Below are 64,409 nucleotides of genomic sequence, written 5' to 3' on the forward strand. Positions count from 1 at the left end.
GGAAAGGAAAGTGTTATAAATTTAGTTATCAACATTTTACATTAAAATAGTTTTGAGACAGCAGCAGTAATCTGACTTTGAAAATTTTCCAAAAATCGTAGAAATTTAATTAGAGAATGAAAAAATATGGAATTAAAGCTTATTGAGTCTAGTTTCTCATAGAATAAACAGTGTAAGTAATGGAATTGTAAATCATGAGATATAATAAATTTTGTGAGACAAGGTCAGAATGATTTTTGGTTCCCTGTTCTGACTTTGGAAAATCATAAAAATTGAATAAAAATAATTATGGGCTTAAATTTATATATTTAAAATCCTTAATTAGTCTATTTTCAATAGAAACAAACGGAAACATCATCCGAATTCTATACAAAGAGATAATTAAGTTTTAGTGAAGAAGGGTCGGAACTGTCAAACAGCAGAACAGAGGTGAATTTAAAGAATAAACTGTACTTATTGGACAAACCAAAAATTCTGAAAATTTTATGGTAAGAATATATGTTAGTCTAGTTTCAGGGAAAATTAGCGGATCCTAATTTGGAGTCCTTTATCTCAAGATAAAAATAATTTAGTGACTATGACTCAAATGGACAGCTTTGAATAAATTTACAAGTAAATAGTGAAATCATAGATAATGTTACTTATAAGCATGTTATATATATATTAATGAATATTCAGCTAGTATGGATAATTTGCACGTTTTAGGCTCAGGGACTAAATTGAATAAAAGTAAAACTTTATGGGTAATTTTGTAAAAATGTCAAAAATGACCAAATTGCATGAAATGGATTGCTTATCTATTTAAATTACAAAATTGAATGAAATTAGAACAAGATCGGGTGAAAACATGTTTTAGGGATTAAATTAAAAAGTGTTGAAATTATGAAAAATTCTGATTTTTTTAGAATTCATGGGCTATTATCAATATGCATGGGAATAATTAGGCTTAAAACAAGGATTAAAATTACAAGAATTTATTTTTCTGAGCCTAAGGATTAAAATCGTCATTAATTAAAAGCTTAGGGGCAAAATGGTAATCTTGCCTAGAGCATTAATTGAATGTATTAGAATATGAAATGAATGAAAATAATGATCAAATTTATTTATAAAGATCCGAATGACCCAAATACGAGACTTGAACGTGGAAAAGAAAAGACATCGGATTAGTGAAATTGTAAACACGAACAAGTAACGAGGTAAGTTCGTATAACTTGAATTATATTCTTCAATGCTTGAAATGTATGTTACTGATGTGAATATGATTTTAACGGTCATTGTATGAAAATTGATGAAACTTTGATATATTTGATAAAAAGGGGAAGAAATCACGGTTGAATGGAAGGAAAATTCGATGAATCTCTGAAAAGGAATTGACGGGTGATCCTATCCTGATATAGCCCTCCCAAAGAATATGTGTGAAAAAGATCTAGCTCGGACGGGTGATCTTGATATAGCCCTCCCGAATAATATATGGAAAATGGATTTAGCCCGGACGAGTAATCCGAATTAGGGTTTGAATTTAGCTTGGACTGGTAATCTCGACAATACTCTATGAGTTTATATTACAGGGGATTTAGCCTAGACTGATAATCCCATTGTAAGAAATGAAGTTCGCGGGAGTGTGCTCTCTCTTGGGATTTAGCTGGATGGTAATCCATTGTAAGAAATGAGGTTCGCGGGAGTGTGCTCTCTGAATTGGAAAATGTGCGCACATGAATATGAATTGACGGGCCCGAATTTGTACACTAAAGTGTACCTCTGGAAATCCATCGAAATTCCGAGAAATTCAACGGGATAAAAATAGAAAATGATAAGTACTTAAAATCATGAAATTAAACTTGAAATACATAGAAATGATAATTATTTGATATCTTGAAATATGACATGGAAAATACATGTATGTGAAACTTGCCTAATAATTATGCATATTCAAGATTATGAACTGCCTTTGGAATAAATATACATTGAACTTATAAAAATTATGGTACATGAAATATTGTCATAATGAATTGAATGATTTTTATTTAAGAAGAAACAACAAGAAAATGATATGTATCATGACATGTAAATATGAGACTATCTTTGATACGTTGATACAAGAAAAATTATGTGTATTAAGACGAGTAATAAATTTAAGTGAGACATGGCGAGAAAATAAGTTTGTCAATATTAAAGTACGCTGACCAATGTTGTTGCTTGAAGTTTTGGCAAGAGCCAAATTACTGTTAAATGGGAATATGTTTAATTATAAGGTGCATTGGAATGGTAAGTGCTTAGATGAAAATATAATTGGGCTTATGAAAGAGTGAAAAGGTTTCAGTTATGCAATTTCTTATGAAAAGATTTGTTATGTGATACGCCCGTATGAATCCTGCACCTAATTCGGAAATAAAATTTTTTTTCTAGAATCTATATATATATATAGGATTTTGCGAAAAATTCCCTATGATTCCGATTTAATCCCAGTAGGTTCCTAATGAATGTTTTGGGCTTCGAGGGCCCAATAGAGGAACATTATGATTATTTTCAGAATATGAATAATAAATGACTCAGAATTATTGAAAATGTTCAGTAAACTCCGGTAATGTCTCGTGCCCTATTCCGACAACGGATACGGGTAAGGGGTGTTACAGTACAATTCAATTCGATACAGTTTTCCACTTTCCAACAATAAACTATCAAATATTCATACATAATCATACTTCATCTCAATTTCATTCATTTCAATATTGATACCTACCTTAAAATTTTACTTACTATACACATAAATTTAAATATAACATTTAATAAATAGTAGTTTGAATTATAGTAATACAAACCGTGAATTTCTCGTTTTAGTCCTCGATAGCCTTCTCCTTTCCTTTGAGTGCCGATGCCTCGGGTTCTTTGTTAGCTACGAAAATAATAATTTTTTTTATTATTAATACAACACTAATTTACAATAATTAATTGAATTTCTTTTCAATTTATACCATAATTCCAATTTAATCCTAATTAACTCATTTACTTTTCTAACTCAATTCACACTTCATTTCTACTTAATATCTTGTCATATTCAACTTAACTATTCAATGTTCATATTAAAACCCTAATTTTAAACTTCTTTTAATTTAATCCCTACCATGTAAAACTTATAACTTACTTTACAATTCAATCCCTTTTTCAATTCTATCTTGAAATTCGTTCAATTAAACCCCTAATTCATTATTTTGTTCAACATGAACTATGTTCAAAAACCTAAAACTTCCAAAACCTCAACTTAATTTCAACAAAACTTTATTCTCAATCTTCTAAAACATCAAAATTAAGTAAAAAGAACTTAATTGACTTACCAATTTAAACTCCAAGCTTTAAAACCTAAATTTCCCCTTTTTTTTTTTTTTTCCTTTTCTTTCTCCCTATTCGAATGCTTCTCTGTTTCTTTTCTCCTTCATTTCTATCATTAAAATAATAATTTTATAATAAATATCTATTTAATAACAAATATTTATATTACATTTGTACACACATATATTTTACACTTGTCTATTATCATCACCATCCAATTGTCCTTATTTTATTTATTTTTATTAATGTAATATTTTAATATAATAAAAATCTATTTATTTAAATAAAAAGTAATTAAATAAATATATTACAATTGTACAAATATAATTATTACACATGTATATTTTATTACCATACATTTGTCTTTATTTTAATTTACTTCATAATATAATAATATAATATCAATTAAATAATAATAACTTAATTAATGTATGAAATCTAAGAAAAATCTTAGATTTTCCAATTCATTTGCCGCCAATAATATCAATTAGGACAAATGGCATAATTGTCATTTTGGTCCTTTATATTTTCTTTTAATTTATAATTCAACTTTTCCCTTTATTCAATCCATCTTTTTCCTAATTACCCTTAATTAAGCTAAATTCACCTAATTAAAACTTAATTAAGCTTACTACTAGACTCATAAATATTTCTAATAATTATTTACTAACTCATTTCATTAAGACGGAGGCCAGACAATGTACTTTTCCGATATCCGTGAATTTTAGGTCATTACAAAATCACTCCCACTTTAGATTTCTTTAGATAATGAAGATTTGATTCTAGGTTATGTTTTATGAGAGTTTTATCAACGTGGGATAGAGTCAACAAAAGTGAAGTAACTACTTATGGTTCAATCAGGGGACGTATAATTTATAGATTTCGCAACAAGGATTCGAATAATTAGGTAGTTTTTTCAACTTCAAGGTTCCTTTCAAGGGAATCCAATTCAAATTTCAAGAAACTTATTTTCTTCTAGTAAGCGGAATAGAAAAAATTTAAGGAATAACAAATATGAAAATAAGGACTTCCATTTGTAAAATTTGTAAAAAAATGTTGCCTCACCAGTAAGAAGAGACAAATGATTGTAATTTGTTTTAACCCAAAGCATAGATAAAGACAAGGATAATCTTTCTATTCTACTTTGGTTTTTGAAGAGCTAGTAAAGTACCATTAAAATTGACTTAAGAAAGGAGATTGATTCAATAAGGAACCTGTTATGGAAGTTGTGTTTCTTTGATTCCTTTTACAAGCTCCTAGGATTAAAACTGAATAATGTTGAGTAATATTTTACTTGTGTCTTATTGATATGAGTAACCAGGTATTTATACAGGTTGTTACTGGTACTATTACAACTCATGATAGGGCCCTACTATTTTTTCTTGACTCTACTGCCTCTAGTACTAACATTCTCTGTCCCTAGTACTAACATTCTCTGCGAACTCCAAGTTTGCTGGGAATGTGTCTACGAAGCACTCGGTCCTTTTTGCTCCTAGGATTGGTGTTTTAGGTGAGCTTCGTACCTACTGGACACGTGTCTGGGTGCCCTGTGGAGCACATGGCACTTTCTGCGAGTTCTTTGGGTACATGCGAAATGAAACTACGACCTTCCCTATGTCCCCACGAGTTGGGTTTGTAACCTTATCTCGCAAGCTAATTTTGCGACTTGTCCCTACGAACTTGCCCTATGAGCTCGCGCAAGGTTCCTGCTAGCTGGGTCTATAGCCTTGCCTTGTTGTCCTCTTATGGTTGGGTAATGGGTCAGAGGCTCGAATCTTTTCTAGGATTCGAGTCTTAGGTTATTGACGTATAACAATCTACTCCCCTTAGAATGGGCTTAAGAGGTGTCATAAAGTGGCGCTCCTTAGGTCCACCATATCAGCATTAAATGCAACTTATTGGGTACGCTTGCGAGCGGTTCTCACGTGTGCGTATCTAGTCGTTGAAAATTTAATCGTTTTTGTCCGTTCGCATTTAGACAGTTGATTTTCTTAGGTCACACGAATCATCTTAGAGGCGGGAAGGGAACTTATTCTTTAAAAGGATGTCCTTCTGAGCCATAAATCATTTATCCTTAGCATTTTCTGCAATCAAAAAAAAGGTAATTTTTAGAAATCTTAAAATTTATGTTTTCTTCTTTTACTTGAGTTATGGTGAATATGGGGGGCATCAGTAATCAAATAGTTCAATCTCATTTTTTTGCGAGAACGATCGTCTCCGGTTCTACTGACGAATAAACTCTACTCCTGCACTACCAAGTCAAAGGAATTGTGACGAGTGTTGGTCGTCTGGAGAATAAAAGTTCCTAATTTTGCATACGAGTTCTCTATTCCAGAGGGGTCACATCGGTTGTGTAAGACCACTAAATATAGCTTCATGCTCCCTCTCTCTCTTGAGGCTGAGTTTTACTTGCCATTGTATTCCTTCTTTTGTAGCCTGCTCAAGGACTACAACGTCTCCCTTCATCAACTCTCAAACTTCGCCTAGTGGATAGCCACAGTATATTTTATTAAATGCTCTCGGTGTGGCGAGGTTCCCTTGCTCGCAGTTTTTTTAACATCTATATCAATTGAAAGGCCATAATTGTGAGAACTTGTTGGGGTTCTATTATTTCTCTCATCTCAAGAAGGTGAAGATTATTATCGTGAATCAATGCTTGAACCTTCATCTAAATCGGGTGAAGTATATTTGAGTTTGCAACAAACTCGACGAGAATTTTGGGTTCTCGATAAGGTGGTCTTCGTCAAGTCAAGATATGTGCTCGTTCCAGTAGAGCTTCCCCTCAAACGATGTCGTGGCTTAGTTTCAAAGACTTTACATTAGGTGCCTGTTGGTTTTGGATGATCTGACCATAGCGAGGAGACCTAGTAATAGCGAGGACGTTGTCTGTTCTATAGGTGCACTACCTGAGCGGTGTACATGGCCTCATGACTCCTTTGATGAATAAGGCCTAATATTGATGGTTTGCATAAAAGAGCCAATAAATTTTTATTATTTTTGTGAGATGAAGTTGCGCCCATTTGCTCTTGTGGGGAATGAGGTAGTCAACAAGTTAATTTGTTAGCTACTCCTACTGATCACACGGTTATTGCTAGTAAAGGAATTAAACAGGGCTCCAATGATACTTCAAATGGGACTGATAGCATTTCTCACAAGCTCAACGAAGCTATGGACATTGATTCACTGGTTACTAGGGCGCGCAAGAAACGTAAAACCAATGTAGGAGCTGTGCGCATTAGTTTTACAAATGAGGAGGATAGGAACAGCATACAGTTGGAGTGCAAAATAAAAGAAATTCAGATCATGTTGGTGTTATTGCCACTGTTGTTGGAACTCCAAGTCCTCGCAATTCTTAGCGGGCGAACTCACCATTTATTCCCCTTGTGAGCTCGTCGATCGTCATCGATAAGGACACCCCTCTAGCTATCTCTCGAGGCTCTCATTTTGTACTTATCATTGAGGAAGTACTCGTCGAGATTAGTGGGGTTTCATATCTGTGGCATAGGAATTTAAACTCATAAACCCCCTCAGTGATGAGTCTTTTCTCGTCTTTGTGATTCTTACTGTCTGATGCCAACATGGTTGGATTAAAGTATGAAGAAGCTCGTCAGAAGGAGCTCGTGGAGATTAAGACAGAGTTGGCAAGAGCTCTTGAGCAACACAATAAGATGATGGAAGAGAACTTGATTATCAATAAGCAAAACTAAGATATCTAAGAGTGCCTGTCCATTATGGAAGTTAAAGCTGAGGGGTTAAAGTACGAGTTGATCGCTAAAAAGGAGAACAAAGAAGCATTGCAGCTGAGCTAAACAGGGCTACAAAAGAGCATGCAGCCGAAAAAGATAGGATTATCCGAGAGTACCACGATAAAGTGGATAGCACGATTAGGGAACAATGTCGGGTCTTGGAGGATTTTAAGAAGAAGACAGCTGAGAATATTTTAAGTTCTATTTTGAAGCTGCAGATGAATACACTGCTCTATGCCTAAGTTGCTGTTGGTCTTTTTGATGTTTACAAAGTGGATCTTAATGCTCTCGTGGGGGTGGATATAAGTGAGCTAAGTTTCGATGTGTTATGCCCCTCGAGGGCTGCATAGGATTCCTTTGTGTCGACTTGGAAGATTTCTCTAGATTTCTACTTGGAAGAGGACCCAGCTAACGCGAACATGGTCCCTTCTAATGCGAATGAGGATGTTACTCATGCGAACAATGCTGTTGCCCTTGCTGATAACACGAACCAATGTGCTGATGGGGAAAATGAAAGCAATGTATTTTAAGTATATTATGCGTGTTGTAATTTATGTTCTTAATGAAATGAGGGTTTTTGTTTAAGGAAATCTATTTTTTGCGAGTGTGTTATACTCGTCGTATAATTATATCATTATAAAGGCTTTAAGTAAAATCTTCAAAAATCATCAGCTGCGAATATGGATATACAAGTTATTTTGTACTTGGGAAAATTTTCTAAAATAATAAGCTGGGAATGTGGATTTGTGAACTTTTTATCCTTGGAAATTTTCTAAAATAATAAGTTGGGAATGTGAATTCGTGAACTATTTTATCCTTAAAATTTTTCTAAAATAATAAGCTGGAAATGTGAATCTGAGAGCTATTTTATATTTAGAAAATTTTCGAGGATGGTAAGGCTTTGAGATTTTAACTCTGGCTGATTGTGTTTAGGTCTACGGTTATTCACCTAGTAGCTTTAATATGGCAGCTGGGAGCTTTCCTCTCACTAACTGCGTTGGAGGCTAAGACTTTTCGCCTGCAAGCTTTAACATGATAGTTGGGAGCTTTGATCTCGCTAACTATGTTGGAGGCTGTAGCACTTCATTTGTGAGCCTTAATATGATAGCTGGGAGCTTTGATCTTGCTAATTGAGTTAGAGGCTGCGGCTGTTTGCTTGAGAGCCTTAATATAATAGTTGGGAGCTCTGCTCTCGCTAATTATGTTGAAGGCTGCGGCTATTCACCTGTAAGCCTTAATATGACAATTGGGAACTTTTCTCTCGCTAACTTTATTGGAGGCTATGGCTCTTCGCTTGTAAGCCTTAATATAACAGCTGAGGCTTTGCTCTCACTAACTACGTTGGAGGGTGCGGCTCTTCGCCTACGAGCCTTAATATAACAACTAGGAGTTTTGCTCTCACTATCTGTGTTGGAGGTTGCAGTTCTTCGTCTGTGAGCCTTAATATGACAAAAAATGCTATTGGAAAAATGTTTTTATTCATAAGATAAGGACTCATACATAGTATATTTTTATATGTCGGGCATTCCAGGTTCGCAGTACAATTGTGCCATCCATTCTTACTAGTTTATACTCTCCATAACCTATCTTTTCTATCACTTTGTATGACCCTTCCCAATTCGAATCCATTTTTCCTCGTTGGAAGGTAAGTAGGCTGGCCTCTGTGTTTCTTAAAGTGAGGTCGCTCACTTGAAATTGTTTGTTCCTGAACTTAAAGTTATAGTAGCGTGCTGCATTTCTAATTTCAGTTGTTTCTCTTAGTTCATCGATCAGATCGATGTTAAGCCTGAGGGCTTCTTAATTAGCTTTCTCATCAAAGTTTTGTATTCTGTGCGATCTCAAACCAATCTCCGCAGCGATTACAACTTCTACGCTGTAGACGAGAGAAAAAGTTGTTTCTCCCGTCGTAGTGTAAGGTGTAGTTCGCAAAGCCCATAAAATTCCTGGTAATTCTTTCATCCAAGCTCTCTTAGCTTCATCCACTTTTTTCTTTAGGGTTGTAAATATTTTTTTTGTTCATAGCTTCCACCTACCTGTTGGTCTGTAGCATTTTTACCAAATTTTGAGCTAGTAGTATCCTCGCCTAAAGATCTTCTGTGCAAGCAGTTTCCCTCCTAAGCGGTCGCCACAAATTCCTTCGTGGATCTCTCTCATAATGTATTCAGCTTTAGTTATTATCAAACACCATAATAGTGGGTCTGAAAACCCTTTTTATACAATACACACTCTAGAAGGGTATACTCGTAACCTTGTGTTGTAGATTTGTGAACTCTTTCCTGTCTTGACTTTCTTGTTCACCTTGCAATGTGCAGATTATCGGTGTCATCCATATCTTCTCTTGGGCCATACAAAGTATCTGAGATGCATCATAGCTTAGGGCATCCCTATGCTTGGGTAGGATTTTTCCTTTTTGTTCAATAATGATGGAGGATGCTAATTTTGACAAAGCATCGGCCCGTGTGTTGTCATTTTTTGGGAGCTGTTTAACCTCAGCTTTGTCGAATTCTGCGAGTAGTTGAGTTGCAATCGCATGGTATTTTTTTCAACACTACTTCTTTTACATCATATTTGTCCTTTATTTGCCTCGCCACTAATTAGAAATCTGTGTGGACGATCAAATCCCTTGCTCCAAAATGACGTGCCAATTGTAATCCTGATATCAACACTTCATATTCGACGGTGTTATTTAATGTTTGGAACTCGAATGATAATCCACATTTCCATTCATTATCACTAGCCAAATTTTTGGATTATCTGTTGTATGTATACTTTCTGGGGGTGGATTTACTATCAATGGTATTCAACAAACAAAAAATAATTTTTATTACAAAATATGAGACACATGATACTTCACTATAAAATTCAAGAGTTGCTAGCATGTTATGCCTTATCATAAAATATATCCGATTAAATTGGTAACTTTCATCAATGTTCATACATCAAATAACCTTTACAAGGTATTTTACTATTCGATATAGCAGGTTATAACCCGTATTACCTGTTGTGTTCTTGGTCTTATCAAATGAGCACTTCACTATGAAGTCTGCTAGTACCTATCCTTTTATTGCTGTCCATAGGGCGAAGTCTATCTCGAATTCAGTGAGCTTGATATTCTAATTTGTTACTCTTCCCGAGGTATCTTCTTTGGATAGTACCTCTTTCATAGGTTGATTAGTAACTATGACGAATAGATGGGCTTGGAAGTACGATCGTAATTTACGGGTTGCAATGATCAAGGCATAGATACATTTTTCCATTTTGTGTACATTAGCTCACCGTTTTAGAGTACCTTGCTGACATAGTATATGGGGAATTGATGGGCGCCCTCTGAATTAACTAGTACTATTACGACCATCTCTTCCGAGGTGGCCAAGTAAAGGTAGAGTGTTTCTCTTGTCTGAGGTGACTTTAACAGTGGAGGGGAAATGAGATACTATTTCAGTTTCTCGAAGGCTGTGTGGCATTCTTCAGTCCATGAGACCGAGGTTCTTAAAGCTTTGAAGAAATGGATGCATTTTTCTACTATTCTAGAGATGAATCTGTTAAGTGCCACAACCCTGCCTGTGAGGCGTTCGACTTCTTTTGTGGTTCGCGAGGGAGGCATTTCCATGATGGCCTGAATCTTTTTTGGATTCACCTCTATCTTCATTTCTGAGATTATAAAGCCCAATAACCTACCAGCTCGCACGCCAAATGCGCACTTATCTGGATTTAGCTTCATGTTGTGAGTTCTTAGCACTGCGAACGTCTTTGATAGGATTCGCACGTGCTCTCCCATAGACTTACTTTTCACAAGCATGTCGTCCACATAAACGTTTAGACTGGGACCTATCTAATTTTTGAATATCCTGTTCACCAATATCTGGTAGGTCGTCTCCGCGCTCTTAAGGCCAAATTGTACGATTCGATAGCAAAAGATACATTCTTCGGTGATGAAGGTTGTTTTTTCTTGGTCATCCCAGTCTAGAAGAATCTGATTGTAACTCAAAAAGCATCTATGAAACTCATGAATCGGTGGCCCGTGAAGGCGTAAGCTAACCGATCGATCGAGGGTATGGGAAAATTGTCCTTCGGGCATGCCTTATTGAAGTTTGTGAAGTCAATACACATTCTTCACTTACCACTCGCCTTCTTTATCGTTACCACATTTGTGACCCAGTCTGGGTATTCCATCTTCCTAATAAACCCTGCTGACAGCAACTAGGCAACCTCTTGTCTTACTGCTTCAACCACTTGCGGTGCGAACTTCTTTCTTTTCTGCTTTATTAGCTTTGCCTCAGGGAACACATTCAACTTGTGCATGATTATCTATGGGTCCACACCTGGCATGTCCACCGTGGACTAGACGAAGACATTCGAGTTTTTTCCTAATGCACTTGATCAATGTGCTTTTTTGTCCCCCTTTATGCTAACAGACTCTTGACCATTCTCTCTTCGTTGTTGTAGAAGAGCTGCAGAGTGTCAATGTACTCCACAATTGTGGGCTTGTTATTCCTATGCTCGTCTATCACATCTAAACTGTCCAGGTCTAAAGCTTGGCTTTCTAATTCAACCTCCTGCGAACTCTGTCCCACAGTTATGGGTTCATTTGTTTGCTTGACAGACAACATGTGGCATTATGAGCTATGCGCTGTTTAGATCACAAGAAACCAACCCTAGTCTTTATTGGAAACATAATTTTCATGCTGATAGTCACCACTACCATCTTCGTCATTCTCATTATTGGTATCCCAAAAATGGCGTTATATGCCATCGAGTGGTCCATTAAGTAAAACTGGAAATACTCTGTGGTTGTATGCTCGTCATCCCTTAAGGTGACTGGCAAGGTGATTGGGTCTTTCACCTCAACTGGATGGTTTGTAAAATCATATAGCGAGCTGGCTTTTAAAAATGATCATTTTTCTGTATGCTTCACAAGATAGAACCTCCACTGCGTTTCCACTGTCGACCAGTACTGTTTCTAAGACTACTATCGGGGTGTTACCCTCTTTGTCACAGACTAAATCTTTGCCATTGATATCAAATTCAACACTCCACTTTTCTTATCACCGCGGCCTTTTTGGGGTGCTGACTAATATCACACTTCTTATGTGTGCTCGTCTCTTTGTGTTCGAGCCTGAACAGTCATCATCGATACCCACGATCACGTGGATGGTACCTTGCACCTTCCGTTTGCCCTTGGGGTCACCTCTAGAGCTCTGACCCTGCTGCGAACTACTCTAATTGACGAATTCAATGAGTTCACCATTTCGGACCACTTCATCAATAGCATCCTTCAATGTGAAGCAATATTCGGTTTTGTGCCCTATACCATCGTGGAAAGCACATCAGTTCTTAAAGTTTGCCCTCTTACCAATATTCCTCATCAGGGACGGTTTAGGTAAGATGCCAAGGCTCTTTACCTGGCTAAGAATGTATGTACATGTGGCGTTCAGAAGGGTGTAGGCCTCAGACCTTCCCTGGAGGCATATCTCCTGGTATGTTATTGCTTAAGGGTTCTTGAATGCATCTCTGGGTTTGATTTCGTTGAGGTCGGTTGTTTCTAACACGCAAGGGCTAGTTGGGGTGCCCTACTTGTTGTGAGGTCCTTCTCTATTTCTAGGTTGTCTATCTTCTTTTTCAAATGTAGCTCATGATGCTCTTTTAAGCTCCTCGGGCTCTACGAACTTATGAACCCGCTCATATAGGTCTGCCAGACTCTGTGGTCTGTTATCTGTAAATGAGTACTACACGTGGTCATTTTGTACTCCCATGATAAAAGCATCTATTGCCCACTGGTCCTGCAAGTGCTTCGTGTTAGGGTCGCTGCATGGAATCTTTTCACATAGTTTTGAAGGGATTCACCTTTTCGCTGTTTCACTGATATTAATCCCATGGGTGTGTTCATGATCACTCAGTGGGCTCTGAACCTGCCCAAGAACATTTGGCCCAATTTGAGAAGTTGCGGACCGAATCTTGTGAGAGAGATAGGTACCAATCTTTGGCGTTTCCTTTTAAAGTTGTCAAGAATACTTTTTACTTCGCTGCGTCTGACGCTTCCAATACATTCATATAATTGTTGTATTGCATCAGGTGAGCCCGTGGGTCCTTTTTCCCCTCGAATATGTCTTTTGGGACCTTGAAATCACGTGGTAAGCCTATTGTGGCGATTTCGGGGGCCAACAAGTTGTTGGAGCAGCACAACCAATCCATGTCTTATGACTTAGGATGTAATCCTCGTACGTCTCAGCACAGCTTGTCCATTTCGTTTTTTCATTCTTTCACTTGTGTGCTGGAGACTTCATCTTATGTATTGACGTTGTCCAGGGAACTAGAGTTGTCTGTGTGCATCTTTCTTCGCAGCTCCTCGTTCTATCTTAGTAACTCTTGATAGAAAGCTTATGTTCTACAAACCGTGCTTCTTGAGCGGCCATTTGATCTCTCATGAACTTCATTTGCTCTTGGAAGGCTAGGAACTGTTGTGGGGGTGTCTCTTGATTGAGTGGAAGCGGTAGTCTTTGACCTGTGGAGACATTTGGGTCTAAGGAAGGGGAAGGCGCTCGACAAATTGCATTGTCAAGGTTTTTCGGCCTACCGATGAACCATGCAGAAAAAAAGTCTGCCCCATTGTATTGAGCACCGAAACCCGACGCTCTGGCTTGTCCTAACGAAAGGTTGGAGGGGAAAGTTTCGTTTGGGTGAGCTATTTGCTTCGAATGTTGAAAAAAACTTAATCAAACTAGGAGAAATCTGATGATTGAAAGTACGCTCCACGCTCACCGCACCAATTGTTGAGTAATATTTTACTTGTGCCTTATTGATATTAGTAGTTAGGTATTTATACATGTTGTTATTGGTACTATTACTGCTTAATATAGGGCCCCACTATTTTTTCTTGACTTTGTTGCTTTCAGTATTAACATTCCCTGTCCCTAGTACTGACATTCTCTACAAACTCTAGGTTTGTTGGGCACGTGTTTACGGAGCACGCAGTCCTTTCTGCTCTAGGGACTGGCATTTTGGGCGAGCTTCGTACCTACTTAACACGTGTTTGGGTGGCCTGTAGAGCATGTGGCACTTTCTACGAGTTCCTTAGGTATATGTGAAATGAGACTGCGACCTTTCTTAGGTCCCCACAAGCTGGGTCTGTAACCTTATCTCGCGAGTTGGTTCTACGAGCTGTACCTACGATCCTTCCTTATGAGCTCGTGCAAGGTTCCTGTAAACTGGGTCTATAGCCTTGCCTTGTGATATGGTTTGCCTTGTTGTCCTCTCGTGGTCGGGTCATGGGTCAGAGGCTCGAATATTTTCTAGGATCTATGTCTCAAGTTATTAACGTATAACAAATAAAAAAATTAAATTAAATTATTTGCAACAAATATAAATCCAACTATTATACAGGGCACTTGTTGATAAATTCGCGTGTGAAATGGTATGTGAATTGTGCAAGTATACAAGTCGAATCAAGTAATAAAGTGATAAGTGAGATCGTCTCAATAGGTATCAGATTAGGTATAAAAGTGGTCAAGTTATTATAACGAATTATGATTAATTTTATGGCAAAAGCAAGTTAAGTACGCAGTGGTAAATTAAAGTAGTAAGGATGTGTACAAAATGTATATTGACTAATACAAAAAAATGCTGAGCAAAAGTAAAAATGCAAAGGTAATTACGAGAATAATTATGTAAATAATCTGCAAGCGAATAAATAAATAACTAAGAATGCTATGGCAAAGATACTACCACAAAGGATTAAGGGTCTACGATGTTGATTTGGAAGGTTGGAACTACTAAGAATCTGTCCTTACTTTCAGTAACGCCTCAGCAAATTCGTACTCAATCTAGTGCTCGGAAGAAACCTAAAGTGACTTGCTTCTTTCGAGAGCTAGATCTCAAGTTACCTGGCTTGTCTATAGGCTTTGGTATAGTACCCTACACTGTTTTATTTTCATTCTCTACAAACACTGCTCTATGTTTAGAGTCTATTGCAAGTATTTGGTCGAATACCCGCTTGTATCATTTAATTCCAGTCTAACTAATCTAACCTTTTTTATAATTAGATTCAATTTATGGGCATACTGCACACTCATCTATGTCTAAAGAATGTACGCATACAATTTGGAAATAAAAACAATTGAATGAAACAGTAGATTAAATCATATATATGTTTCAACCATTAACGAAAATAAAAGTTTTATCATGTAATCCCAACCCTATAAAATTTAGCTCATGGGTTGGCAATTAAAATTCAAGTTCAAAATAACACCCAACATCGTTTCGATCTAACCAATTCACAGGAGAACAGATTAAGAAATAATGGAAGAACTTAGAAAGATGGCTATCACCAAGTCAATTTGCAATCCAACAGCATAGTGTCCTGTGGTGGCTGAGAGGGACTGCCTTGGGTTTCCTCCTTGTGTCTCTACTTAGCCGCTACTTTTTATTGTTGCCTCCGAATCTCCACACCTTTGAGGGTTTCCTCCTTTGGCTTTTTCTAAGCTTTTCTTCCTAGAGTAACTCCAACAACCCACAATTTTTTCTCTTCTTTTTTAAGTAGATTTTTCTGGTACAAGTAGAGTTAGGCTAAAAATAGTATGCATTGAGTGTTGACTCAGTCATCTTCCTGAAATTGCTACAGCATTCGTATTGGCAAATTGTGCAACCTTTTGCCCTGACAAACCTTCACTCATTTAAGTCTTTCTCCACATCCTGCACCTGCCAAACCAGCAAACACAACCCTTCCACATGCAATTAAAAGTACCTAACATTTAAACACAGTTCAAGCTCCTAATGCAATGATAAAAATATCAATGAAATGTACTAGAATGCAACTAAATGTAGCAAGTACAAGCAATTAGCTAGGTTTAAAGGCATGAAATATAACTCTTTTTAAGAGTTATCAATAAAGTAGTTTAGTTTTAAGCATGGGATGTGCCTTTGGTATAGCAAAGATTGTTTATTAAACATTGTGATATTTTGTTGTATAAGATTTCTAGACCACATCACCCTGCTCTTTTAGATGTTGAGAAAATTTTCAATTATCCAAAAATATATGTAATTTATTGTTGTCATACTAAATTTATATTTAATATAAAAATTAAAACTTTTTTTCTTTTCTTTTAGCAAATTTAGTGTTTTTTTTTTTTTGACATCTAACATGACAGCTCGAAGAACCTTAAATGCTATTTGGAGTTGAGATTGCAACGATGAATTTTTAAATATGTTCTACCTAGTGTGAATAAGTTGATTTTTTTTCATGCAGATTTGATATGATTTGTAGTTGGGTTTCGTATTTGGTCGGAATGAAAGTGATATGCTACAATTTTGTCTTTTGATTGAAAGTTTGTTCTCATGGTAATATTTAGGGCTATAGTATAGTAATGAATCATAATATTTGACAAATTGAGCTGGGTGGATTGTATTTTGTGATGTGTTTCTGTTTTTTCCTTTGTCATTTTGATTTTGCTTTGTTTTCCATTGGAAGATTTGGTTTTGTTGGCCTTTTGATTTTGTGGCCTTTATAGAATGAGGGCATGTACTTTTGTTGGCTTTAGGGGTTTAGTAAAATTTTATTTTGATTGTGCAAATAAAAAATAGCATCGTATGTACTGTTTATCCCACTAATATCATTAAAAACTTAATATTTTAGTTACTATTTATATGTTTTTAAAAAATAATTTTACTCTTTTTTAAATACAATGGTCAAATTTAAAAAATGAAGTTCATTTTCTTTACAAATTTTTCCCTCTTTCTACCTCGTCCTTCTTAACTACACCCATGCCCTCTTCTTCGATCTCAACCCTCTTCACTATTTACCCAGCTCTAACTAGCATACACCAAACCATCATCGTAACCAGTCTAAATCAGGACCACCTTGCCCAATCCGATATCTCTCTTGCTCCACTGGTCACCATCTCCAACTGACACGCCACTAACATCTTCATCCCCAAATAACTACATCCAAAGCCAGCGAGCAAAAATAAACATCAATAGTCAATAACCAATCAAACCATTTTTTGAAGACCTTTTTCGGTCAAAGTTTAATTCGTGGAGATCTCATCACTTTCTTAACGTTCCGGACAATGAAGTTCAAGTCCATGACACGGGGGCAACATACTGGAAACTTGTAACCATGTTAATAAAATCTTGTTGTTAATAAAATCAAATTATTTTCCTTATTTCTAGGTAAATAGTTGATGCGCATCAAAGATTTAGTGGTTGAAAATTATGAATTTTTTTTTAGATTTTTCTCTAGTTGTTAGTGCCTATTTTTAGTTTTTCTGTTATGTAAAAGCCTATATAAATAGGCTCTTGGATTATGAATTAGTGTACTCATCATCTTAGTTTTCTCTTTCCTTATTATCTTCATTTTGTTGTTATCTCTTTCAGTAAGTAAATAGTGGTATTAGAGCTATGTTAAAATAAGAGTATTTTCGATGAGAGGAAAAAGTTCCTATGGCTTTTGAAAATTTTGTGCAACCAACTATTCCACGTTTTGATGGTCGCTATGATCATTTGAGCATGTTGATGAAGAAATTATTGCGGTCTAAAGAATATTGGCAAGTCATTAAGCACGGTGTAGCAACACCAATAGATGGAGAAAAGCTTGCAGAAGCATAGCAAAAGGAACTGAAAAAGCTGAAGCTGAAAGATTTTAAAGCAAAGAATTACTTATTTCAAGCTATTGATCATTTGATCCTGGAAACCATTTTTTGCAAAGAAAATTTCAAGGATATTTAGGACTTTATGAAGACAAAATATCAAGGTTCTTCCAGAGTGAAGCGTGCACAACTTCAGTCCCTACGGAGGGACTTTGAGATTCTTCAGATAAAGGATGGTGAGTCTATTACATACTATTATTTACGAACCATGGGAATCGCAAATAATATGTGATTTCATGGTGAGAAGATGAACGACACAACCATTGCTGAGAAGATACTACGGTCTTTATCACTAAAGTATGATTATGTTGTCTGCTCAATTGAAGAATCCAAGGATATCGATGCACTCACTCTTGATGAAGTTCAAAGCTCCTTGTTGGTCCATAAGTAGAAGATGAACTGAACTCTACCTCAATAGAGCAGGCTTTGAAAGCTTCAATTCATTCTTTCAAAGGAAGAGGTAGAAGTCGAGGAAGGGGAAGAAGTAAAGGAGACAGTTGGAATAAAGAAGGTGTCAGGCATGCCAAACCAAATAATAAAGGCAAACAATGGGATCAACAATTTGACAAATCAAAGGTAGAATGTTTTAGATGTCATAGGTTTGTTCATTATCGTTCTGAATGTCGTACTAATTTGTCTAATGACAAGTAAAAGGAAGAAAAGTCAAATTTTACAGAAAAAGAAGAAATTGAAACGTTGTTGATGGCAATTCATAACAAGCAAGAGGCGTCGCAGAACTCATGTTTATGGTATATGGATACGGGCTGTAGCAACCACGTGTACGATAATAAGTCTTGTTTCTCTTATCTAAATGAATACTTTCACACTATTGTGTCTTTTGGAGATAAATCTATTGTTGATGTAGTTGGAAAGGGTGATATTACTATAACCAAGAATGGTTTTGTAGAGAAAATTTCTAATGTTTTCTTTGTGCCTGTTTTAAAAAGTAACTTGTTAAGTGCTAGTCAATTGCAAGAACAATTTATTATCCTTCTAGAGGCGCTATTGCAGTGGTTCCTATAAGTTCCAATAGGTGGTTTCCATTGGTGATTGATTGTATTCAACCTTGTTTGATGGTTAAACTGAAGGGCGACGCATGGCTTTGAAATTTTCGTTATGGTCATCTTAATTTTGAGGGTTTGAAGACTCTTAAACAGAAAGAGATAGTCAGCGGTCTTCTTTAAATTGTCATTCTATCCCAGGTGTATGAAAACTGTGTTGTTAGCAAACAACATCGTGAATAATTTCCCAGTAGAAAGTATTGGAGAGCAAAACGTGTGTTGGAATTGGTTCATTCAAATATTTGTGGGCCAATAAAACCATCATCTAATAGAGGTAAAAAATTATTTCCTTACTTTCATTGATGATTATTCCCAAAAAAACATGGATTTACTTCTTGCAAGAGAAATCAAAAGCATTTAATGCATTTACTAGCTTCAAAGCACTTGTTAAGAATGAAACTGAGAAAACCATTCAAGTTCTTCATACTGACCGTGGTGGAGAATATTACTCTAAGGAATTTGAAACATTTTGTAAAAGTCATGGCATTAGAAAAGAGCTTACCACTACATATACCCCTAACAAAATAGCATATAGGAGAGGAAAAATAGAACTATACTGAATATGGTGAAGAGCATGCTTGCTAGTGAAAGGGTCCCAAGACAGTTTTTACCAGAGGCAGTAAATTGGAGCATTCACGTCTTGAATAGAAGCCCAACTTTTTCTGTTCAAAACATGACACCTGAAGAAGCTTGGAGTGCAAGGAGAGCAGTTGTAGATCACTTCAAAATTTTTGGTTGCATAGCTTATGCACATGTTCCAGATGCAAAGAGAAAGAAGCTTGATGACAAAGGAGAGAAATGTGTCTTTCTAGGTATAAGTAAAACATCTAAAGCATATAAATTGTTTAATCCTTTAACAGAGAAAATTGTGATTAGCAGAGATGTAATTTTTTATGAGGGGAACACTTGGAATTGGAATGACCAGCAACCTTCTCAAACCTTTGTTGACACTGAAATTGAATTTGAAAGGCAGCAACCTTTAGATCAGCAGACTCAAGCAACATTTGAGCTTGAGAGTTCACCAAACGATACTCCAACAACCATCGAAGTAGAAGTAACTGAACCTCGTCCTAGTCATATTCGATGGAGACCAGCTTGGATGAGAGATTTTGAGGTAATTGGCATTGGTCAAACTGAAGATCCAATCATCCACTTTGCCTTATTTACAAATTGTGATCCAATAACATTTGAAAATGATGTAAAGGAGTAGAAATGGCGAAAGGCAATGGATGAAGAGATTGCAGCTATAGAAAGGAATGATACATGGGAGTTGACTGAGCTTCTAGAAGGGCACAAGATAATTGGTGTCAAATGGGTATACAAGACAAAGTTAAAAGAGAATGGAGAAGTTGACAAGTATAAGGCGCGCTTAGTGGTTAAAGGTTATAAGCAAGAGTTTGGGGTAGATTACAAAGAAGTTTTTGCTCCTGCTGCAAGGCATGATACAATCAGATTGGTAATTTCGCTTGCAGCCCAGTACTCTTGGCCTATCTTCCAGTTAGATGTGAAGTCAGCATTTTTACATAGTGAGCTCCAAAAGTAAGTATTTATTGAACAACCTACTGGTTATGTTAAACATAGAAGTGAAAATAAGGTTTACAAACTAAAAAAGGCTTTATATGGATTGAAACACGCCCCACGTGCCTGGTATAGTCGAATTGAGGATTATTTCTTGAAAGTTGGTTTTACCAAGTTTCCTTATATGTCTACTCTTTTTATTAAAACTGGCGATGAAGAGAAAATACTTATTGTGAGTTTATATGTTGATCTTACTTTCACTGGAAACTATAGTTCCATGTTTAATGAATTCAAGAAATATATGATGATTGAGTTTGAAATGTCAGATCTTGGTATGATGCATTATTTTTTAGGCATAAAAGTAGTGCAATCAGCTGATGGAATATTTATTTCTCAAAGGAAATATGTTTAAGATATTCTGAACAGGTTTTATATGAAGGATTGCAATCTAGCAAGCACCCTCATTGAGTTTGGTTTGAAGTTGAGAAAAGAGGGAAAGAAAGTGAACAACACTCTTTATAAGTAGATTGTTGGTAGCTTAACGTACTTGACTGGTACAAGACCTGAAACAATGTATTCTGTGAGTTTGATTAGTAGGTTTATGGAGAATCCTACAGATATGCATTTATTGGCTGTCAAGAGAATCCTTCGTTACTTGCAAGGAACCAAGGGTTTTAGGTTGTTTTATAAAAAAGGTGAAATTTCAGATTTATTTGGGTTCACTGACAGTGACTTTGCAGGAGATCTGGATGATAGAAAAAGTACTTCAGGTTATGTTTTCATGATAGAAACCAGAACTGTTTCATGGTCATCCAAGAAACAATCCATTGTTACTTAATCAATGACTGAAGCTGAATTTATTGCTGCAACAGCCTTTGCTTGTCAAGCTATTTGGCTGAGGAAAATCTTGGAGGAGTTGAAGTTCAAGAGAATGGGAGCTACAACAATTTTATGTGACAATAATTCTGTAACACCCCTAACCCGTATACGTTGCCGTATTAGGATTACAAGGCATTACCGAACAAACACAGCCAATCAAGAAATATAATCAAGCTATCAATCATACTAATTATCATTTATACAAATAGACCTATGCCATAGTCGAATCATTTAAATCAATCACATTGAACATTCAACCTAGAATATATATAAAACTAAGTTTAAACATAATGATCAAGCCATTTTTAACTAAACCGAAATTAAGCATAAGAAATAGACCATTAAAACATATTCTTTAATACCAAATTCAAAACGAAAAGAGACAAGCCATTTTCGCATGGCTCATATTTACATATAAAAAAAATAATTTAAACATATTAACTAGACTATACATGCCATAGGTTCGAGTTCAAAATATACAAAATACCAAGAACGGTCGATAGTGTGATAGACTAAGCTGACGATCCCCGAACTCGTAACACGTCTCCAAAATCTATAAACAAATAAACAAAAACAATCAAAGTAAGCTTCTAAAACTCAGTAAGTTTATAGCATATCCAAAATGCATATTAACGATCACTTGTATTATCATTATATACATAAAAATTAAGTTATATACATCATCATTAATTGCATATATATATATATATTCCAAATATACTTATCGGCCACACTTGCCGAATGCACACATATATGTATATATACTTTAGTTCACATATGCCGAACGCATAGATATATATATACTTACCAGACACAAAGATTCGAGCTTTTAAATGCTCTTCAAAAACATAGCAACAGATGTTCATATATTAATCCAATATAAATAACCAAATCATTTACATATATATATTCAATGTATACAATCACTTAATTAAAACAGATTCAATGACACATAGATCGCTAGACTTATAGCTTGATTCGGATCACCAAGACGTAGCCTGCTAGGTTTATAACTGATTCAAATCACCGCACGTAGCACTGCTAGGTTTATAACCCGATTCAAATCACCGCACGTAGCACCTGCTAGGTTTATAACCCGATTCAAATCACGGCACATAGCCGCTAGGTTTATAACTGATTCAAATCACAAGACGTAGCAATTGCTAGGCGCTTAGCCTGAAAATCTCAATTTCACAGATACAAGGATGATTTCTCGTATATTTCTTAATAGCAACATACATTCATAACATTTATATATAATTCACAATCTCAACTCTATCTCAAGAAAATGGGTAGTCCATGTTTGAATCATGCAAGCATTTAAAATTTATACTTTTAATTGAATGCAAATCTTAAACCTATATATATATATATATATATATATATACAATCAACCATGTATATCAATATATAATTCCATACCTAATTTCAATACATATACTTTTAAATTTTAGCTCATCAAATATATAATAGATGTACATTTATATTTATATATATATATAACACTCATACTTAAAATTCATTATAATAACATATACATATATGTAAGCATGCTTATTCAAATATAGCATATATATATAAATTATAATTCACATGTACATATCTATTTAAAACTTCTATTACAATTATGGGTTACATAACTTCAAATAAATCCAAGAGTTTATACATATATATGCCTACATATATATATATATATATATATATATATATATATATATATATATATATTCGCATATATATATATATATATATATATATTATACAATTCTTTAATTAAAATCAAGAATTTATACCTATGCAATATTCATACTTTAACTAATTTCAATAACTTTTATATATATATATATATATATATATATATATATATATTCTAGCATTATATATATACATATATATATACATGCTTATTAGAATATCAACTATACTCTTATACATTTCTTACCTTTATTTCAACCCATAAATCTATACAAGATTATACTTTTATATTCGAACATTCTATATATATAAATATCATCCATACTTCAAAATTTACTCAATCAATATACTTTTAATTATAGCTCAACTCCAAATACAATTAGTATACATGAATAAATATTAACATAATAAATTTTAATTGCTAATAGACTTACCTCGGATATCATGGACACGATCGACTATTCGATTACTTTCGTTTTTCCCCGATCCAAATTCGTTTTCTTCGTTTCTTGATCTAAACATAATCAAATTTAACCTTTTTATTCATCAAAACATTCAATTAAGTTCAAAAATACATAAATGGAAAATTACCATTTTGCCCCTAACATTTTGCACTTTTTGCAATTTAGTCCTTTTTGCACAAAACACAAAATACACAAAATTTTCCCATACCACACAAGAGCCGAATATTCATGGTTCTCATACAAGTCCACACATTGCATTTATTTCATATTTTAGTCCTTCAAAAATTTATTTTCACAATTTAACTCTAATTACTCAAATTCACTAAAAATTTAAAGACAAAACATGTTAATCTAACACATATATTTCATATTTCATCAACTAACATGACAAAACTCAAACATTCATCAATGGCACATTTCAAAATCATCAACAATTCACAAAATTAATACATGGGTTTTGAAGTATTCAAAGCAACGATCTCAAAAACGTAAAAATTATCAAAAACCGAAACAATTTCATACCTTAATCAAGCTAGTAAAGTGCCGAAACCCTAAATGCCATGGATGTTTTCTTTCTTTGCAACATTCGGCCAACAAAAGAGATGATAATGGCTTGTTTTATGTTTTGTTTTATTATACTATACATTATTTATTAATTTACTTATTTAACCTTTAATAATTAATAAACAAAACATATATAATAAGGTTATATTAGTCCTTTGCCACCCACTATCTATGTTTTAGTCTAATTGCATCATTAATCCCCCATTTTAAAAAGACAACAACAATTAGGTACTTTTAGATTTAACCCCTAAATTTTTATTTTAAGCGATTTAATCCTTTTATTTAATCGGACACTCAAATGACAAAATTAAAACACGAAAATTTCACACAATTAAATTCACACATATTAAACACACAAAATAATATTAAAATATTTTTTTTGACTCGGACTTGTGGTCCCGAAACCACTATGTCCGATTAGAGTCAAAACCGGGTTGCTACAAATTCAGCTATCAAACTCTCAAAAAATCCAATTTTACGTGGTAGAAGCAAGCATATTGATGTAAAGTACTATTTTTTGAGAAATCTTAACAACGATTGGGTAATTGATCTCAAGTACTGCAAGAGCAAAGATCAACTAGCTGACATATTTACCAAACCTCTCAAATTATTTTCCTTCCAAAATTTGAGGAGGTTAATGGGAGTTTGCACTCTGGAAGATCATGTTTGAAGAATGGCACCAGTAAACTGAAGCTTAAAGAGTTTTTCAGTTTAAAGGAGGGATTGTTAATAAAATCTGGTTGCTAATAAAATCGGATTGTTTTCCTTATTTCTAGGCAAATAGTTTATGCACATCAAAGATTTAGTGGTTGAAAATTATGGATTTATTTTGTTTAGATTTTTTTCTCTAGTTGTTAGTGCCTATTTTAGTTTTCCTGTTATGTAAAAGCCTATATAAATAGGCTCTTGGTTTATGAATCAATGTACTCATCATCTTAGTTTTCTCTTTCTTTATTATCTTCATCTTGCTATTATCTCTTTCTGTAAGTTAACAAACCATCCGATGACGGAGCTCCGAGAACGAAAAGAGAATAGTTAGAGATTAAAGTATCAATTTTGAACAGATCGTGTTGAATTCTCATATATCTGAACCATGGAAATTAGCTATAGGAAGAAGAGATCTCGGTTAGTGGTGCCCGATCAGATTTTTGACGCCAAAGATAGCAGCTCTCAACGATGTTTACGGTAGTGCTAGGATATTCTCGTGAAGGAAGACGTGACACAGACAAACGACGCGGGCGATGTGAGCGGAGCAGGGACTGCGATGGCGTGGCTTGAATGAAGGTGGCTAGGGTTTTTGTTTTTGTCGAAAAGAAAAAGAAGAAAATGTAAAGAAACAGGAAAAAAATAAAAGGAACAAGAAAGGAAGAGAAAAGAAAAAGGAAAGAAAGTATAAGCGAAAGGAAAGAGGAAAAATAAATAATAAATCAATAAAGTAGTTTTATATATTTAATATATTTAATATTTTTTTAGTAATTTCACATTTTTAAAAGAATATTTTAAAAATGCCACATAAAAGAAAATATGTCATACCCGGCCCGACGGCCCGCCTGAAATATGGGAGGGTTTGGGTAAAAATATAGGCCCGAAATATGGGCTTGGGCAAAAAAACGAGGCCCATTTAGAAAACAGGCTGGGCCTCGAGCACCACTTTTTTGGCCCGGGCCTGGCCCGGCCTGGTCCGATATAATAAATATATTTATTTTTTAATTTTTTTAATTTTAAAATATTTTTAAAATACTTTTTTATTATTTTTTTAATTTTAAAATATTTTTAAAATACTTTTTTAAATTTTTAAAATAAATTTTTGGTATTTATTAAAAAATGGGCCGGGCCGGGCCCGGGCCCGGGCTTATGATTTTTTCCCGGGCCGGGTAAAATTTTAGGCCTATATTTCGGGCCGGGCCAAAATTTTTTATGAACCCGGCCCGAACCAGCCCATGAGCACCTCTATACTAGAGAGTCGTAAATTTCGTCAAAATTAATCACTAATTTTTGAAAAAATAAAGTAGCACTCAAAATGAGTTTTAACTTCCCACCTGCTTTCCAAACATCCATCAAAAATAAAGTAGCGCATATATGATATGTTGTTAATGGCCAATAAGTCAGACTGAAAATTATCGAGCAAAGGCCTTATCGGAGAATGTCTGCCATTGCCCTTGCTCTTCTTCCATTTCTTTCATGCTTTTCTCTAATTCTTGTGTCATATTTTTACTTACTTTTTATCACCCTTTTAATGGCCATATTTACATTTACTTGAAGACCATTGGTCATCATGTCTAACCCTGAACAGAAGTTGGCGACCGTCAACTTCGATTTTGCAACTATATTTTCAAGGTTTAATAAAAGTGGCCATTACGAATGTGATGGTCAAAAGGGTGTTGGTGATCTCAATGCAAAGGATAAGAAAGTGGAGCTAGATCCAAGTGAAGCTCCATCTCTTTACGAATCCAAAGAAGAAGAAGAAAATCCTAAAAAATTGAAACAATACAGAAAAGAAGATGAACAGATGAAATTAGAAATGGAAGGCAACATTAAAATGGAATGTTGTTCAACACAAAGATTGAACATTCAAATCGGGGATATGTAAGAGCGAAAGTTTAAAGGTCGAACATTGCCACACAAATTGAATCCGTATAAGACTGTACTTCTTCTATTAGACGTTGATTAGAAAAATACCATCTTGTATTCTTGTTTTTCAATATTAGTGAATTTTTCTTCCTTTGCCCATAATTTTTTTCCAATAAAAATTTTCCATGTTCTTATTTTTCTTTTCTTATTACTTTGCGGTCATTCCTACTACCATTATTAACGTATAGTATAACATATACTTGTATCTAATATTTTTGATTCGGCTTTTCTAATTATTACAGTCCGATGAAATGCTGGACTTCTAAAAAAGGAAAGATGAAGAAAGCTGAAATACTAGGCAAATTGCAAATATTAGTAAGAATAATCAACTTGATGGGAATTATTCTAAATAATTAAAATCTCAATTATTGTTTATCCTTTATACTAGGATTTTCGATATTTCCCTAACATTTGTGAATATCCACTTTGTTTCGGTTTCTAGTCTTATGATATATTTATATGTAATTTGAATATGTTAATCTCAGCGCTAAATATATAATTATGTTTATTATTCAGTAAGTTTGTGAGCTTTAGTGGTGTAGGGAGAGGATTGACAAGTTCTAGTCTGTCCTTTTGAACTTGTTCACCACTACAAATGTATCTCCCTTATGTTCATGTATTTGAGAGCTAATGTGAAAGCCTCGGACTTAACAAGAGTTTGTTTGTTTGAATCCAAATAGTTTTCGGAAAATGATTTTTAAAAATAATTTATTTTTTTGAAAATTTTAATATTTTTTTGTTGTTTGACAAATTTCTTAAAAACATTTCATAAAAATTATTTTCGATGAGATTTTCTTATCTTTTATTATTTAATTGATTTTATTTTATATCTATAAATTTATATTTTACATTGCTTTTCATATATTAAAAATATTTTGTTAAATTCAAGTTCATTACAATGCCATTTTTAATTACATGACTACCAAGTGAGTATTTTTATTTAAAAATGTGACATCAATAAAATTGACAAAAAAAATTTAACAATGTTAATGGACTTGATTTTCAAATCTGAAAAGTAGAGGGACTAAATTCTTAAAAATGATAGTACAAAGACTAAATTGCAAATTCATAAAGAGTACTCGCCGAAAGAAAGGAAAAGATCTCGTTGTCCCCAGTGAAGGTATTAACATGATTCCATCATCATTTACTTTACCTGTTGTTCCCGTTTCAGAAGCAGTGCCCGTAGGAAGAAGTTTTGCTAAGCTGGTGTCTTCTGATGGGGAGCAAAACATTGTTTTTCCTTAGCGTGCCAAGCTCGATAGAAAAGAATATCATTACTCTCCAGATGATATAACCAGACATTTGGACGAAAGTATGCCGAGAAAAGTTAAAGAGTGTGTGGTGTCTTCTGAATCATCGGCATGCCCTAACGGTCCTTTTATGAAGGATTTGATACTATCCCTTCAATAGCTAGTGCTCACTACTTGTCCTATTTGGTGAGGTTGGCTAACTCCCCAATAGCTTGCCCATGGTCTGGCGAGCCCTTTGCTAGGACACGTGCAACTCTTAGGGGGTAATGTGTCACTACGCATGTAGCTTAACTACCTCTAGCACGTCATATCAATGAACCGTGCCAAATATATATATATATATATATATATATGTTGATGAATCACTATGAAAATGAAGGAGGAAAAACAAACACTCTACAAGCATCAAATTTAAAATAATCGTCTCTTCTTCCTTAGTTCTCTCACATCATATCATATGATTAGTTATCCTTTAAAAATTAAAATACATTAATATCCTTAATTCATTACATTATATATTGTAATTTGAATTTGACTCTTAAGTAATTTCATTGATTGAAGTTGTCTTATTAATTCAATTAGTTTCTTAATAAAATATTAATAAATTTTATTAAATTACGATAGTATAAACTATAATAATTTTATAAAATTTCATAATTTTTGTTTGTTAGTATTTTAACGGTTCTATCATCATATTTTCTGTTTTATTTATATAAATCGTACAAGTCAATTTTAAATAAATTAAGATTATCTAATTATTTGTTTGAAATAAAAAAACTTTTGATATTTAAATATATATATTAAAAACAATTTAAATCTATATCAAGTATCAAATTGATTCAAAATTTTACTACGTGCATTACAAGTATAGTTATATTGATGAACTTGACAATTATATTGTTAAAATATTAATACCAACAAGTATTGAGTCTGATGGTAATATACATTATATTCCCAAAGAGAGAACAATGTTTGAATCTCAAAGACAATATTGTTGAAAACAATAGCCATAAACCTTGACCATAGACAATAAAACTTACATGAAAAATACTAAAAAATTATTAAAATAACCATATAAAAATATATAATTAGGTTAGCGAAAGTAAATATCGCAGGAATCAAATTATCCTCTTGACTAAAGTCAAACCTTGAATCCGAATTTTGAATTTGATGTCTACCTTGATATATAATTTATGAAATAAATTATTAAATAAATTATATTTTTAATTAAAAAAAGGAGATAGAAGAGTGAGAGAGAAAAAAACGTGAGGCGCAGACGAGCAGAAGCGCCCACAGGAAATTATATTTAATATTCCCTGTCTGACGATATTATCTTTACTTCCCATTTTTTAATTAAAAAATATTTATTTTCCATTTGTCTGTCTGCTTTGGACGAATCTGTCTGACCCTGACGCGGCTCCATATCATTGGATAGACATTGTCGGATTTTCGATTCTGAACCGTGCAAAGCACCTGGTCAGCCGGCAAACTGGACATTAATCTAAAATAATTTTACATGGTTTTCAACACAAACATTTGGATACCCAAAGAATAGATTTTGATCTTTCCTCATAAATCTAACCTTAATTAACTTATTTAAGCTTGTTTTGCATAAAACTAATGAACTAATAATATATATAATTAGCTTACTTAAGTTAGTTAACCTTAATTAACTTACTTAAGCGTACTTAAGCTTGATTTGGATACCCATCGCGGAAATCCCTCACATATTTCATAATGATAATTACCTTGCTATGTCACCACTATTAGACAAGAGGGTTCTCCCTGTAAATAGCCTCCGGAATAAAGGACAAATGATTTTCTTCATTGGTAACTTTGAGCACTTACTCCTTACAAATCAACCTTCCCAGCCCTCGCAGCAATTTACCTCCTCCTTTTACCTTTTTTTGGCTCTTCGCTTGTTTAGGTGAACCGGCCTCCTTTGCACCATCGCCCTCTCTTCCTTGTCTCCTCCCTTATTGAAATTTGTATCAACAAATCTATATGAGAATAAAATGAAAATGAGTGAAAAGTTTTATGAGATTATGTTGATTTGCTCCCATCAAAATAACAACGCGTTACATAGAAAAAAATTATGGATCTTCATCAATCACATCGAGTTCATGTAAGAATATTGCAATGCATTCTTCAATTACATCCAGAGGCGAAACTAGGGGTCTCGCCCCCCTAAAATGGAAAATTTTCCATTTAGGTCTTTTAAAATTTTAAATTAGTAAAGGTAAAATTACACTTTGGCCCTCCTAAAAATATAAAATGTTGATTTAATCCTTTAAAATTTATAAAGATATAGGATATTAAAATGGTGAAATTACATTTTACTATCGTAAAGATTAGAATTAAATTTCAACTTCCTAAAAAAATTTCTAATTTCGTCCTTGATTATATCTAAACATACATGTTGAGATTCGATTAGCAACTCTCCTTTAAAACTTTTTCATATAATTAGTTTATTGAAATACCTCCAAATGCCTATATTTTCATTTATAATCTCTCTTCAACTATTAAATAAGAAAAAGAAACTCAAATCTCGTCACTATAATAATAATAGCAATTAAGTTAAAATTGGTTGCTTATGAGAAGTTCTGAATTTTCATTTAAATTACATTTCTATCAAGAGTAATGAATGCATGTGTGCGGATACACACAATTTCATCATTGAAAAAGAAATTTTGATTTTAATATGAAAAGAAGGCACCCTCCAGTGCCTTATAAATATCTTTATAAGATGGAAATTTGACGTAACAATAAATGTTTATATTTTAAAATAATTATTACTCAATTTGGTCCCAAACTTTACTCGTTTTCTCACTTTGATATCTAGACTTTTTTGTCTCAATCTAGTAGTCATGTAGTGTTATTAGAACGCATCACATTAGCCTTCTTTTAATTTTTAATATTATATATTATATTGATTAAAATATAAAAGATCATATATAACATATAAATAATTAATTTTAAAAAGTTTAAAAATATTTTTTATAAATTTAAAAAGTCAAAATAGTGTATAAAAATTGAAAAAATTATAATTTTTAAAAAGTGTTTAAAATTTAGAAAATTGCAAAAAAAAACTTAAATTTTCAAGTATATATTCTGGAAAATTTATCATAATTTTTTTCAAAACTCCAAATTTATCAAAATGGACAAAGTTCAACTAAAAAAATATGAAGTTTAGAAATTGATTTTTTAAAGAAAAGAGAAATTGAAAACGTGAAAAGTTTAACATTGAAAGTTGAAAAATAAAAATAAATAGTTTTTAATAAATTGTAAAAAATATGTTTTAAAAAGTTATATTTATGAAAAATTTAAAATTTAAAGTCAACACTAGTCAACGGTGAATGGTGGGTTAAAGTCAAAAGTTCTTTTAAATATATAAATATATAATTTTTATTTTTTGAATTTAAATTCAATGATTTTATTTTAAATAAATTTAATTATCATGTGAGATGTGTGAAATACAAAAACTGAGCTGACCTTAATAATAAAATGATAGTTTACATATGAAATTAAAACAAAAAAGGTTTAGGAACCAAAGTTAGAAAACAGACATAATTTGGGGTAAACCTTTTAAAAAGTATGGATATCTGTGGCCATTTATTTTTACACAAAAGAATTAGATCGCCGATCAAATCGGCAAAGAAAAATAAACCGTAAAAAGATGGGGGTCCATCCACGTCATATATAAATCCCCCAAGAGAAACAGACAAAGAAATGCCATACAACGGTCCAATTCCGCAATTCCCCTTCCAGTTCCTTTCCACATCCAACGGTCCAAATTTTCTTGTTCTAGAGCCTTCCCACAGAAGCCCCGATTTTCTAGTTCGCGTAATACTTGAATAAAAATAAATTCTAATTAAATGAAAATATTTTGTTGTACATTTTAAAGGTTGGATTCGATGTTTAAGAACACCATAATGTCTCACATTAATAATAACTTTGTCCCAAAGCAACTGAATCGTTATCACTGGGATAGAAACCCTAAATATGAATAAGTTTGGGATATAAAATAAATGAATGGAATGGGAGTATTAAAATGCTGACTGGATAAAAGGATAAAGGCCGGTGTTAACTAGGGTTAGTTAATTAACCCTGGAAGGGTAACACAATAGAGTTAAAAAGACCGTTTCTTCCGGAAAGGATAGAGCCATACAGAGTTGGAAGGAAAAGGAAAATAGGCAGTGAGTGAGATAAAGAAGGAGACTTTCCTTTGTTTAGACAACTGAGTCTACTCGGACGAGTCTTTCCCTTGTTTTTTTGCACTTACCTTTAAATTCTTCCTCTTTCTTCACCGATTCTAAAATCAACTCCTCCAATTTATTTTCTTGAAACTTTAAATTTGCGGATAATCGGAGATTTCTATGTGCCCTTTATTCGGATCTTAACAGCCGGTAAGCTAATTTTCATAAAATTTGTGTTTTAAGTTTTTTTTGGAGCTTCAATGTTGGTGTTTTTATGTAAATGGAAAGTTGAAGATTCAATGTCCAGAGAGTTCTCGTTATTATGTATTGGTTGAATTAATTGAAAAAAAATTACGTTTCAATTCGTGCGTTTCTTTTTAGAAATGAGAGTGACAAAAAAGCTTACTATTGAAATTTCCTTTGCAGTTGCTAATATGAATGTTTTCTAAGCTAATATTCATGTTAACAACTTACTTTGATTCGTTGAATATTGAAGAAATGCATTGATTTCACTCTCTCTCTCTCTCTCTCTCTCTTTCTCTCTCTCTCTTTAGATGTGGGATTTTCTTTGTTTTGGATACCATGAATGCATTCATTTTGTTAACTGATACTTTACTTAGGTCTTAGCTAGCTTTATACACTAGTTTGTCTATGTTCTAATAGATTTCGGGATATTTGGTGTATATATTGATGGTAATACTGTTTTGTGCTAAATCAAAATCAGGGTTGTTTATTCCGAGTCTTTGTTCTTTCTTTTATTTTTTTCAGGTTTTTTAGGGGATTTCTACTGTTTGTGGACACCTTATTGGATGTAGTACAAGGATAGATCTTCATTTTGGTCTGCCGGTTCTGTCAATTGGGTTATGTTCTTCTATTTCTCTGATTTAGTTTTTGTGTTGGGGTTTTAGTTTTGGTTTCATTGATTGATGATTGTTGGTGAATTAGAGTTTTCCGTTGTTCATTTGCGATTGGGTTCCCAGTTTGGGGTCTTCTTGGAGGGGAAGAAGCTCTCTTCTAGTGTTGCTTCTGCCTCCAACTGCCACGAAACCGGTGATCGGTTTTTGTAGACATTTTATGTCTCGCAAGTTGGACAGTCTTGTTCAAACTCAGATGGCAGTGGCAGTGTTCAAAAGTCCTCTTAGAGGGGAATATCCTAGGAACAATAGAATGGAAGGGAAACAACCTGTTGGGAGGAGACGGGTTTTTGTGCAAACAGAGACCGGTTGTGTATTGGGCATGGAGTTGGATCGCAGTGACAGTGCTCATACAGTTAAAAGAAGGTTGCAGGTTGCCCTCAATTTCCCTGCCGAGCAAAGCTCGCTGACTTTTGGGGATGTGGAGTTGAAGAATGATCTTAGTGCCATTCGGAACGACTCTCCGCTTCTCTTAACAAGGAACTATCTACACAGAAGCTCCTCTACTCCCTGTCTTTCGCCTACCGGAAAAGATCTTCAGCAGAGAGATAAAAGTGGTCCTATTGAGATACTGGGACATTCTGATAGCTTTAACGTATTAAAAGTTGTGGTGAAGGACATTGTTAAGGCAATTAAGATGGGTGTTGATCCAGTTCCTGTTCATAGTGGTCTGGGGGGTGCCTACTACTTTAGGAATCCTAGAGGTGAGAATGTTGCTATTGTGAAGCCGACAGATGAAGAACCTTTTGCACCAAACAATCCAAAAGGCTTTGTTGGTAAAGCCCTTGGTCAACCAGGTTTGAAACGTTCGGTTCGTGTGGGGGAGACTGGTTTCAGAGAAGTTGTTGCCTACCTTCTGGACCATGATCATTTTGCCAATGTGCCACCAACCGCGCTGGTGAAGATTACTCACTCAGTCTTCAACGTTAATGATGGTGTGAATAGAAATAGGCCTCACAAGAATCTGGTTAGCAAGATTGCATCGTGCCAACAGTTTATTCGGCATGATTTTGATGCTAGTGATCATGGAACTTCAAGCTTCCCTGTTTCTTCTGTGCACCGCATAGGAATACTTGATATACGTATATTCAACACGGACAGGCATGCAGGAAATCTTTTAGTGAGAAAGCTTGATGGTATTGGAAGGTTTGGTCAGATGGAACTCATTCCTATTGATCACGGCCTTTGCTTGCCAGAAACTTTGGAGGATCCATACTTTGAGTGGATTCATTGGCCTCAGGCTTCAATTCCTTTCTCCGAGGATGAACTTGAGTATATACAGAAGCTTGATCCTATGAAGGATTGTGAGATGCTGCGAAGGGAACTCCCCATGATTCGGGAGGCTTGCCTACGCGTTTTGGTACTCTGCACTATTTTCCTCAAGGAAGCTGCTGCTTTTGGTCTCTGTCTTGCTGAAATTGGTGAGATGATGAGTAGAGAATTCCGGGCTGGAGAGGAGGAACCTAGTGAGCTAGAAGTTATTTGTCTTGAGGCAAGGAGGTTGATAGCAGAGAGGGAGCTGTCATCCCCTAAGTCTGATGTGCGAGATGCAGAGTTCCAATTTGATATCGACTTTGAGGAACCAGAGTTAGACTTAAACCCGAAAATGGCTACAGATGATTTTATGAGCAGAGCACCATTCCAATTGGGAAATGGATTTGTAAGTAATCATTTTCCACTTTCAAAGCTGGAGGAATGCTTCGAGGAAGACGAAGAAGAAAGTGAAGAAGAAACCGAGCAGCCATGTTTTTCCACTTTCAAAGCTCTTGAAAGGATCCCATCCACTTCAAAGCTGTCAATGTCATTCAAAAATACCAGCTTAGGTGACAAGAGCCAGAAGTATTCAAAATTTTCTGGAACAAAGCAAGAAAATGGTTACCTTAATAACTCATCTGGGCATAGGAGTGCAAATGAGCAGCTCCCAGGAAATGTGAGCTTTGTGAAGCTGGCTGACATGAATGAGGAGGAATGGACTCTTTTCCTAGAGAAGTTCCAGGAGTTGCTCTACCCGGGATTTGAAAAACGAAAATCGGTTACTTTAGGTCAGAAGCAGATACAGAGGCTCGGTACTTCGTGCCAGTTTTGATATCGAGATATCTGTATATCGATACCAGATAGTCGAAATGAGTTTTAGGATTGTTTGCACTTGGTTCTGAAGGACTGTTAGGAGAGAGTTGAGTAATATGGGTTTGGCCCCGGGAATTGTTGTAGTTTGGGAGCAGCATTACGAGGAATTGATGTAAATATTCTTTGGCTTCATTTCAGCTAAGTAGAATTGGTTTTATTTCTTCTTTTAAGGTCTTTGATTTTGTTTTTTGTTTTTTGTTTCCTTTTTCTTTCACTTGAATCACCTTCTTATGGACCTTGTTTGATAAATAATATATAAAAAGGGGGAGCATTTATGTAAATAAAGAATAGTTCAATATTTGTGTTTCAGAAAGCTTGCTTTCAAGTTCATAGCGGATTCATTTTGAGATTGGGAATTTTTCTTCTTGCTATTCCATGGGTTCTTCTGGATGTGAAAGTGATGGAACATCCATACAGTTCCTTGTCTAATTCATGAAAGAGATGCATATATCTTTTTCAATAAATAAAAAAAAGATCAAGTTTCGATTAAATTTGAGATGGGTTAATAGGGTCAAATTTTTTTGTTGATATTTAAGATAGATTGTATTATTAAAAAATTCATGTGTTTTGTTGCTTTCAAATTTCACTTTCTTAACTTAGGCAGTCTTGTTTTATAGTTAAAAGTGTAAACTAATCAATGCAATTTTAGAGAGTGTTCTATATTTGATATTGATATAAAGAAAGACAAATTATATTGATCAAATTATTAATGAAAATATCTTAAAAGAAATGACGTGGATTTTGATAATAATCAGAGTATTATTGCCGGCTTTTAAGGGTTTTTTTTTAAGTATTTGAGTTGGAACTTTTTAGATAGAGAAATTAAATACATTTAATCATAGCAGAAACTATATCGACATTAATATTATTTTGTAAAATCTCCATTTTAATTATCTTGATGGAGAAGGTCGTAAATTCTGAAAAAAAGAGTGAAAAGGCGATGATAAATTAGATGAGGTGTTTTGAGTGAGTGATTGAAAAACAAATGGATGGCATCCATAAATAGTTATTGAATTTCATTTTTCTTTTTCGGCCTGGAGGATTTTTATGATTTTCCTTTTCAAAAAGACAGATGCTTGTCTAATTCAATACACAATTTCATGAAAATGAAACATTATTTTGGCACCAACATGGTGCAGTACGCTTATGTGTCTGATTCAATAGGTGGGTTTGAATCCACCTCAGTATGTAGAATTGGAATTTTTCTTATTAACGGGACGTCTTACTTGAATTGAATGTATGTTGAGATAAAATCCCTACCAGGATTTGATTGAAAGTGAGGACTTAAAATGGACAAAACCAGAGTGGTTTGAAAGAAAGCATGGAGGTGGATGCTAACACTGAAAGCAAGGGACATATAATTAGAAAGCAACAAAAGAACTTCACATAATGTTGGTTGGGGTCCCAATTAAGACACTGCCATTTTATCAGTTAACCAAAGGTTGGACCCCCATCTATCCCATGCTCTTACACTTGCCTTCCTTTCTTTTGCCTTGTTCACAATATCCCATGCGTCTTTCGAAAATTATGTAGAAAGAAAAGCTGGAATAATGGAGCTGCCCTCTGCCTGCAAGTTGGATTGTTTGTTTTGGGAAGTCTTTCAATGGCTGGAACATGGTTTTTCTTTCCCTTTAATTTGTCAGCTGTTTTCATTTAATGAAATGTATTTTTGGACTTTTCAAAATTATATTTGATTTACTGTTACATGTTATTATTTATTATCATCAAAAAATTAGTTCAAATTAAAAGTGATCTAAGTTAAGGTTTATTGAGATTTAGTTATTAAATATAGTGTCGGCTAAATATGTGTAGATACTCTAGTAACTAATTTCTAATTGATGATAGTGATTAGAAATTAGGGTTAGGTTATGACCCTTAAATTACATACGTAATTTTTCTTTGAATTACTTGTGTGCTAATTTGGAAGATCAAAACTATAAGATCAAAGATTCTAAAAAATCAATAGATTTAGAATGCGTTTATGCATTTAGTTTTATTCTTAATGATTTGTCACAATAAATCTTAATTAATAAAATCTTGTATCAGATCTTATTTTTATAATTCTTACCCTATATATATATTTCTTAATAAAAGGAAAGGGAAGGACTTCTATATGTGAACATAAATCACTTTATTTGTTATTTAATCTATTGAATATGGTTTTTTTTAAGTTAGTTTATTATTTTTAGTAAGTCAAAAGAATTTATTAAAATTCTGAAAGTTACAAACTAGCTTAAAATGTGGTCATTTTTTAATGATATATAATTGTAATTTTGAAATTAGAAGGAAGTAAATAGCAAAATATCAATATATAACATTATTAGAAGAAGAAGAAGATATTTGTAGTTCCACTAAGTCTCCATTGATGTGATTCTGCTATATAGTTTGTCGAATAGTGAAGTGAACAAACTGATCAGAGGTGGAACTGGAAGTACACAAAATTTAACTTATATATAAGTTTATAATCATCTAGATATAAAATTTTAGTGTAAAAAAAATGTAATATTTTAAATACACAAAAAAACTCAAATATTATTTTTTTAAAAACAACACAGGAAAAGCAAATTATAATTTTGAATAAAATATTTAAAGGTTAGTATTTATATATATGGGAGTCAAAAAGAAGCTCTTCTGCCTTAAACTTAGCCTGCAGATGAACCTCAAACGGTATACAGATTTATTTTCATATAATAAGGAAAAGTTTAAAAAAAGAAGATGATTAAAGTATAGAAAGCAGAGTTGAACTAAATCAGGATAAACGTTGAAAGCTGGTTTGGTGAAGCAGAATAGGGCTTTGTAACAGCCTGCTTAAAAACTGTTTTGGATAGAGTTGGAGGTGGAGCCCTATTCCTAATCTCGTATTCATAAACCTGGGTCTTGTTTCTTGCTTATCTTGCTGCCACTTGTGGGTCGTCGTCTATCTCATACTTAATATATATATAGGGAATAGGGATTGATTGTAATTGAAGATACAATGATAAATCCCTAGAGAAAAGCAAACAATGATTAGCAGGAGACCGCTAATAGTATCCTGCCCTCTTAGGAACTATGTTATGTATACTTGCAGGTGAAGTACTCATTCAAGTACGTAAAAATATATGAGAAGATGACAGAAATGGAGGTTCCGAACAAATTATTAGTATTATTTGTGAAAAGGGCGAAATTAATTAAGCAACAGTCAGACCTTGTGTCTGAGGAATAATATTATATGCTGTGTAAGTTACATACATGCATGCATTGGGATGGTGGCATGCGTGGTTTGAGATCAGCATGTTAGATACTCAAGCAGGCGTCGTCCCCAGCCCACTCAAATCTCAAAAACAGGCCATTTTTTCAGTTTGTTTGGGCAACCACCCAATAGGCCTAGCCTAAGCCCCAACCCTCTTACATTTCTTAATTTTATTATTGAAATCTATAGGCTTAATATATTATTTAGTACTTGAATTTGACACTTTTTCTTAATGTGATATTTGTGTTTTTTTGTCTAATCTGGTGACCATATTTGACAAAAATTATATATTTTGGTGCCCAAAAGTAACGGTGTTAACATTTTAGTGTTTAATTAGGGTTTTGGAGTTGATTTGACAAAGTTTAATTACTAATATTATTAATATAAAAAGTATCAAATTTAAGTATAAAATTATGCATTACGCCAAATTTATAACTACGGAATATATGTTTGAAAATTATTTGATAATTTAATAAAAATTAAGTACTAAATGTAATTATATTGTTTTAAATCTTTACTTTTAAAAATTATTTATCTTTTAATTTGATTAATATTAACTTGACTAAACATGCATGATATATAGTTTTAACATTAGTAAGGAAACACAAATTCCCTCGTGCTTTAAATATGATAAATAGGCTTCTAAGATAGCTTAAGAGCTAAAATCTCTATGTACTTTTCTTGAAAAGAATACATTAAATTAATCTTTCACATGTTTCAGTTAATAGTTTATGTTATCGACGTTGCTATGCTAGTATGGTGATTAATGAGCATTGAATCAGCTATCTTAATGTTGGTACGTGATGTGATAACTATCGTATGAGTTTGAATTAACAAGGCATTGTGATAACTTTCACTCGTGCCAAGATGATTTTTAAATATGACTTGATATTTTATTCAATTTTAAATCATATTTAATTTTAGTTTTACCTCCACTTAACAGCCTTTCTTCTTTCTCAAGAATCACTTTGCTCTCTTTCTTGTTTTTTTAAGGTTTTTCCAGAGGTGTGCCTCTTCAAATAATAGCTCTTACCCATTAATCTTCTACTATGTATATGTTTGAAATTGAGATGTAAGCCAAATGCTGATCCAATCACCATCTAAAGGTACTCTCTAATTCTGTGGTCAAACGAAAGTAAATAAAGGTTGAAGAAGCCTCAATTTTTTGTTGGAATCAGCTACTTGTATTTTATATTTAAAGACAAATTTACTTTGTATTATAGAATTTATTATGCACTCAAAATTATTTTAATATAATTTAAAGACCACAAAAAAAACCTCGTACTGTATTTTGAAGGATATATTAAAAATTATAAAATTTTCATAAAAATTACAAATAATATAATTTAAAGCTAAATTTTACAAATGAAATTTAAGAAATGGTAGTCAAATCTATAATTATGTGTTTTTTTTTTTTTTTAAATTAATAAACCCAAGCTTACAAATATGAAATATCTATAATAATAATAATAATAACTAAAGATGCTAAGGGAGGGGTTGATGCCCCGACCTCTTTAGTTAGGTCCTGATTAGTATTTAAATTTTAAAAATGACAATCGAAAGTAAAATATACACTCTGAATGCAGAGATTATAATTAGAATGGTCTGGTTTTTCCTACATCCTTTCAATACTTTAGTTGATTCTGGGCAATTTAAGCTCTGTCGGTCATGCATCAAATGACCCCCCAAAAAAGGACAGTCGAAAGTAAAGTATAATTAGAAAAAGAAGGCATAAATACTTTATGTTTTAACAACATTCATACATAGATGTAAGCAAAACCAGAACTGTATTTTAACAGAATATTCCCCATCAAAACTAACATTCCTTATTCAAAGAAAACTATTAATATATATATTTTCCATGATTAGTTATTCTTAGGAGGGTGGTGCCTTGGTGCATGATAATCAGCATTGAAAGCCACAAAACCTGACTGATGTTCATCCACTTCATCAGGCAAATTCACAGTAATTTGGTCGCACCCTTTATTATTATTATTATTATCCCCACACTTTGATAACTTTGAAGTCGACCCACCAAGTCCAAAGGCACCACTCATATTTTCCACATCATTCAGCTTCTTCATTTGCACCATTTTCCTCCCTCTTAGCCATTTCTTGTTTATAGCAGCAGTTACACTTGCAGCATGTTCATCACCACCTTTCAACAATCCCTGGTAAAACCCCACTTCTTTTTTTCAGATATACAAAACATTCATTTATAATGCAACAAGAAAAGTTAAATTAGACACCTTGTTATTAGTTTTATTACCTTTCTAATTGGAACTGTCATATGGTTTGAATCTGGGATCCCATCTGTATAAAACAAAATTATAAGCAACATGCAATATTAAATAAAAAGGATTTTGATGTAGTGTTATGTATGTACCTTTGGTGGCTTGTGCAATGGAGATCAATGCAGCAAATAGAAGCAAAATGGAGAGGCATGTTATGACCCTCTCAGCAGCCATTTGTCTTGCTAGAAATGGCTTATGTTGAGTAAATGAAAAGAGAAGCAAACTAGGGTTTTAGAGGTAGGGAGATTGATTGATTGATTGATGACCAAATTATCAAGTCAAATATAGGTTATAGCACCTATGTAGCAAAACCCAAGTCAAGGCTATGGTTTCCAACATCTGCCTAGCTTTTCAAAGTGATTATATATAGAGAGAAGAAATCTAGTTGAATTGATTTTTTTTTTTAATATTTACACATGGAAGATATTTGAATACTATAATATATTGCATCTGAACACTCCAATATATCACCCCACTTGTGTCAACGAGATTGAAGTTGAGACTATATGGGAATCTCAATGCTTTTTTCGTTTGCAATCACAAACGGAATTTGTAGTAAATTTAAGTACTTGTTTCAAGGTCCAAGATGAAAACTGGGGTCTAAGAGAGAGGGTTTTTTTTTTTTTTTTTTGTTCGTAACAAATTTGCGTGGAAAACATCGAAGCTATGGTAACAATGCAAAAAGTTTTGAAAGACAGAGGATCCAAGGGTTTAAAAGTGGTCCATCAAGCAGCTTAGTATTAGAGGTAATGGTGGAAGCTTAGATAACGTAAAATGCAAGGTACGTGTGTTCTGCGCCTGTCTGCCGCCATGCAGTCAACGAGAAATATTAGGTTTTCGTTTTTGTTTGCCCCAAGCAGGCTATATTGATATACGGTTTCAAATCTTGATTTCCCAAATGAGTAGGCTACTATTCCCCAATCCCCACACCTTTGTTTTTCTTGAATGATTTTCAGCCTTTTCAAATCCTCCCTCTATTGAAATTTGGCAAACAATGGTTGCTACATCTTAAAATCTTTAAAGTATTAATATCATATTGATCAAGTTCTTTCGTTTACTTATCTTTTAATTTAGATGTTAATTACTAAGTCAAATATAATGAATAGATGATGCTATAAGCATATATCTATACTTATTACATTAATAACTTCGATATAATGTACAAAAAAAAAAAGAATCCTTCTAAAATTTTATTGGGTCTATCTACTTATTTAATCTATCAAATTTACATTATCTATATGGTAGGTTTAAACATGTTATAATCTATCCATATGTTTTAATTATGCTGCAAAACCATTGTTAATTTGTTAACCTAACTATATATATTTACAATTTATGCATCATTGATAGGAATAAATCAACATCTCACACATTTTACTAATAAGTAATTCTTACTAATAGGAATGAGTCAAACAACTTGAATATATTATTTAAACATAGGAAAAACAAGATAAATTCTTTTATAAATCATTCTCATCACATTATCCATAGTCCTTTTCAATTATTCAATGACATTTCAACAATTTTTTCTATGTTATTGACATATAATTTTGGTATGTTTTTACCTAGAACCCTAAAATTCGAACCCAAAACATTGAATCATAAACTCTAAACCTCAAATTCTAATCATAAACCCTAAGCTCTAAACCTTGAATCTAAAACCTCAAACTTTGAACACTAAACTTCGAATCCTAAATTTTAAACCCTAAACCCTCAGAAATTGAAATTTAAGCTTGAGATTTAAGGTTTGGAGTTTGAATTCGAAATTTAATATTAAGGTTTTGGGATTGGAATTCAATATTCAAAATAAAAAATATTAAAATGATGTATTAATAATATAAAAGTTTTGTTAAAATATTATTAAATAATTAAGAAGTAACAGGGAAGGGTCCAAAAACAGACCCAATGGGGATGTAAACCAAGACACCGCAATCTTTTTTAATAGCTAAGAATTTGTGAAACCCTGGTCCTAAGGGTAGGATAGGTTAGCATAGGTGGGTAGCTCGAGCGTAGTTTCCAACACCATTTGAATGATTCGGTGGGTCTAAACCCGCCAGCCACCACCGGCTAACATATTTTCACACACCTACACGTCGAAGTATGTGCCATAGTTGTATCGGAATACAACCAGAAGCATGTTCTGCCACATGCCCACCACATAATTATATCGTACGAAACCGTAGTTGGAGAAGAAACAATCTAGTAAGAAACTGCTTCAGCGTTTGCTAGCTTATTAGGAGAATATTAAATTATGGATTGTTGACTATCTTCAGTTTTATTTTATTGATTTATAATAATTCGTAAAAATAATTTTATTATCAATCCTTATTTATAAATCATAATTAATATACTGATAAATAAATTTATAGAATAAATAAAAATAATGTATAATTTTAAAATATCACATCTACTGTTGTTTTACTATTAAGAAAAAGGGATATTTTTATTTTAATTATACTTAAATTTTATTTGGGAAAAATAAAACTAATTAAATTAATAAAAACAAAGGACAAATTTTTCCAGAATTTCAAATTAGACCCATAATTTTAGATAATCTAAGTAATGGGTGATTTTAGGATTACATTTTATATTCTAATATTTTGACACCATTTAAGAATGTGAAATTACGAGTGTCTAAAATATTTTGAACCGGGAATGTGAGATTACATGAAATACACCCCGAAGGAAAACTAAACAAAAGAAGAATATGAAAATATACATGGATTATTACTTGATAATACAATCGGTGTTTCATAAATGATATTAACAGCCTGTCATATGTCTCATTTATATTTTTATTTTTATTTTTAAATATAAAAATGGTACTTGTAATCTTTTAACTTTGTGTGTAAAATAAAAAAATTCTAGCGTCGATATATTAAATAATTATCCAATAAATATATTGTAAATTTTAGCCGGCTCACATATGGAAACATAATTTTTGAGGATATGCAATCTTAGATATGATATGCAATCTTAGTTATGATATGTGCAATCTTAGATATAATATGCAATCTTAGAATATATGATTTTGTAATCTTAGAGATTTAATTTGTAGATACCCTTTAATCTTAGCCGTTGATGTAATTGATCTGTACCGTTGGATTTGGGGAGACTCAATTATAAATAGAGGCCTCTCACTTCATTGATCTGTACCCTAGCAGAGAGCATTTGTTTTTTTTTTCTTTTCTACTACGAATATTTTTTTAAAAGGGAGAAAACTGTTTTAAAACCTAAGGGCAAAACGACACCGTTCGGTTTGGGGTGGGTCCGCGGGTCGACCCGACCCGCAGGTTGGGTCCACGCATTTTCACCCTAAATGGGTAATTTGTGCGATTGCCCCTCGATGTTTTCACATTTTTCAAAAATGCTCAAATACTTATATATTTTTAACACATATTTTAATCTATATATATTTTTTTATATTTTTCTTTATTTTCATAAATGCATTATATTTATATAAATTTTATAATTCAAAATTTCACATGTAAATCTTGTGCTTGTTTTTTCTTCCTCATAACTTCAATAAATATATTTTGTACCCTTTTTTCTCTTTATATTTTTGTTTATTTCCTTCTTTTGTTTATCAATTTATGTTTTCATTTATATTTTAAAAGAATGTTTTTTTATTTCACTCATTTATTTGATGCTTTGCATGTTATTGATTTTATTTATTTATTTATTTGTTTATATTATTTCTATGCCATTGTAATATTTATTATTGAATTGTATATTTAATGTAGCATCACATCATTTTTTTACTCGATTTCAAACTTTTGAAAATTGAGATAATGCTTGTATTTAGGATTTTCAAGGAAATTGAGCCCTAACGTATAGGGTTCCGATTTTCTTCGTTAAATCTAACAATCGAGCATTTCTCTTTAATCAAAAAAATAAGAACTCATTATTGGGAATTCAACACGTTGTGTCCTAACGTATTGGATGTGACGCATTGATTTCTCGAAATGAAGATTTTTTCTAAAAAATAATAAAGGAAATATTCCGAGTTTGGGATTTTAGAGGAATTGTGCCCTAACGTATTGTGCCACGATTTCTTAAATCTTGAATAAATGGATATTCTTTTAAATTTTTATTACACGAGTATTCTGGCCTAATTCATTTTTGAAGAAATTAGAATGTCGTGCCCTAACGCATTGGGTGTGGCATTTTCTTTCTCTGAAATGATGAGGGTCTTAATACGTAACGTTTTTAAGTTTTTGCTAAGGATTATATTTTTTCAAATTTTCGACATTAAGACATTAATTAATTAACTAGGTACCAATTTTTGGGCGTTATGAGGGTGATAATCCTTCCTCATACGTAACCGACTCCCGGACCCATTTTTCTAAAATTTGTAGACCAAAGTCGTTTTTAGGTGACCCAATCACACCTTAATAAAAGATTGGTGGCGACTTCCAATTTTCATTTTTTAAAGTCGACAACCTAAAACTTTTTTATTTTCAAAAAATGGTTTCGACATATATCATTGACAATATATTTTTTTTTTTCAAGTCCATGGTTAAAGTTTATAGCTGTATTTCCAATAATTCTTTTTCTCAAAATTTAAATTTAAATTCTCTTAGCGTAATTTATATGACTGCACCCAATAGTTATATTGGTATAGATTAGGCTGTATTGGTTGAATGTTATTATATTTCCTTCATTGGAAAAGCCAATGCCAGTTGATCAATCGTCTTTCTATTGACAACATTTCTTCTCCATATGCATCGAAAACGTAAGACAATTACTTGAAGTTTTGTCGTGTTAATTTACTGTTGTTTTTGCAAGTTCCATAGGTCCGTTAGGTCCAAGAAGCTGACTGTGGCTGACTATGGCCTTAAACCCATTTTCAGAAACTAGAAATTCAGGGTCAAGTAGAAACCAAGTGATCCAAGACTTAGCCCGTTATAGTTGACTACTTCATTGGTCCCAAGCCCACAGTAGCCGTAGCCGTAATTTTTTCTCTGTTTATAATTCTGATCATTTGTATTTGCTGCATATGGAATTTTTTGGGTTTTTTATTCAAATAATATAAAAAAATTAAAATAATACCAAAATAGTACCACAATTTTATTATGTACCAAAATGGTACAAACAGTAAAAAAAAAGTTAGCTGATGAAGTGACAGGATGTAATAGCCCGATTTTTAGAAATATTGAAAACAGTGGTACGAGACCACCAAATTCAGAAAATAAGCTCATAAATTTTATTATTCAATAATTACGGGTCAAATATGATTGTTAAGAGATTTTTAAATTAGTAATTTGTGTTTTTTTTTAAATTTATTAAGTTAAGAAATTGAGGAAAAGAGGTATCGAGACCTCGATGTTATAAATCGAGCCGTAAATATTTTTATAAATATTTAAGGAGTGTCAATATGGTAGTCTTAAAGTTTCGTCAGAAAATTTTAACATTTCGGCAGTCAATTAATTAAAAAGGACTAAATTGAAAAGATGCAAAACTTGCTAAAGTGATTAAATAGATTAAAAATTAAATAAGAAAGGACTAAAGGAGCAAATGGACCAACTTAAGTGGCAGAGGCGGCATACCGTTAAAAAAATCAAAGATTTTTATGTATTTAAGGACAAAATTGGAATTACAATAAAGTTTATGTGGCCAAATTTTATTTTAAGGATTTCAAGACCATTTCTTCTGGAAATTTCGGTGGGAAACAGCCATGGAAGAGGGTTTGGAGCTGGTATTCCATATTTTGGCTTCAAGTAAGTTTAATTCTTTCTTTTTCCTTGAAATTTTTATATTTTTAGACTTTTACAATTAGATCCAACTTAGTATTCTACTAGTTTCTCATTTTGTTGAAAGTTTTGGAAGATACCAATGATAATTTAATATTATTTTTGTTATTTTATGATGAAATTGAGATGTTAATGGATGTTTAAAGGTGTTTTATTAAAGAATTTTGGATGAAAACATGTTTTAGGGATTAAGTTGAAAAGTATTGAAATTGTGGAGAAATTCTAAAATTTCATGGAATCCATGGGCTTTTTTTGATATGTATGAGAACTATTAGGCTTGAATCAAGGATTAAATTGCAAGAATTTCATTTTCCGAGCCTAAGGATGAAATTGTCATGTGTTAAAAGTTTAGGGTCAAAATGGTAATCAAAATGTTGCACTAAAACAGTTTTGGGCAGCAGCAGTGTGCCAACTTTTAAAAATCACCAAAAATCGTGGGAATCGAATTAGAATATGAGTAAAATATGAAATTAAAGCTTATCGAGTCTAGTTTCTCATAGAAGAAACGGTGTAAGCAATGGAATTGTAAATCATGAGATATAATAAATTTTGTGAGATAGAGTCAGAATAATTTTGGAATCCCCTGTTCTGACTTTGGAAAATCATTAAAAATTGTACAAAATTAATTAGGGGTTAAACCTTATATTTTTAGAATCCTAAACGAGTATATTTTCATTATAAATAAACGGAAATACCATCCGAATTATGTACAATGAGATAATCAATTTTTAGTGAAGAGAGGTCAGAACTGTCGAGCAGTGCAACAGGGGAAACTTTAAAGAATAAACTGTACTTATTGGCTAAACCAAAAATTCTAAAAATTTTATGGTAAGAAGATATGTGAGTTTAGTTTCAGGGAAAATTAACGGATCTTAATTTGGAGCTCTGTAGATCGAGATATAAATAAATTAGTGACTCTGACTCTGATAGACAGCTTGAATTTACATACAGAAAAATAGTGATAGTATGGAAAATGTTGCTTAAATGTATTATACACATTAAGGATGTGGAATGGAGAGGAGGAGGAGGAAAATTAGAGAATATATAAATGATTTGTCTATAATTGGTCATATGTTCGATTATAATTAATAAGCGATGAAATAGAAAGGATACTTATATTTGTGCATTATTGGTCATGATTTAAGCTCATGGGGAAAATAAAGTTTTATAGTATGTGTGTATGGTATATATATATGTGTGCGTGTGGTAATTTAGATATATGGATGTATTTTGGTTGTGGATTGATCATGATGATAAAGATTAGGTATATTTGGTCTATTAAGTGACATAATTGAGAAGTATGATAGGTGGGTCATTCTATGTGTGAGATGATGGTATAATTTGGCTTGGTTAAGTAAGTTAAAGGATGATTACATCATTGAGGTTGCTTGATTAATCTGGTTTGTGTGATAGAAATATCAAATACATTTGTCTTTGATGCGTGATAATTATTTAATGCCATGAGAATTTGTTTTTTGGTGAGGTTTAAAATGTATCTATATTTTGTTATATAATTTGTTTTGTAATTTATTTGACAAATGATAAAAGTTAACTCAGTTATTATGTGAGGTGAATTATGATTTGGGTAGCACATCTATATTCTGCAATAATAGATAGAATATATTTATGTCATGTGTGATTGGTTAAACACTTGGGCTAATTTAAGGTGTATACTGAGTAAGGGTAGTTGGTAATGAAGTAACATGTTTTGATTTAACATCGAATAGAGAAAATTTGTTCTATCTTTGTGGCTAATATTGATAGTTGTATGGGAGATGAATGGATAATGTATATGTGACACTTAGTTTATAAGATATTGAGTAATTGATATATTACAATAGTTAAATAGGAAAATGTGACGACATGAGAATATGTAATGATACGGATCAATTCAGGTACTCGTGATAAATTCAATAAGTAAATGGAAATTTTTAAATTCATACGACGAGGAAATGAAAGATTGTGAGTATATTGGGCTATGTAAACCCTAATTAGCGAATCAAGAATAACAATTTGAAAGTTTTAGTTTAGATGAAATTTTACAACTCGGTTTAATATGGTTAAAAGTGTATATGTTCTGGTAATACCTCGTACCCTATTCTGACATCGAATACGGGTAAGGGGTGTTACACAGGACTCTGATCGGGGGTCTGCCACAGGCGGCACCAAAGGTGCCAGTGGCAAAGGCGGCACCAAAGGTGTGCCACTGCACAGGCGGCACCCCTTTGGGACCATTATAATGGTCCCCAAAGTGGCAAAATGAAGCTGCAAGAAAGAAAAGAAGAGAAGAAGAAGAAGGGGAAGGAGGAGCAGAAAGAAGAAAAAGGAAAAAGAAAAAGAGAAGGAGAAGAAGAAGAGGGAGGGAAGGAAAAAGAAAGGAAAAAAAATAAAGTATAAAGGAAATTTGTTTATTTTTTTGTTATTATTATAATGTGATTGGTTTTGATTTAATTGAGATTTAATTTTAAATTTATTTTTTTGCAAGGTATTATTTGATTAAAAGAGATATTAAGGTATGTTTATATTTATCTATATTTTCATTCATTCATTCATAATTTAATTTTAATTTTTATGTTATGTACATACTATGTCTTATTATTTTATTATTTATGTTATTATTTATGTTGTACATTCTATGTTTTATTATTTTATTTTATTTATTTGTTAATTGTGTTTTATGTTGATTAGATATATTTTTATGAAATTTATTTAGCATGTTGTACTGAGATTTTTTACAAAAATAGAATTAAAAATAAAATACCGAAAAAATATGTTTATGAAAAAATAAAATACGAAAAGAAATAAAAAACGAAAATAGTATATTTTTGAAAGTAATAAAATCCAAAAATAAGAAAAATACTGAACAAAGGGCCAAAATAAGGGTTTTACTAAATTTATAAAAAACACACACTAAAATAATACATTTCAAACATTATGTACTAAAATAATATAAAATAATAAAATACGAAAATAGTATATTTTTGAAAGTAATAAAATCCGAAAATAAGAAAAATACGAATAAAGGGCCAAAATAAGGATTTTTACTAAATTTATATTAAAAACACACTAAATTAATACATTTCAAACTTTATGTACTAAAATAATATAAAATAATAAAATACGAAAATAGTATATTTTTGAAAGTAATAAAATCCGAAAATAAGAAAAATATGAACAAAGGGCCAAAATAAGGGTTTTTACTAAATTTATATAAAAACACACTAAATTAATACATTTCAAACTTTATGTACTAAAATAATATAGAATAATAAAATACGAAAATAGCATATTTTTGAAAGTAATAAAATCCGAAAATAAGAAAAATACGAACAAATGGCCAAAATAAGGGTTATTTACTAAATTTATATAAGAAAACACACTAAATTAATACATTTCAAACTTTATGTACTAAAATAATATAAAATAATAAAATACGAAAATAATATATTTTTGAAAGTAATAAAATTCAAAATAAGAAAAATACGAACAAAGGGCCAAAATAAGGGTTATTTACTAAATTTATATAAAAAACACACTAAATTAATACATTTCAAATATTATGTACTAAAATAATATAAAATAATAAAATATGAAAATAATATATTTTTTGAAAGTAATAAAATTCGAAATTAAGAAAAATCCGAAAATAAGAAAAATACATTGAAATTAAAAACATAAATTTATTTTGAAGTTGCAGGCATCGCCATGGCTCGATTGATTAACGACGATCCCCACATATCTGATGCGGCTAATAATATGGTAATATATTATTTGTTAATCACGGGTTCTATTAAAAAATGATATACGTAATATATAGAAATAAATCATGTTATCCTAATATTTATTTTCAGTAATTTAACACTATCAAGGCTCGTACCGCGTATTAAGGGGTCGGGTGAATGGTATAGGATATCCCCCAGATGAACGATTGATGCCCTACTTGGAGCAAGCTGGATTCGAGTCAGCAACATTGATCCGAACGTTCGACTTGTGATACGATTTATTATCTGCACTAGTAGAGCGGTGGCGCCCGGAGACCCACACTTTTCATTTTCCGTGTGGGGAGTGCACAGTGACTTTAGAGGATGTTGCACTGCAGGTTGGGCTCCCAATCGATGGGAGTCCCGTAACGGGAGTAAGTGCATTTGCTGAGCCGACTGCACTATGTTATAGCCTACTAGGAGACTAGCTTGACAATGATGAGTCAAATTTTTTGGGCTTGAAATTTACATGGTTGAAAGGCAAATTTGGACACTTATCAGCTAATGCAACTGAATGAGAGTTGATATGCGCTGCTCGAGCATATATCATGCATATTATAGGGGGAGTACTGATGCCCGGTTCAAACAATAACAAGGTTCATATCATGTACTTACCTAATGCCACTGAAGGAGAGTTGATGTGCGTTGCTCGAGCGTACATCATGCATATTATAGGGGGAGTACTGATGCTCGGTTCAAACAATAACAAGGTTCATATCATGTACTTACCTCTATTAGCTGATTTGAGTAATGTTCGCTCGTATAGCTGGGGCTCCGCAGTTCTGGCAGTGTTGTATCGGGAGCTTTGTCGGACGACAAAACCTACTGTCGTAGACATGGATGGATGCCTTACATTGTTGCAGTCCTGGGCACTTTATCAGATGCCATTCTTGGCATCAGTTAGTCACCAACCATATGTATATCCCCTAGTTAACAGGTGATAAAATATAATTTGTCATTAATTGTAACGATACTATATTCACTTGAAATTTATTTTCGTAAATGAAGTATTTATCCAGGTATCAGGAGGTCGTACACTGTCCCGATATACCGTCTGATGGTCGAACAGCATACCGGGGAAGGGGTAAGCTATTCTAATATTCGTGACATGTTACTTTCTATATCTTACTCACACCATGTTAAATTATAACCATGTTATTAATCATGCAGTTTATATGGATGCCATATCGTAGACCGAAAATTACAGCTATCATACCCTCGTCTGCCTACGTTCATTCTCATATGTGGTGCACTAACGCACAAATTATAAATTTCAATGTAGTCGAGTGGTACCATGGGGATCGAGTGCTACGACAGTTTGGTTGCGTCCAATATATCCCAGATCCGCCATGCGAGGTGGGGGTGGTTCACGACATCAACAAGAGAGGGAAACCGCAGTTGAATTGGGGGGTTAAGCACCGGAGATTTGTTGCGTTGTGGATTAATCGGATGGCTCGAATACCTCAGATGGTTATGGCTTCCAATTTGCAACCATCAGTAGAGTACATACAATGGTACTCTAGTTTGGCAAAGTAAGAAGTAGGATCTGTGTATATTTTCCATATAGCCAGGTCCCATCCACCTGCACAAACGGCTTGCAGTAGGGAAATGTCCGCACACATGGATCAAACGTTCAGAACATCCGATGGAAAATTCTTTTCCCCAGCTTTAATTGGTCGTTCGGGTCATAATAAGGTCTTGCCTGTAACTCAACCACAGTCTCCGGTACGTACTCCCGTATAATAGCTATCCATCCTTGTAGCTCGTTATACAACGAATCATAATCTCCATACAATTGCTCCATGGCCATCTGTTTAGCTATCCACGCCTTTCGATATGATACTTGATACTGGAATCGTGCTTGCATTTCGACAATCATTACCGAAACTTTAATGGTCGGCATGTCCTTCACCATTGGCATGATACACATACAGATAGTTTTGGAATCAAGTTTTCGATGATCTTCTGTCATACGTGTTGATGTACATGTATGAGGCCCAACAAATTTTCGTATCTCCCACATCTGCGAATTTTGAATGAATGCAACTCGTACCCACCAATTGCAGCCTTCCGCTGCCTTCCAACACTCCCCAATATACACTGTCGGTTTAGACACTACAACTTTATAATCCACTAATATGTTCATGCTATACCGTTTAATAGCAAATATGCACTCTTCTTTACTTTCGAATCTCTGGCCGACAAATAACTCCTTATGATCGGAATTTACGGCCAGCCGGTGAGCAATAAGTATTTCAGGGTACTACGGGAACTCAACTAAATGCACTATGTTGGGATCTATGAGCGACATGTGTGGCCCAGGATTATTGTGTATCACAATACATCACATCTAGTTCCCGACTGAAGACGCGTTAATGTTTCCATCGTTATTCACATCTTCATTGTCAATATCATCAGGTACATCGTCCACATCGGGATCACTGTCACTATCGACCTCTTGATCACAATGATCGCTACCATTGTATTCATCATCACCAACCACATCAATATCGGGTGTAATATTGAGGTTGTTACCGATCCCACCTATAGTCGATTCACTATCAACGTACGATATTGGAGCCACCATGCACGGTTCTTGAGCTCTATGTTCTTCACCATATGCATTGACATCTTCATTTTGCTCCATATCGGCTAACTCAGCAAATAAGTGAATCGGTGCATTTTTGTCACTCTCATTCCCACAGTAAAGAGCGATCATTGTTTCCACGTCTTCGTCGTCTACAATTTCCATTTCGATGAATTTGATTGGATCTGTCGAAACTAGAAACTTGTAGAAAATTTTTGATATCCTTCTACCACAACGTCTAACAATTTTTGCATTAATCCTTCCCTTCATATCATCCAACGAGACATTTCTATTAAATCTCATTGCTATTTGTTGCCGACATTCAAATATACATCCAACAGTTGTTGTCAAGATGATTCCATTGAAATAAACGCATACGAAAAACTTATCATCCATCTTCAATATTCAATCTGTTAAAAAATAAACAAAATTTCAAAAAACAATTTCGAAAAGTAAATAAATTACTTAAATAAAAAATTAATATTTCAATATGCAATTTTTTCATTCATAAGCTCATACTATTTCAGTTATCATTTTGTAAATGAACAATATTTAACCATTAATCCTAATAACTAACACAATAATAATAATAATAGTTTTTACTAAAAATAATACTAACTAACAATAATAATTAGGGTTTTACTAGAAATAATAACTAACAATAATATAGTATAAAACTAACAATCATACTAACTAAAATAATAATTAGGGTTTTACTAATCCTAATAACTAACCATAATAATAATATTAGTTTTTACTAACAATAATACTAAGTAACAATAATTATTAATAACTAAACCCTAAAACTAACAATAATAATACTAACTAAAATAATAATTAGGGTTTTATTAATCCTAATAACTAACAATAATAACTAAACTAACAACAAAAACAATAAAAAATATACAAAAAAACATAATAACAAGATAATCCATTATTTTTTTTTAAATACCTTATTTTTTCTATTTTTTTCTTCTCTTTCTTTCTCCTTTCTCTATTCTCTTTCTCTCTTTTTCTTTTCTTTTTCTGGCACTGCCCTCTCTTTCTCCTCCTTCTCCTTCTTCTTCTTCTTCTCTTCTTCTTTTTCCTTTTCTCCTTTCCTTTTCTTTCTTCTCCTTCGTGCAGCTGAAGTGAATTGGGGATGATTATAAGGCTGGGGTGCCGCTAGTGGCAGTGGCAACTTTGGTGCCACCTCTGTCACTGACACCTTTGGTGCCGCCTGTGGCAGACCCTCGACCAGGGTCCTGTCACTTCATCGGCTAGCTTTTTTTTTTTTACTATTTGTACCATTTTGGTACATAATAAAATTGTGGTACTATTTTGGTATTATTTTAATTTTTTTGTATTATTTGGGTAAAAAACCCAAATTTTTTCAGTGTGTTGATACAAGATATGTAATTCACATGGAGTATTAAAAATGGATAGTTGAGTTCATATAGAATAGGAGTTTGGAGGCAGCTGTTTTGTACAAATGTCTTCTGAAATAAGATCATAGAGTGTTCTACTAAGATGTGATTTAATTGCACTTTATAGAATTAATGGTGAAATTTTAAAAATTTTATTGGATTGAGTGAATCTTGATATGATCTAGTAACAATTCACATGATAAATCTATAGAAATCTTTTTATGGACCAACCTCACTTTAATCAAAGTGGTTAACTTAATGAACAAGATTAGAGACATGTACTTATCATTGTAAAGTGATTCACAAAGGATTCCAGGTACTCGCACAAACAAATAGTAAAGAGTGGTATAAGTTGAAATTGATGGAATGGGTCCTCATGTTGTTTTCAATTTTCATTTTCCTTTCACAGTTGATTTAAGTGTGCTTCAGTGGTGACGTGGCGGGATAAAATGATCACTTATCCATTGATTATCGTTAACCCCTTAATAAAATGACGACGTGATACTTTAATTCAAGAGTGAATAACTTAACTTCTAAATTAAGGCTAAGATTAGAAAATTTATTACACCTGTATGCGTCTAATATTTATTTGGCATAATAATTTATTTGACCTTTCGACTTTAAAAAAAATTATTTTTGTCTATCATTTATTTATTTTTATTTTTAACTATTAAACTTATGTTATTTGTCAAATCACTTCAAATTGGATAGAAAAGTTAATATATAATAACTTTGCCGATGCAACATCCTCGTATACCATGTATATGCCATGTCATTATTAAAATCTTTTTATATTTTTATACTTTTAATAACGTTAATGAGTTATTTAATAATTTTATAAATTTTTAGAAAGATTAATTAATGGCATCCACCGATAATTTACATGTATGTCATATCAAGAAAGATAATAAATATTAATTTTCCATCCATTTTAGATAAATTGTTCTTTTAAAGATTAAAATAAAAATTAAATAAAGAGTTACACCTATTTGTTTTTATGAAATAAATGAGATTATCATTATTTTCAAATATGAAAGAGAAGTAAAGCTTCTCAAATTTGAGTTGGATTCATGACTGTAGCGGATGGGCGCTTAATTAAAATTTTAATAATTTTAAGAGTTTAAATGGAATTTTTTAAAATTGAAGTTTAATTAAAATTTTAAAAATTTTGTGAAATTAATGAAAATTTTCAAAATTTTTAGAAGAATTAAATTAAAAGTTTCAAAAAAAAAAAACTAAAAGGCCTTAATTAAACATTTTCAAAATTGAAATATTTTTTATGGGAGGCTCCATTGGCCACCATTACCTTCTGCCCCTGATTCATGGAATATTGTTAATACATATTCTAACCCCAAATGCTCTCAACAACGCCTTCTCTTGCTCTGACTTAAGGTGGAAACTTGAGAAGACAACCAACCTGATTGCAGTTCAGTGTGTGACGTCCACAGTTGCTGAGAAAGAGACCCAAGTGACTTTCGGGGAAAAATTTGAGTACCAAGCCGAGGTGGCTTTCTTTTTCGATTGGATATAATAGCTTTTGTTAATTAATGGGTAGGTGTTTGTTTAATATTGATGGTTTCTCTCCTATGTTTTGGCACGATTTTTACATGGTTGCAGGTTAGCCGTTTGTTGGATTTGATTGTTCATAGTCTATATAGCCACAAAGAGGTGTTTCTGAGAGAGCTTGTAAGTTGAGAGAACTTTTGTTTTCTATAACTAGTCATTTCTTTTCTTTCTTTCTTTCTTTTTTACAATGAAGACTCCTAGTTTGAATTGAAACTAATGAAGAATTCATGTTTTTGCGCTCTAGTAATGCTAGTGATGCTTTAGATAAGCTTAGATTCTTAAGTGTGACAGAGCCCTCACTGCTTGGAGATGCTGGGGAACTTGAGATACGCATCAAGCCTGATCCAGATAATGGGACTATCACTATCACGTACGTTTGCTTATGACCTTTCTTACTGAAAAAGTTGAAATGGAGGACTTATTTTCTTAAAATTTCTTTTCATGGATTTACAGAGATACTGGTATTGGCATGACAAAAGAAGAGCTTATTGACTGTCTTGGAACAATTGCTCAAAGTGGTACTTCAAAATTTCTTAAGGCTCTTAAGGTAACCTCTTTCATATATATATTTTTAAATAAAAGAGTTTACTGTTTTTGGTCACTTATTTGGCATCTAATTCTCTGTAGGAAAATAAGGATCTAGGGGCAGACAATGGCTTGATCGGTCAATTTGGTGTTGGATTCTATTCTGCGTTTCTTGTTGCAGAGAAGGTAACATGCTATCTGCTTAATTGGTATCTTGCATTATGATCTTTCCGTTCCTATTTGAAGCCTCTTTTTGGTTCAATAATTTTCATGTTTAAGTGCTAATTGCATTTGTTTGCTTAAAATTATTCTTCATCAGGTTGTTGTGTCCACAAAGAGTCCAAAGTCAGAGAAGCAATATGTTTGGGAAGCTGTAGCAGATAGTAGCTCCTATGTGATCAGGGAGGAAACTGATCCTGAAAAGCTTCTAAACCGTGGTACCCAGATTACACTGTATTTAAGGGTACTCAACATGTTCTTTTTTTTTGTCCCATTACATCCTGTTAGAATATTTCTGTTTAACTAGTGTATTTGTATGTTGAAATATGAAAAGAAGATTGTAGATGGAGTTTTGAGATTTTAATATTGTGTTTATTGGTATAATGGCCTTTACATTCTGGTTCTTCCAAGTGCCAAATTTGGTCTAAGATGTTGTTCTCTTGCAGTTAGATGACAAGTATGAATTCTCTGATCCGATTAGAATTCAGAATTTGGTGAAGAATTACTCCCAATTCGTTTCTTTCCCCATCTACTGTTGGCAAGAAAAATCAAGGACAGTCGAGGTTAGTGTATGTTTGTATGTACTTCTCTACTAGTTCTTTAAGCAAGGGTAAGCAATTTACAAATATCAGACTGACTAATTGTTACCCCTCTCCATTGCCTTCAGACTCCTCATGTTCTTAATCTGTACTGACTTTGGACCTCATGGATGTCTCAAGTTGTATAAACCAGTGTTAAAATCCTCGCCATGTTTGAGATTTATAACTATATATGTATATATATACACAAACTGTGACTATATATATGTATATACAAACTATGAAAAGAATTTGTTTCTTTTGAAGATGTTACCATTTGGCTTAAGCCCATCAAGACTTCTATTTTTTCCCTGTCTCCATAGCCAATGCGAAAGAGTCACTCTATTTTGTTATGTGCACTTGAACTCTGAGCGCATGGAAATTTCTTGACCATTCTTTACTATATTCAACCTTTGAGCAGGTAGAGGAGGAAGAAAAACCAAAAGAAGGAGAAGAAGAAAAGCCAGAGGTAACCTTTCCCTGCTTTTGATATTAATTTTTGTAGCAAACTTTCTTTTTTTGTAAATATTGTGTTATAGTGGGCTTTTCTGCTTGTTGACAGGGTGAGAAGAAAAAGAAGACAACTAAAACTGAGAAGTATTGGGACTGGGAATTAGCAAATGAAACAAAACCAATATGGGTGAGTTTGTTGTTCTGTCACCTCTATAAATGCAAGTTTTAATGCCTGCTTTTTCTTAAGAATATCCTCTATTTTCCATATGTTTTTTATTGTTATAAACCATCATTTACATGTCTTTTGGGAGGTCTGTTGTAGATGCGAAATCCAAAGGAAGTTGAAAAGGATGAGTGCAATGAATTCTACAAGAAGACTTTCAATGAATTCTTGGATCCTCTTGGATACACTCACTTCACTACAGAGGTAAGTGTGCATTTATAATTTTATAAATTAACAACTTATGCCTAGCAAAAGCCATTAATGTTTCCCTTGTAATTATGCAGGGTGAGGTGGAGCTTAGGAGTGTTCTATACATTCCTGGCATGGGTCCTCTCAACAATGAGGATGTTATGAATCCTAAAACAAAGAATATACGATTGTATGTGAAACGTGTATTTATCTTGGATGATTTTGATGGAGAGCTGGTAAGTTTTAACTTGGTCACTTGATAGCTCTATTTATAGAGTACTAAATTTTGCAATTCTGAGTTCTTTTGTGGGGACTTATTATATTGCTTTGCATCGAATAAAACTCAGATGACTAGAAAATTTTAGTCTGTTTTGGTTTAAGTATCCTTCCATTTCTTGCTTGTTTAATGATAAAGCTATAGAAAGCTTCGGTTTTTTTTTTTTGTGTGTGTGTACTTTCATATAAGGTGACTGAATCCTGAAATTTTGCAAGTGGGGACTGTGATAATAGTTGATCCTCTGTTTGTAGCTTGTGTTATCAAGCTTTAACTTGTATTTAATCTTTACGTTGTTTTTCAGTTTCCACGATACTTGAGCTTTGTGAAGGGTGTTGTGGACTCAGATGATCTTCCCCTAAATGTTTCTCGAGAGATCCTTCAAGAGAGTCGAATTGTAAGATTAATTTTGTTTACACTTCTGTAGTTATATCAGCAAAAATTTTACATCCACAAGCATGCTCATTTATTGCCAAGTACAATTCTTATTTTCAGTTTAGGGGCTATGTGCAGTGCAGCTAGCTATTTAATTACTACTGTTACTTGTGTTATTTACTATTCTATAGTTATTATGTGTTAGGTGAGAATCATGAGAAAGAGGCTTGTCAGGAAAACATTTGACATGATTCAAGAGATCTCTGAAAGTGAAAATAAGGAGGTATATAGCATGGTGGGGATCATATGTTTTTTCATTATTTCTAACTTGAACTTTGTTGATTAACTTAGCTGATGATGAAAATTGATTACAGGATTACAAAAAATTCTGGGAGAACTTTGGCAGGTTTCTAAAGTTGGGCTGCATTGAAGACTCTGGTAATCACAAGCGTATAACTCCATTGCTTAGGTTTTACACATCAAAAAGTGAAGAGGAATTGACAAGTTTGGATACCTATGTTGCAAATATGAGTGAGAATCAAAATGCAATTTATTACTTAGCAACTGACAGCTTAAAAAGTGCCTAGACTGCTCCATTCTTGGAGAAATTGGTTCAAAAAGACATTGAGGTATGTTTGTAGATTTGCATTGGATGTACAAGGTTCTAAATAAACTTGGCATTTGGTCTTTAGGCTGCCGAACATGAAATTTGTAGTCTTTAATAATGTGATTAAATTTGATAGATGTCACCTAATAGTGAATTGCCTGAATCATGTTTGGGCAGTCTTCTATTTGGAAATACCATGAAAGACTTAGCTTAAGAATAGAAAAGAGATAACATTTGTTGTTTCTTATAATTATAGGATGAAAGAGACCTTTATATTCTTGTTTTTACTAAACCCTTGTTTGTCTTTTTCCTGTAGTGGATATGGTGTCTTTGCTTTTGATGTTCCATGATAACTGATATAGCTTCTTGTTTTATAGGTTCTCTATTTAATAGAACCTATCGACGAGGTTGCCATCCAAAATCTGCAGACCTACAAAGAAAAGAAATTTTTTGATATTAGCAAGGAATATTTAGAACTTGGTTGGTGTTTATCACTTCATCTTTTCATTTACTTATTTTTGCTCTTAATTTCTGATGGCTTTGGAGTGAATATGATGGAATTTGTCATCATACAGGTGATGAAGATGAGGTAAAAGAGAGGGAAACTAAACAAGAATACAACCTTCTCTGTGATTGGGTAAAGCAACAACTTGGAGGCAAAGTGGCCAAAGTCCAAATTTCGAAGCGTCAATCCTCTTCACCTTGTGTGCTTGTTTCTGGCAAGTTTGGATGGTCAGCCAACATGGAAAGGTAAGCAGTTTGCTTTTACTTCTCAATATGAATCGTAGAAATATTTGAAACCTATTCTTAAACTAGTATTTTCAAATGCATAATGAAGGTTGATGAAAGCACAAGCCCTTGGAGATACTGCAAGTTTGGAGTTCAAGAGGGGAAGGAGGATACTAGAGATTAATCCAGATCATCCAATTATCAAGGATTTGAATGTAAGACCGTGGTAGTTAAACTTGATATAAGATGTTGTAGTTTGAGTGTGTAGTTACGATGTTAATTTTGGTTCTATTTTCCATGCAGGCTGCATGCAAGAATGCACCCGAAAGCAGTGATGCCAAGAGAGCTGTTGACTTGTTGTATGATACAGCATTGATCTCCAGTGGTTTCTCTGTAAGTGGATAGAATCCTTTATTTGATTTAGGTTTAACATATTTGCAGATTTTTATGTATCATGTTATTCTTACATTCATCTTTGATTGTGCAGCCTGAGAGCCTTGCTGAGTTGGGAAACAAGATAGACGAGATGATGGCAATGGCACTTGGAGGCAGATGGGGTAGATCAGAGGAGGAAGATGAGATGGAAGCATCAGAAGCTAGTGCTGCTGAAACCTATATGGGTGACGATGAAATTTTAGAGACCCAAGTTATCGAACCATCGGAAGTACGGACAGAGAGTGATCCTTGGCAAGATTAAATATGGTCAAAATTATATTGTAAATTTTCATATATTATTTGATTGGGATTTAGCAAAATAATCCGGAAAATAGAAGTGAAGAATTTTGTGGGTTGAGTTGGGGTAAAGCCACTGAAACAGACAAGTTTTTGATGGTTAATATGATCATTTTGGCTGTGCATAAACTGATTGATATTTAGCGAATTTTAGAGCATTTAAGTTACTAAATGCAGACATTTGTTAAGTAAAACCAAATTGATCTAACAACTTAGATTAGTGGGCAATTAACTAAACAAAATTGGATAGGAAGCACGCCAAGATTTAGTGCATAAATTAATAATATTTATTTAAATATTTATATTCGATCAATGATAATGCATAAATTTGCACACCAGAAAAGTCTTTACATTTTCAAAAATCTATCCGTGTTGATCTGAGCTCGTAAGTCTGAAAATTTTTGAGTTAGCTCAAAAAAGCTCAAATTTGAGCTTGGCAGAATCCAAACTTGAAATCAATCTGACTTGAGCTAAAGATAAATTCAACTCAAAGCTCAACTTTATAACTGAACAACCATAATTGACATTAATAATTATTGACATTAATAATTAATATAATTTTATGATAATTTTTTAGTTTTTGAAAATGTATTAATAAGTCTTACATATTTATATTAAAATTTTATTAATAGGAAAAGTAGTTAATAATATTTTTATGTTAAATTATAAAGTGAAATAAATTTTTAAAAACATTAATTTAATATAAAATATTTTAATACTATAATTATATATGTATAATAAATATATAAAATTAATAATTATTAAAATCTATAAAATTAAATTTTAATGATAATATAACGGGTAAATTACCAAAAAAAGCCCTTTTTTTTCAAAATTTACCGAAATGGACCCTTTATGTAATTATTTACCGGAATGGTCCGTTTTCCGCAAAATCGCGTCCACTTCAGCGCGATGTCAGGGTACATGCCAGGAAATCACGTCTATGTCAGTGCGATTTGTTGACGTGGACACAAATCGCGCCCCTTAGGACGCGATTTGCTAACATGGCATGAACAGTTTATGTTTTTTAGCTTAAAAAACTTTGAAAGGCCATAACTTTTCGTTCGGTTGTCCGATTGAGACAAATTTTTTTTTGATTTCGAATAACTTTTTGAGATCTACGCATTGAAAAATAGACGAAGGCAGTTTGCTGCACTTTTCATCGAAAAAGATCCCTTTTTGCCCCTAAATTTCGATTTTTTCGGTTTAAAATTGAATTTTGAAACATTCAAATCATTATTTTCCTTTTTTATTTGAAGTAAACACCGGATTTTTTTTACAGAATTTTTGTATTATTTCTTCTGATTTGACACGTGTATGGAATAGGTCCGATAAATCGTTAGAACGTAAGTAATATAATTAAGATAATAACAATATTTTATAATATGTTAATTAATTAGTTTAGTTTAGTTGGTTAAGATGCTTGCTCTTTTCCTTAAAATCTTGGTTCAAATCTTAACAAGTATAATTTTTGTGTTGAATCAATTAACTCTTCAATATTACATCAATAGCAACAAGTACAAAAAGATTCAAAATTATACTTGTTAAGATTTGAACCAAGGTTCTAAGGAAAAGAGCAAACATCTTAACCAACTAAGTTAAACTAATTAATTAACATATTATAAAAATATCATATTATCTTAATTATATTACTTACGCTCTAACGATTTATCGATCTATTCCATACACGTGTCAAATCAAGAAATAATACAACAATTCAGAAAAAATCCTGTTTACTTCAAATAAAAAGGAAAATAATGATTTGAATCTTTCAAAATTCAATTTTAAACCAAAAAATCAAATTTAGGGCAAAAGGATCTTTTGATGAAAAGTGCAAACCGCCTTCAAGAGTTTGTCGTCAAGATAGATCTCAAAAGTTATTCAAATAAAAAGAAATTGCCTCAATCGGACAACCGAGCTAAAAGTTATGGCTTTTCAAAGTTTTCCAAGCTAAAAACATAACTGTTCATGTTACGTCAAGAAATCGCGCCCTGGGGCGCGATTTGATTCACGCCAAGAAATCGCTACCGACGGATGCGATTTCTGGCGCTGCACTCGACATCACTACGACGTGGACGCGATTTTAAAACGGACCATTCCGGTAAATAAATACATAAAGGGCCCATTTCGGTAAATTTTGAAAAAAAGGGACTTTTTTGATAAATTGCCCTAATATAACAATATATTATATAACTATTACCGAAATTAAATCAATTACCTAACTTGACTTTTTTTTTTGTAATAAAGCTGGCATTCATTATTCCAAGTAATAAAACAAAACGACAACAGTAAAGAAGACAGATCATCAAAATAAAACAAACAGCAAAACCAGACTCAAAACAAAAACCAACAGAATACTAGCAGATTTCCGAGAGCATCAGCAGTGAAAACACCAAAGATCGGAAAACAAAGAGCTTTGAAAACAACCTAGGAGATTCTAAAAACCTTCTCCAAACATCAAAGCCTAATCCCAAATCAGCCCCGACGAAGCCACTCATGTCGATCCAACTCCGCTACTTCTACAACCTTTGCGGGTGCTTCTTCAACCCAAAAGCAAGGTAGGTTCTGGTCCTGGCCAACCATCGCCAGCTCATGCGTCGCTCTATTTGCCTCTCTGGGAATGAAATTGTAAATGACCTCTTCAAAAGCATCTGCCAAACCCCGAATATTCTGAGAGATCGGGCTGAGAACAGATCTATCAGTACTATGTGAGATTAGCTTCTTAATAACAATTAGTGAATCTCCCTCCAAGATCACTTTCCGAAAACCCATATCTAGAGCAAAAAGAAGAGCCCGTTCACAAGCTCTCGCCTCAGCCACAAACGAATCTGCAATGTCCACCAACGGGTACGTACTTGCACCCATAATTAAACCCTCAGAATCCCTAGCTAGCACTGCTGAAATAGAAAAATTTGAAGAACTAGTGAAAGGGGCATCAAAATTCAGCTTTATAAATCCAGTTTTAGGAGGTCGCCATACAACATTCCTTTTCATACCGGCGGTCAGTTCTGTAGTTTTACCAAGACTTAACTCTTGATAATAGCCTTGGATAAAACCCACTAATTCATAGAGCTTAAATTTTAAACCCTCATTGACTAGCTTATTCCTTCTATACCAAAGTGCCCACAAAGAGATAGCACTGAGTTTCTTAGAATTCATATTCAGTGCTAGAAAAGCCCTGACAAAATTTGTTGTTCCATCAGCGGAGAAGGCACCAAAACCAATAGGGAGCTTCAAGTGGAACCAAAGCTACCGCAGAGTGTTGCAGTACCATAAAAGATGATAGGAGTCCTCCGCCTCCGACTTACACAGAGGGCACACCGAGTTAGTCCGCAATCCCCGCTTCACCAAATTCTTGAAATGAGGTACATAACCCTGAAGAAGACGCCAAAGATGAATCTTTATTTTAGTGGGGATCTGAATATCCCAAATTGAAGTAAAAATTTTACTGTAATTCTCGGCTACTGCTTGTTTAATTGTACTTGTAATCAAACTCCTATACCCACTCTTCACTGAGTATTCCCCAGATGCGTCATGTCGCCATACCTGCAAATCAGAAATTCCACGTCCGGCAACGGGAATATTGATGATGCGCCTAGCCTGCTCAACACCAAAAAGTCAGAAAATAACCTCCTTCTTCCAGGTACAGGACTCATCATTTAAAAGTTGATTCACCGTGGTCCATTGGGTATCTATAGAGTTAACTAACAATCGACCATTACCAGAGCCCGGTATCCAGGGGTCATTCCATATGTTCACCATCTCCCCACTACCTATCCGCCACAACAGGCCATCAGCAATTACATCCCTGGCACTACAAATACTCCTCCAGGTAAGTGACGGATAACCCCCACCTTAGCTGAAAAAATATTAGAAAAAGGAAAATATCGGGCTTTA

General features: G+C 33.2%; 3 protein-coding genes and 1 pseudogene across 4 annotated transcripts; 3 read left to right on the top strand and 1 right to left on the bottom strand.

Moving 5' to 3' along the window:
- The first annotated feature begins 31,926 nt into the window (after positions 1 to 31,926).
- On the top strand, positions 31,927 to 35,325 carry LOC105782679 (phosphatidylinositol 4-kinase gamma 5). Its single transcript, XM_012607577.2, has 2 exons — positions 31,927 to 32,181; positions 32,740 to 35,325. Exon 2 carries the CDS (start codon positions 33,046 to 33,048, stop codon positions 34,969 to 34,971), a length of 1,926 nt encoding a protein of 641 aa, XP_012463031.1. The 5' UTR covers positions 31,927 to 32,181; positions 32,740 to 33,045; the 3' UTR covers positions 34,972 to 35,325.
- Positions 35,326 to 39,952: 4,627 nt separating this feature from the next.
- LOC105781996 (uncharacterized) lies at positions 39,953 to 40,863 on the bottom strand. Its single transcript, XM_012606504.2, has 3 exons — positions 40,628 to 40,863; positions 40,511 to 40,554; positions 39,953 to 40,412 (listed from the first exon to the last, which is right to left on the bottom strand). The coding sequence occupies exons 1-3, from the start codon at positions 40,707 to 40,709 to the stop codon at positions 40,107 to 40,109; spliced, it is 432 nt and encodes a 143-aa protein (XP_012461958.1). The 5' UTR covers positions 40,710 to 40,863; the 3' UTR covers positions 39,953 to 40,106.
- Positions 40,864 to 49,792: 8,929 nt separating this feature from the next.
- Positions 49,793 to 52,338, top strand: LOC128036081 (protein MAIN-LIKE 1-like). 2 transcript variants are annotated; one of them, XM_052626880.1, is made up of 4 exons: positions 49,793 to 50,047; positions 50,140 to 50,986; positions 51,069 to 51,133; positions 51,220 to 52,338. In XM_052626880.1, exons 2-4 carry the CDS (start codon positions 50,598 to 50,600, stop codon positions 51,240 to 51,242), a joined length of 477 nt encoding a protein of 158 aa, XP_052482840.1. In that variant the 5' UTR covers positions 49,793 to 50,047; positions 50,140 to 50,597; the 3' UTR covers positions 51,243 to 52,338. The 2 variants fall into 2 exon arrangements, with proteins under 2 accessions (XP_052482840.1, XP_052482841.1); XM_052626881.1 differs by having other exon boundaries at positions 50,197 to 50,986.
- A 2,982-nt stretch (positions 52,339 to 55,320) lies between these two features.
- Positions 55,321 to 60,641, top strand: LOC105781413 (heat shock protein 90-5, chloroplastic-like; annotated as a pseudogene).
- Positions 60,642 to 64,409: the final 3,768 nt, after the last annotated feature.

Source organism: Gossypium raimondii, chromosome 13, assembly GCF_025698545.1.
Source record: "Gossypium raimondii isolate GPD5lz chromosome 13, ASM2569854v1, whole genome shotgun sequence".
In the NCBI taxonomy this organism is placed as follows: Eukaryota; Viridiplantae; Streptophyta; class Magnoliopsida; order Malvales; family Malvaceae; genus Gossypium; species Gossypium raimondii.

Excerpts from the sequence above, each read along its gene's own strand:
- LOC105781996 (XM_012606504.2), bottom strand. The coding sequence starts at position 40,709 with ATGGCTGCTGAGAGGGTCATAACATGCCTCTCCATTTTGCTTCTATTT. Across the intron at positions 40,555-40,627 it reads CATTGCACAAGCCACCAAAG|ATGGGATCCCAGATTCAAAC; the intron begins GTACATACATAA and ends TGTTTTATACAG. Across the intron at positions 40,413-40,510 it reads TGACAGTTCCAATTAGAAAG|GGATTGTTGAAAGGTGGTGA; the intron begins GTAATAAAACTA and ends GGGTTTTACCAG.
- LOC105782679 (XM_012607577.2), top strand. The coding sequence starts at position 33,046 with ATGTCTCGCAAGTTGGACAGTCTTGTTCAAACTCAGATGGCAGTGGCA.
- LOC128036081 (XM_052626880.1), top strand. The coding sequence starts at position 50,598 with ATGCATATTATAGGGGGAGTACTGATGCCCGGTTCAAACAATAACAAG. Across the intron at positions 50,987-51,068 it reads GTATATCCCCTAGTTAACAG|GTATCAGGAGGTCGTACACT; the intron begins GTGATAAAATAT and ends GTATTTATCCAG. Across the intron at positions 51,134-51,219 it reads AACAGCATACCGGGGAAGGG|TTTATATGGATGCCATATCG; the intron begins GTAAGCTATTCT and ends TTAATCATGCAG.